Source organism: Aplidium turbinatum, chromosome 4, assembly GCF_918807975.1.
Source record: "Aplidium turbinatum chromosome 4, kaAplTurb1.1, whole genome shotgun sequence".
Taxonomy (NCBI): domain Eukaryota; kingdom Metazoa; phylum Chordata; class Ascidiacea; order Aplousobranchia; family Polyclinidae; genus Aplidium; species Aplidium turbinatum.
In genome coordinates this window covers 8,240,529-8,312,617 of record NC_137475.1, presented here as the reverse complement: position 1 = coordinate 8,312,617, position 72,089 = coordinate 8,240,529, and the positions used below count along the sequence as shown (strand labels likewise).

The following is a 72,089-nucleotide window of genomic DNA, read 5'->3' as shown; positions in this document are numbered from 1 at the left end:
TCTCGTGTACCGTACTTCAGATCCAATAAAAATCTACTAGCTAGTCTACAGTAGCCTGTATATTTAGTTGCTAACCTATACCTACTTACTAACTAATGGGCAGCAACAGAGTACCCCACGGCAGACCAAACGGTTCAAAAAACAGAAGTAAACTCTCCTGGGTAAATGCCTTACTTCTACACGACGAAGACCATCATTAGCTACAGTAACTCGAAGAGTAGCTAGTGATCCTACCCAAGTTACAAGATTCAGATCAGTTATGCCACTGAATGAGACGGCGGTGAAGCATACCCGTCATTGGCACAAACACTAAAAAGAAAGTACACTTCCTCATTGGAAACACTAGCACAGACTAGGTGTTTCTAAGCTTTCTAAAAGCTCTGACGTTCTAGCTAGGCTGTTGTTCCTCAGAGACGAAAGTCACAGAACGATCAACCAATCCATCGTGATAGCAAGGGAGGAAATTTGCCAGGTATGGAAACATCATTTTGGCGTGGGTTTGGTATTTAGTAAGAAGAACGAAAAACAATCTGGAACAGAGAAGGAATCGTGTAAGGTTATTGTTAAAATGCGGATATAGACCGGCGTCTGAGGAATTTGTATGAAACTTGCTATCTACTAGAACTTGATTCTAGGCGTGGGAGGAATAAAAGTGATTCATTTAAAAAACGTTTGCGTGATATGGACGAAAAGCTTAAGGATGCTCTGAATATATGTAAGACTACCTCGCAGTCAATTCTCATACATTTTGGTATCATTGACAGGAAGACAGATCTGGAACATCTGAAAAATCAGCTCCAGCAAGATCAATTAGGTTGCGCATTGTGCACAGATGCTCTGCAGAAAAGATGGGACTTAGCTAGAGAAAAACTACACGGTGCAGCTGGTGAAAGGAAATAGAAAGAGGATGTTGCTGACAATCTTAAAACAGTGAAGTTGGAGTACAGATGAAAAAACACAAAGTGACAACTGGAAAACTCCTGAAAGGAAGTGAAAGAAAATGAATGTTATGTTGCCTACAGCTTTAACATCTGATCGACTTGGATTGAGCTATCGGCAAAGAACAATGTTCGTGGCTGCTGTGGCTCAAGCGTCCGGCATACAAGTCTGATACCAATATCTCATCCACAACAGCTCATAGACTGGCTAATAAGACTAGGTCCTCTCACTCCTAAAATATCAGAGATGAGTTCCAGGTCCCTGATTTGGAAATAATTCACTGGGACGGTAAGATTCTGAAAATGAGAGGATATGTTTCATTAGAACGGTTAACTGTGTATATGTGTCTGGCGTTAGTTTTGATGATGAAGATAATGCAGAAATGAAGCAGCTGCTGGGAGTGAGATGCCAAACGGCACCGGATTATCTCAGAAACAGGCCGTATTAAAGTTGGTAGAAGTCTGGAGAGTGAAAAGTGCCATTGGTGGTATGTTGTTTGATACGACTGCAGCCAATTCAGGGAGGTGGCAAGGTGCTTGTACATTGCTGGAGGCAAAAATTGGGAAAGCAATTTGGAACTTATTGATCAAGAGTGGCTACAAATGCCAGTATCAGAATGGAAAAACTTCTAAACTTTATAAGAAACTAAACAAATTTGCTTTGAACGTATGGGTGGTCAACGATATTGCGGAACGCGGGATTAAGCTATTCACTGTTTTTATTGACAGGTGTTCTGACAAGAGCCACCTGCAAGCTCTCTTGCTTGTTGTGCAAGGACACAGAGAACAGTTCTCAGATTACAAAATGCTACGTTAGCCAAACTCAATTGTCAAAGAAATTCGTCAAGAATTTAGTGAATTGGGTGTTTGCTTAACTCTGGTATTGCGTTGATGATAAGGAATAGCATGCAGAAGAAACAGGGATGGATCATGTCTGAGAGTGATTAACTCAATTTGTTTGTAAATGAATTGTGTTGTTATTGCAAAAGTTTGACAATAGTTCAGGATTATTCATTCTGGCGTGAGGTATTCTTGATCAGGTTGTGTCCATGTCTGTAAAATTTCACCATTAATTTCAAGGGGTAAAATTTCACTTTGCAAAATTGTTCTTGTAGAGCGTTTTTGACTTCATATTCGTGTTCTGTGACCCCAAAAACCCAGTAATCGACATATTACATGGTCACATTGCGCCAGTTTAAGGCTGTAGATTTTCATGATATCTCATCTGGCCGCCATTTTTTCAAAATGGAGGCAGAACCACAGTTTTGGCGGGAAAATTCTGAAACTCCACCAAAATTCTTTTTAACAAAAGTGGAAACCCGTAATACATAGCCGCACTAATTTCTAAAAACTTTTTGCAGAATGGTACACCCTAATATTCATGTGGTTTAAGCTGTTCGTTTCCCCTCCTCAAGACATGGATATGCACCACTGATGATCCCAAACAAGGGTGAACTCAAGTATGGCGTCTTCTATGAACACACTTGTGGTAACATCATTTACTAAATATTGTACAAAGTTTTCAAAATATTTGTATACTAGAATTCACCTATATCGACACTCTTTTCTTGGTAGCAGCAAAATTCCTACGTATCCTTTAGTGCATTCAAGTTCGTCTATATCGATTTTGACAATATCGACACATTTTTCTTTTACAGTATAGTGAATGATAGCTGTATAGCTTTTCACTTTGGGACGCAATCCCACATACAGTATAATAATATCGCACCTATGAAAAGGTCGTTCACAGGCGAGAGAAAGATTTTGCTGAAAATGAGTGCGTCTGCACTAGAATTAATAAAAGTGAAGGGTTGCAGGAAGATTGACCTAGAAAAAGTCAAAATTAGCTCGACAAATTGAGCTTTAAAACCGGACGTTGTTGCCACTCGGGGATATTTAAAGAAGGGGATACGAAGGCTTTTATTACGTCTAACAATAGAAAAGTGTCTGTTTATTGATTTTTGTGTTTGTCGTAAAATAACAATTGACACCAATAGTAATTTAATCAACCTTGGTATGGTAACCTAAATTGCGCTATTAGTATCAAGCCTGGATGTTTAATGCATGCTCATAGTTACATGTTAATTCAACTACCCGTATACTTGCTTTACATCTAGTCTACTGGAATGGTTTTGTTAAGAAAAGCGCCTTACTGGTAAACTTTCGACCGTCTTTTCAAACAAGTATTCCTTAAATATGCTCTAGGCCTACATAACATTTTCTAACTGTCTTCTGTAGCTGATTACGTCATTACAAAAGTTTTTGCAATTTTAAAAACATCCGCATATATAATTAACACGTTACCAACTACCGTCCTTTTATAGTGTCGTGAAAATAAGGCAATCGCTGTGAGCCTTCGTATTCCCTTCATTAGATATCCCTGTTGAAACTGTAGTCAGTTTAAGGTTTACAATCATTTTAAAACTGGGAAATGACTGGTTGGGCTATACCGGATATAGATGGAGCTGTAGTTGCGTTTTCTTTTCAACCTGGTTGTTACAAATAAAATAAAATAAAATCCATAAAATGTTAGTAGCCTGTAGACCTATACTGCCCTACTCATTGCAGTGTTTATCGGAAAGTCTTGGCATTTAGAACTTCGTAATGCAATGAAGGGTGTAAGCTATTACCAAGTTTGTCATATTTGCAAAAGCGGAGAACTTTTACACAGTCACCTTTTCTGTGTAAGAATGAATGTAAGGCACATTCCATCTGATCTTAAAGCCTGGCGTTTCCACATCAATGCTCAATGATTGTCCAAAAAAACATACTAAATAAAACTTTTCGTATTTAAACTCTTGGCTGCATTACTTCTGGGAAACAAAAAGGCATTTCACATGTTGGGAAACAAAAAGGCATTTTAACAATTTTTTACAGGTTTTTCATTTTCATGGAAGACGTCATACTTGAGTTTCACGTTTGTTTGGGATCATCAGTGGTGCATATCCATGTATCTCGAAGAGGAAAAATCAAAACCGCTTGAAACACGTGGATATTAGGGTGTGCCACTTTGTAACAGTTTTTTCATAACCAAGGTCTCAACCCATTTTGGGATTCCTTTTAGGACCGAAAACTATCCCAAAAGCATTTTGGGAAAATTTTTTGAATTTAATGGTGCCACAGAGCGTTTCGGGCAAATTCGGAGCAAATTTGGCCAAAATCGCTATATCTGACTGACCGGTAAAGATAGAGAGTTGATTTTAGGCTCTATTGAAAGGTAATCATCATATTTGTATATGCTTTAAAAGAACATTTTTCTTTAAAACTAACAGAAATTAAGTTATTGCCAAAAAAATGATTTTCGCTGTATTTATGGGCATTTTTACTGTATTACCGGTACATAGTATTGCCTTACACTTTGTATAGATTTTAGCAGATTTTTTTGTTAGTAGTTTGGTGTTACACATTACATGTTAATAAGTGAGTTTATTGTTATCAATGTATACTATTGTATAGTAATTTCGTTCTCTTCTCATGATCATATTGCCCTTGCTAAGCTAAGGCTTGTCAACGAATGGTACTATGTAAATAAAACGAAATGTGCATGTTTTTTTTACTAATTGAAACAAAACAAGAAAGGATCATACAGCACAGACGATAAAGAAATTTACAGCAGAGTCACAATATCTTAAATTACAGTCCAGCTGAAGTGGAAGCAAGATCAGCATTTAGCAAAGTTTCTTTCCTTAGGTATGGAACCAATCTTCTTACTTCTGGAACTGTTTGAAAAAGTGCAGATTTCTGCGCCTTGTTCTGGGTTAATTTGTTATGATATGTCTTTGCTAATAAAATTGCCCTTTCTGCAGCGTCATTGACCGCAACATGCATGATTATGCTCAAGTGAATGTTTAGCAGCTATTTTGGAATCATTTTTGCTCCATGTTCTAGCATGTTTTTCAATGAAAGCACAGTCTAACTTGCTCCTGTGTGGAATGAGCCAAGAATCTGGTCCAAACAGGGTATTCATGTTGGTTGACATTGTTATTTCTGCAGGTGTGACTAATTTTCCCAAGTTTTTCAACAATGATTCAGAAGCCGGTTTATATTTTAGCAATGCTTTACGACATTTTTCCTTTTCTTGCACAGACGATAATTCAGAAAACAATACCAAAAATACAAATGGTTCACTAAGATACCACAGACGTTGCATAAGACGGTTTATCATTGCTGCAATGAACTTTGAAAAAAATTCTGCAAGAACATTATTTTTCTTAAGTTGAAGAAGAGTTTAAGCAGATGTGGATCGTTATACGGAGCATCAAATGGAACAGGTGCTGTTATCCATGCAGGAACATAAAATAATATCAAAAACAAGGAAAGAGATCTATGTTCGTTTGCTTCTTCCTCGGTAATTATATTGAGTTGAACAAACTGAAGAGAATACAGAGCAAGCTTTAACTCACACAGTAATTTGGTCATCCATCGTGCATGGCTCACTGCACCAATGCTTTTGATCACCGGGGCTATCATGTCATGGGGATATGATGCAAGCAATAGCAAAAAAATCTCAAGAACCTCCTGATAGTTATCCTTTAGTCAGAGGTTTTTTAATGCATTTGTTGCAAATTCAAAAAAATGTTTAACATATGAGTCAAGGCTTCTGCTACATGTTAGAAATGGAAACTGGTCATTTACTCTGATGTTTAGCCACACATCTTTCATAATTTTGTAAAGGCCTGTCTCAGGAGAGCTTGATTTACCAAGAACGGTCTCAGCAATATCAACCACCACTCTATCATAAATATGATGACGACAATATACATGCAACAATTTCTGACCAATATGATTTTCAAGTCTAACCATTACCCCTTTTTTCCAACCACTGTTGGTATTAGTGGGATCAAAAACTTCGCCAAGCACAAGGTTTTTTTAAATTTGCAGAAGTTTTGTGCATAATTTCAATGATATTATTAAAACACGTAGGCCTACCTCCATCCCCACCCTGCATTGCAACAATGTCCAAAACTTTTTCATTTGAATCTGTACCGGGAATTACGCCATTTGTAGAAGTGATACATATAGCCAAATGTCCCTGAAATTTGTCCACTTGCTTTAATCCCTCCATCTTCTTCTCATCCCAATGAATTAGAAGAAGTGGCTGATGAGCTGCTTCATTCAATGATTGGTTCGTCTTTTCTTGTATATGACGGGACATGGAAGTTCGCAATTTACACCTTCTACAATGCAGTGATCGTTTTGACAAGGCAATTGCCTTTGTTGTTATTTTCTGTTGGCCAAATGTGTCAGGCATAAACACACTGCTTACAAGTTGCACAGCTGTACCAGATGTTGTGGCGGTTTTGTCAGCCATCGCAGCAACGTTGTCAAGCCATTTTACTCTGTGGATAGGTACCGACACAATATCATCATGATCATCAGACTTCTTTCTCTTCAATGGTTCAATGTATTCCTCATCTTCATTATCATCACACGATGCAACACTCGATTCAGCATCACTTATATTTCCAGATGACACATTTTTGTTTATATTTTTAGCTTCTTTATCATTTATCATTTCAATCTTCTCTTCTTTTCTCCTTTTGTTCAAGTTCTTCCTGATTTCCTTTTCATCTATGGCACCAGGCCTCATTTTTTTTGCTCCTCTTTGATCTATTAAGAATTCTATATCACCTTTATTTACTCTTTTGCTTTTCATAATTTTAATGTCATCTTGATTTGCAATGTCGAATAATTCGAGTGAGGATGTACAGAATTCCTGTTCATTTTTTTCCTGTTTCTGTGTTTGTTTCTTAAAGGCATATTAAATGAAAATTTCAAACGGGAATTAAGCATTAAAATGAGTTAACTGAACATTCAAGAATACATTTAAAAAAAAATTACCGAAAAAAATTTGTTTTTAATGGCGCTGGCAAGGCCCAAAGTCCAATGTTTCATTTATTTTCATTTCATTCATTTTTAAAATGACCAAAAAGTGCAAACTCTGCTCGAGAATACGTAATAAAAGACAGCAATAACAAAAGCCACGTTACCACATCTGATGTTTTGAGCAAACTGTCTGCTGTTTTGATGTTAAAATGTGCTGTTTTGATGTACATACATACATAGCCTACAGTCAAATCGCCCGCAGTAACAATTATTGCGAGATTAGCTGATTGCTATAGTCTTTAGTGACGTAACTGTACAGTCGCACGCTTCGCTGCTCAGGCCAATTTCGTTTTGAAAGCTCTGACAAAAGCACGCGCGCAATGGTGGTCAGACCGCAATGGGGTAAAATTTTATTGAAAATTGTTTTATGGTAGCATGTTAAACACAAAGAACGTGGAAAATCGCAAAGTCAGGTTTTTCCTTTAGTATCCCTTTAAGTGTTTTTGAAATAGCCCTATATTTATCTGTTATCTTTTTCATTTTAGTTATCACATGCTGCGTTTCTTTTAAAGGGATATTTCCATTGCTCCATAGCGACACCAATTCCACAGCAACTGTCGTTTGAGCATCCTTTGCATTACTATTGTTTCCGGACAAGTCAACTTTTTGATCGAGCTTCCGGAGCGGCGTTCCGGCGGAAGTCCAGCCCTGATTGTGGCGTAGTCTATCAGTCAGCAGTAGTTTGTGCGCCTTTTGTTTTAGGGTGTGTATCAATTACAAAAGATGTTTTTTGCAGTAACGCCGTCAACCGCAAACTGCATCTAAAATGCTATTTCAAAACTTGAAGAGAAAGAAATCTTCTAATGCGTAAAGAAATAGCTTGCCACAAATGCATGTTCAACAAATTAGACAAAATGTACTAAATTTTATCTTGTAAATCTAGTTGAAAAAATTAAATAGTCATTTCAATCGTTTAGACACAAACGTGCATTTTTAAATTATCAATAATGTTCAATTTTGCAGATGGAAAAAATCAAAACTTTAGTGATTTTTTTTTGTACGACAAAAACAATCACCCTGAAAAAGATTTTTTTGCACGACTTGATATCATGCTAAATGTACTTATTTTTCCTATCGTTATGCCACGACTTGACTTTGTCACACAGAACGGGACTTCTATTCGGCAATGTACAAACGACCTTTTCCATAGCCTACGAATACGATTTGACTTTTTTTTGTCGTATCCAGGCTTACACCTGGTGGTTGAAGATTTTGATTAAGTGGACGGGAAGGCAAGGAAGCCAATCTTCGTGTCCACCTTCAGGCGTGGCTTTAAGTGTCCTGCTAAAGACACAACTGTTGAGCGGTGTCGAACCAGTGCCCTTTCGATTGCCGTGCCAGGGCTCTCACAGCTCGGCTATGCAGCCGACCTACCAGCCGGCTATGCAGCCGATTTGACTAAAATATTGTCATCACTACACTTTATCAAAACTGTGTGTAAAATTATTCCATTCGGAGCAAAGTGGTAATTGTTAGTAAGTATAGAAACGTATCACTTTTGTAATGCATTGTGACATAGTTTATCTGTCAGGAGTATGACGCTTTTTGTTTTTGGAGCGCATGAAGAGCTCCTATCGAAGCAAGCAACTACCTTTGCATAGGTTGTTGTTCAAATATCATGTGACACCATCACTTTACTTTCTATATTCGATCGCTACCCAGACAGTAAATCGGACACTTTTCACATCAATTCAACGTATCTAGACGTTGAAACAATGTTAAAAACGACTGAATAGATCTCTGAGATGTGCTGCAAAATACAAAGTGCTTTTTGATACACCAAATTGGACAGTGTGAGTTTGAAAAGAAAACTGAACTAAAGACAATTGACAAAAAGAAAATGTTTGCTAAAGCTCACTGCTTGATTTAGTTCTGATATCAAGTGATGACAGTACGTTTGAAAAAGTGTAGACTGTAACATGTTTTTTAAAAAGAAATTGAAACAGTTTTTTTTTGCGGTTGTTTGATCTTATTCTCTGCAAATATTGAGACAAAGCAAAAGATTTTTGCAATGTCTCCACCAAAATAACAAGCAAACGCAAGTCGGACGCCAATTACGATTTCATTTCGTGAAGCGTGGACCACGCCCACGCTTCAAAAGATTAAAATCGAACACAAAAGATTCGGTCTGTCACACTCAATTATAAGGCAATTAAGAAGCGATTTCTCAACTCAAATAAAAGAATATGACCAACCATCAAATAATTTGATTTTTCAAGTTGTGCTGTTGAACAATTTGCAAAAGATTTTCGATGCGGTGTTGTCAGATAAATTATCTGCATCATGTGAAAATTTTATGATTTATCTTGCGGAGTATTTGAGTTACATGAGCACAAAGTGCTAGTATCGAAACAACCTCCCCGTCCGCAGGTTAACTGGCCAAAAAACGTCACAGGAAATAGGGTTAAAGTTCTGCTTTTGTAAGAATGAAGCCATAAACCTACTTGTGTGGCAAAAGAAATACAATACCATGGATCAATTTAATGTGGTAGCCTATTCTCTATTTCTTCAATACAGAATATCTGTATTTTCTGTACGATTTTTGCGCATGCGCGTTATCATGCGCACCAATCGAAATGACCACTTTGCGTGTTTTACAATAAAATTAAAACCAGAGAAAATGTTTGCGGCTGTCTTGCATCATTACCTGTAGTACTGTGTTAGTACTGTAGCAAATAATATTCAAACTTTAAATGCCATCAACAATAATTGACGTCAATGCAATACTGGCAACTTTACACGAAAAGTGATTAATTTTTAGGGTGGGGGGGTTTGGACGGAAATTTAAAAAAAAAATTCTGAGGACTTAGAATGTTCTGTTGTATCCTAAAATCAACACTAAAGCTGAATTTAAAATTACACTTGCCCTATTGCAACAAGGAAGTGCTCACCGTATTTGCAAGTGTATTTTATTATTTCTCCAATTATTATAAATTCAGTTTTCGTTGTATCTGGAAAAGCAGCATCATGTTGCGGTGAAACAGTGTAGCTCTCTGACGGCAAAGAACCAAAAATTACACTGATCTGATAAGATAATCCACCGCAAGTTACGAAACAAAACAAAACAGTTTTCTACGTAGGCATACTGTACTCGTTTCCAGAGGTTCCCAAACTGTGTGCCGCGATATTACACTATCGACAATTAACTGCATAAATTACAGTACTTGATCATCAGATGTTTGTAAAAAGGGTGTGCTTCCAAAAAAAATCTAAATCAGTTAGTCGACAGTAGCTATAGCGACTTGCAATGCGAATTTATGTGGGCCTGGGTTGCCGGCCTGCCATCGCTGCTCACATTGTAGTAAATGTAAATGATTTTCCTGGCATACTTTGTTTAAATGCACCTTAAGTAACTTCTATCATGTATAGTTTTTTCAACCAAACAGTAAGTAAAAAGCAATATTAAAAAACAGATTGACGAACAAAATCAGTATGTCGCAGTAGATTCCAAATTTTTTTAATGTGCTGTGGTCCAGAAAAGTTTGGAAACCACTGGTGTAGAGAACATGCCATACAATAATGTGTTGCGCAGGCATCGCTTCAGCTATTTCTGGAAACTAGAAAATGGATACAATTTTCGTATTAGCAAAGTGGCAAGACAATTTTGTAATGAAAGTTTTATCTCACATGATGACATGGAAAGAAACCAATGTAAAAAGAATAAGTAAGTTTTCATACGCCTCTCAGATATCATACGTTTCTTGCAGTGTGACAGTTTCCTTTTATCAAAGCATTGAGTAGGTGTTTCCGTGGAAAAACAAAGATTTATGGAACGGGCTTTCCAAGTTGCCCACGCTTCCTAAGACTCTCTGATTAAATTCCAAGAAATTTTCCTGATTGATTTCTCAGCAAAGTTGATCTATTATAGGGTATATAAAAAGCAATCCTGCGAGACCAGTCGTTTCTATGATTGGCACTCCGGAATATCAACTGGCAAAATTTTTGGACAATATCATAATGCCGTACATTCCCAACACTTACATGCTAAATTCGACTAAACAATTCATGGAAAAGCTGAAGGATTTTAAATGTCCTCCGAATAGTGTTATGGTGAGTTTCGATGTGACATCCCTATTTACTAACGTGCCGCTTCGAGAAACCATTAATATTATTGCTGATCACATTTTTAATGACAATCAACCGCATCGACCACACATTGAGAAAAAGGATTTCATAAAATTGTTAAATCTGGCCACTGAAGGTATGTTTATGTTTAATAATCGCTTGTTTAAGCAGATCGATGGCGTCACCATGGGTTCTCCACTTGGTCCAACTTTGGCCAACTTCTGTTTAGCGCACTTAGAAACGAAAATGTTTGAAGTGTTCCGTGATTTTTACCCTAAAATGTATGTAGGCTACGTTATGTTGACGATATTTTTGCAGTTTTTAACAACGATCAGTCTTGTTCCCAATTTTTAAACCTTTTAAATGCTCAACATCAAAATATCAAATTTACAGTTGAAAAATCCGATGACACTATTGCCTTTTTAGATGTTGAAGTAAAAATAAATTATGACTCGTTCGACACACAAATCTGGAGAAAACCCACCAACACTGGCCTACTTTTAAATTACAACGCTTTTTGCCCAAATAAGTGGAAATCTGGATTAATCTTATGTCTTTTATCTCGTGCCCGTTTGGTTTGCTCGACGGACTTATTGTTCCACAATGAAACTAACAAGTTGAAAAATATGCTACATTTAAAAGGATACCCGTCATACTTTTTTGATAAAATATTAACAGCTTTTTTGGATACGAAACCGAAAGATAAACCCGAAGAAGACGATTTTGGCAACTTTTTTGATCTACCATTCTTGGGAAAAGATTCGGTAAGATTTTCAAAAAATCTAGCTAAAATTGTCAAAAGAAATTTGATTGTGACATTTACCCTGCATATAGAACGTTCAAAATAGGCAGATATTTCCAGCTGAAGTTGCCTACGTCCTTTGCTCTATGTTCTAATGTCGTTTATAAATTCAGTTGTTTGCATGATGCAAGCCTGACATACATCGGTATGTCAACAAGACATTTATCGACTAGACCTGGGGAACACCTCAATTTGAATTCTGTACAGAAAAGCGCAATTAAAGATCACATTTTCTCATGTACAGAATGTGAAAACAACGTTTCTATCAAGCAATTTGAGATCATGTCCAGAGGCAAGTCTGAGTATCAAACTAAGATCTTGGAAGCCTTGTACATAAAACGTCACAATTCACTTTTGAACAGACAATTGTAAGCTTGCGGCTCATCTTTCTTGCTCTCTGTATTTTAAAATTAGTCTTTTCGCACCTTGCCTTCCTACCATATCATGTGATCTGTTTAACACCTTTTGATGCAGTTAACTTTGATTCTCATGGAGCCTATCGTTGAGTTTGAGCTAGTCAGAAGTACTGTGCAGTTTTTGTCTTTTCCTGTTTATAGATTTAGTTAACCATTGTATTTCATTCAGATGTAGTTAAGTTGTATGTATATTATTCCTGAAGAGGACATCTTGTGATGTCGAAAACGTTCGATATTTAATTGTTGCGTAGTTTTGCGTTTTTGTAAATATAATAATCTTTAAATATGCTAAACTTGATAACGTTGCTCGGCTTCGTATGCCTATGGTTCAACAAGACAAACTCTCTACCGAAGCTGTATTATAGGGTACTAACAAAATGACAATTTGGAACCACAATGGCATGCTGTATGTCTAAAACACTCAATTCTCATTGGCTCTTTGTAAATGTTGTGTGTAAGATATTTTCTCTACACTGCCTAAGTCCTTTGAAGTTCGTGTTTTATGAATAGCAATGTTGATAAATGGCTGTTTCGGCTAAATTGCATTCCTTTCCTGACAATTTATCAACTGCTAATTAACCCTTTCATGATAATAATAGCGCTTGTTTTTATATAGCGCTGTATCCATCGCAGAATGCGTTGCTCCTCAGCACTTTACAAAGCAGACAGTGTCAATACAGCCGTATAGAAGTGCAACTGAATACATTATAACCCGTATCCATTCCATTGCTCAGTGCCAAGCAAGAATTAAATTCAGTACTATTTTCAAAAGGTCTTTTTATCTCTCATACTTTTGTATTTAATTTTTAAAAAGTTGTTACGTGTAATCTGCTGGTTTATTTTGAACAGACTTTGAATTAATGTGTAGAGAAATTATTTGTCTAAGTTTGAAAAGTCAATACTCTGATATTTTGTGTGCTTAAACGTGATATTTCATTTTTTGCCAAGGAACCCAAAAACGATAATTTCACTTCATTTTGCTTTATCATGATAATTTTTCTTCATTTTGATGTAAGAGCAATTGCTTACAAAGAAATTATCTGAAACTTCCAATTTGAAGTTTGCTGCTTTTCAAATTTACTGAATTTTGCGACAGCGTCTAACAAAGAATTATAATCCAATTAATTGCAGCGCAGCACGTGTATAACTAATCTTGTTGGATACTCACAAAAATACTCATATAAACAATGCCACGTTTGAGTATCTGTTTTATAGAAGATTTTTATCAGTCAGTTTACTTACGCCGTCGTCGTAAGTAACAATGATACAACAAAGTAAATAAAAAGAAAATATAATTAAGCAGAAGCTATTATTTTGTGAACCACAAATTACTACGTGGTAAAACAATGAGTACATGCAAAGCAGCGACTACCCCAGACAGCAAACGCCTACAGACGTTGAAAGTTTCTAAACCAGAACAAAAAAATTAACTTATAGTTTCAACAATAAAGTTGATTGCAACGTAGTTTTAAAGTTTATGATAAAATGACACAGGGCCAAAATAAAAAATAATTAATTTATAGCCTACCACATTGCCAGAACACTTCTTCAATTTCCCAAACCCTTATAGAAACAGCACAAGAATGGAAAACTTTTTGATGACCTCATATTGCCTTAAAAACGCATCGTTACAACGCATCGATTCAACGTGTGCAGACGTTGAATCGATGTAAAAATGACGGATTTTGCTGTCTGGGTACTGCAACGGGCTGGTTTTACTGTACAGGCCTAATAAACTTACAAGGTACGGTATGCGAGTTTTCTTTTAGAATTGAATCAATTCGGCTTTGATAAAATAAAGTTAACACGGCTGATTGTTTTTTTTGTGAAGTGATTTAGCTGCACTGCAATAGAAGTAAAACAAAGCAATTGGGTTTAGATGACGCTATTGAAACCCAAAGACCCTGTTGTCTATCATCTGTGTATGGAATAATCCATGGTAGTCGCCTATTATTGCATAACATTGAAACTCACGTTTTATTAGCTACTTGAAAGAGAAGTTACTTTGTTGTCCCACAAGCAATTGATAGACAACAAAGTAATTGGGTGAATAACAATAATTAATCTCAATTAGCTTACTTTGTTGTCTATCTGTTGTCTATAATGTTAGTTGTGTAGAAAACGACGACTTACTTCAATGTCACGTAATAATTTGAAACCTTTTTTTCAACGCGATTCAGCAAATCAACAAAAAGTTCATAACTATGAAAATGAAAAAAGCGTTTTTTTATTATTCATCGCCATCTTTCACATAAAAATGTAATTGAATCTTTGTGGCCATACTGGCCATCTGACATGTGGAGTAAGAAAAGCTCTATCAGATTGTGTTTACATCAGTTAGACAATCTGTATTTTTCAATAAATCAATTCTGTCAGAAAATCAATGTCATAAGATCATAAAAATACAACTAATCAACATAAAACAAAGGTTGATAAAAAGTGGCCTATACAATTTTATATCAAAAAGCCCTTGATAGCTATATTCAGTGGCAAAAATGTGATGCAGCAATAAAAAAAGTAAATGATCATTAAGTTTAGTATCTGTCTACTACCTACAAATAACGGTGCGAAATATAGATCTTAAATTTCCACAAACCCATGCGACATATCGCTAATCACTCAGATTACATTTGGAAGGTGGGGTCGTGTTCTAAATGTTTTTACACAAACATGAACGCCTGAAAGTTGGTCACACAATTCCTTGCTCAAAAGAAGACTAAATTTTTGCAACACTGCTGATATGAGAATGTAATATCAATTATAAAATGTTGCCGATCCCTGCTCTAACTTCTTTTCAACGTTGAGATACAAGTTGAAGCTTTTGCTTGTAGTCTAAACAAACGATTAGCAATGATAAGCACAAATAACTCTTTTACAAAATGAAAGAAATCAAATTGGCTTACTGTGCATTAATATCTAAAAAGTCTTTTTACAACACCTCCAAACTTAATTGCTTGGAAAGTGTTGTATTGACAATTGGTACTGGCTTCAATTTGTGCTTTGGCCTGAAACAGACATAGCCTAAACAAGTTTAAACCAGTTAAAACCTGAATATCACTTCAGCAACTGATTACGCCCAACTTTATGAATACAGATGAAATACAGAGTAAAGTTTTCACAAAAAAAAAAAAAAAAACTATTAAAAAACTATATTTTCTGTTCATAATATCTACTATCTGTTATGTTAGCCATTTGTAACCTTGATAAAATTGTATTATATTTTAGTTTCTTTGATGGTACATTGCCAGAGTTATTAAGGCGACAATACTAGTGATAATATTTTTTTTCTTTTTTAACTCTAAAAGATAGGAAATTTAATGAAGATTTTGAATATGTACAAATTTTACTGAATTTCAAACGCATTTGTGCAAAAAAACTCTGTAATCAGTTTTGCAAGCTTTGTCAGAGATTTTAACTTGAGCTGAGTGTTGGCATTCTTAGCACTTTTAGCAGTAGGAAGATGCAATGGAAGACTTTGAGGTGACAGATTTCTGGAGGAAATTTTTGGTATGATGTTGCTAACTTTAAGTGAAATTTTCTCAAAATGTTGTTTTTTAAACAAAAAATGTATCTACTTCTTCATTTCTTGTCCAATCTGCTTCAAATTTTCAGGAAATGTTCACAGCAGCATGAGCATTCAAATAATGGAACAGTGCAGAAATGACATTGTTATGAATAAGAATAGCAATACGCTATTGATTTAGAGCATATTCAGTTTCAAACATCAAAATCTGACATAAAACGCAAGCATAATAAAACAATGTCAAGATTCAAGAACAAAGTGAAAATCCAGGAAAGCTTGCTTCATTGCAAAGTTGCTGAATGTTCCCTGTGGCGTTAGCAATACCAGAAAACTCTCCACACATTGAGCGATGGATGTGATTCCCAGACATCACATCATGAAATTTCTGTTGTACTTATTTCTAACACAAATATATTTCTAAACAAGTAAATTGATGATTTAAAACTTTTGTAGAGTGAGAAGGCTCTGGTACGGTGCGTACCATGATAAAACTTTGTTTAAACATCAACGCATTTTTTTTTTTAAAACAGCGATCATTAAACGCCCAGTGCTTCAACAGGTTGTTAGTTTGTAGAATTGAATTTCAGTAACAAAGTTAATAAAATCTCAGATCTCAGCACAGTATTTTGGGATGAACATGATACAATCTACCCAGTTTTGCGAAAGCATTCATCACTGGTCCAATACAGATTGCCTAGTACAACTTCAGGTTCAGTCTGACTAATTAGGTTTGGTCTAAAGCAAGAGTCTCAAACACGCGGCCGCGATGCATATTTAAACTTTGAAATAATTAACAATCACAGTACATATTTTCTATAAATTTAAAAAGATAAAATGCACTCTGTAATTGCTCAAAATATCTAAAAATGCCCATCAAACTTTACAAAATGTTTAGCATTAATGTCGCGCTATTTTATTACATGCTAGAAACTCGTATGGTTACTCAATGGTTTCTATGGCTCAAGTCAGATCTTCAATAGTTTAGTGTTTCCCGCGCTTTTGAAAGTTGGTTGCTAGATTTTTACTCTCCAGGTTCTCTTACGATATAGCCTAACCTTCTTAATGTGTTCTTACTACATTTTTTGTTGCGTTTTAACTGTGTTATTTTGTTTGTTAACTGTTTATTGTGTATTGCGTGCCTCGGGTTAATTTACAGGTGTTCAGCGTTCACTTAGCCAGAGCAATGTGAGTTTGAAACCCTTGGTCTAAACGTAGGCGAGCTTGTCCAACAAAATGGAGTTGCTTGTTTTTTGCATTAAAGTTTCAAGCTTAAAAGCTTAGCCAAATATTAAAAAAAAATATTAGACAACGTCATTAAATTGAATCCATCATTGGAATGTTGTATGTGCCACACATAACTTCGTACATAAAGTTAAAAAAAACAATCTCGAATAGTAAATCTGGATTTAAATAAAGTACACTGTACACAATAGAAGGAAAGAATACTTGCAAAACTTAATGATAATTACAATTGCAGAAATGTATTGATTCAAAAGAACAATTCCAAATTATGAATGGCCCAGTAACGAAAATACAAGACACGCTGTGTTGAAGCGGTCATTGCACCTACTATACAAATGAGCCATCGCCATGTTCTCTAATATCTTAAACCCTTTGAAGGTTGGGAGGGGGGCTGTCAATTCAACTTTTTTGTATCAACAGTTGTATCTCTGAAACCACTAAGGCTACGACTACGAGATTTTCCTAACTTTTATTCACCTCTATTGAGCTGAAATTTTGAGCAAATAAAAGTTATAAATTGAGAGATATAAGGCATTTCTCAGCACATCCTCTGAGATATTTCATATTCTATTGTTCAAAATTCTCCCACCAGCTGAATGAAAGTAATTAATTTGGCCCACGTCTCGTTAATCCTAACTGTTTCACAGCGTGAAGGGAATTGGCTGTATGTAAAATTATGTAAAAATATTTTATCACAACATTGCAATGCATGTTCTTCATTACTCTACCAAAAAATAATGTGTAAACTTACGCTATAATTACAGTCATAAGTCACCTCAACATTTCAACGTATATGAGCAGTTCTAAAATTCACATAGTTTTAATTTTCGGATATGGTCAGCGTAAATAATTTTGTAAAGTGAATCCCAAATTTTGAACCGTGATTAAAAAATAACGGAGACATCACTCCTAAAGCATAAGAAGAATCGACAGCCACCTCCACCCTCAAAACTGATCAAGACTCCAGGAGCCCAACCTTCTTAGGGTTAAACATATTAGCTATTAAGTGTTGAAATGAGGCAAGATATTGTTTTGCTTAAATTTATTTTGTTCGCATCCTTGGCGACTTTCATGCGCATAGCTAACTAAATCACAATGAGTTAACAATGGGAAATATACCACAAGTATTGTTACAATTAATGATTATGATTTATTGAACAAAGCAAGGTTTTAAATAAGATGTTCAATACAAAGTAGGCTATCTAGTAGGCTATATACGTAGGCTAGAAATGGTATCAACACAATAATTGAACTTGTATTGCCATGCTACATCATTGAAAGAGTCACATTTTGTTGTGTTTTCTGCAACAACAGTGAGTAACACATCTTCTCCATAACATAGCAACTTTTCCCACATTTTTACATGTATATAACTTTCAATCTTAACATAAATCTAAATCAGAACAAAATTTTTTCATGTTGTAAAGTATAATTCCTACTATGTGAGTGCTTTATGCAACATTCCCAGCGCTTCAACGCACAGCTGAGCCAACGCAGCAGTACAAAGGCAAAAATGAGCAGAAAGAATTCTTCATTCACGAGTAGGTACAAAGCATCAGCTCAACTTTCCGGTGCAAGATGACTTGCCCAAGCGCCTTTGGACACCTGTGTCCATGAGGTATTGTTAAGGGGAGGTTATCATGAAAACTATTCAAATTTTAAATCGGAGTAATTATTAAAAAAGTGAATGTGGTAAGTTTGTTTTTTTTCCAGGACAGTATAGCTTCATTATTATTTATTTAATCGACCCAATGATAGAATTGACCCAACGGATTACTCGGATTTTTCATGTTAGGCTGAAGGTTTGCCTTCCCAAATCAAATAAATCATACCACTGCTACCATGTAGGCCTAAATGTTTTTATTTCTCAGACTGTTTGATTGATTGTTCAAGTGTTCGTAGAAGTAGAATCACTCAAGAGCGATGTAGTGCATTTGAATGACTGAATTGAAGTGAATGAAACTGGGCTACTTCAATTGCACATGATGTCGCAATCTTCTTCGAAACAGGAAGTGACATTTTGCGATTCGTGCTATGATCTTCTGTTCTGTAGTTTTTTTTTAATTGCACCAGATGTCGCAAGCTTCTTTTTAATAAGTTAGGAAGTGGCATTTTGAGCTTCGTGGTGTGATTCTCTTTTGTGTAGTTTTTTTCAATATTGCACCTGATGTCGCAAATTTTTTTGGAACAGGACATGGCATTTTGTTCTTCATGATCTGATTTACTTTTCTGTCTGTTTGTCAATAGGCTACATGGCGTGACTGTACCTTCATTATTTAAGCTTCAAGTTTCTACATTATTTGTTAGAAGCAGTTTGATTTCATCAAGTCAACATTCAAACTCTGGCAAATGTCACAAACTGCAGCAACAACTCTGCGAAAAATGTGGACCAATGTGCGTTTATCCTGAAAGGAAAAGCATAATGTACATGTTGTGGAAACTGAAATATTAATAGGATTTTGCGCTAGTTTTAGCCTAAATTGTAGGCTATCTGAATATCTCACAACATTTTAGTTTTTTTTTCAAGTGTCATCATAACATCAGACGGCTATGGTAATGTCCAATTTATTCGGTATTTTAAGATCACCCTAACTTGTACAGAAATACTCTTTGTCTAGGAAACTAAATAATGGATCCAAATAGCATTTTGTTGTTTTGTTTGTTTGTTTATCTTTATCCTGCATTGCGGGAAAGCGGACTTGAGCGCTATGCATCGGTGTACGCCTTCCGACATACACCTGACCCACGCTGCAGCCGACGGCAATGTCTGTTTCCGATTATCTAGTGTACTTATGACTTAAATTTGGTACTACCCATTACTCGAAATCGATCACTAGGTAGAGGCAATTATCGTAAAGTTTCTTGCCCAGAGAAACAACAGCAAGTGCGGGTGGTTGGAGTCGAACATGCAGGCTCTCGACTGCGAGCCCAATGCGCTAACCACTCGGCCACGGCTGCCGGCATTTATTTACGTGCTCCCCATAAACCGAGAAAAAACATGAATTTTATTTATTTTTTAAGATAAATTTTTCATTAAGGATAATTACATTTTGCACGCATGTTTTCATCGGTGGACATAAAGGGAAAAAAATCGTGCTTTCAAGATCTAAATGGTGATTGTAAGTTATATTGCAATTTTCAGACATGACCATGTTATGTTGCTTACTTAGGCTAACTAACAATTCGATTTAACTTGCCTATTTTAGTTCAAATAAAAGTGTCAAAAATTTCTTTGGAGGCAATAAGCCATAAATTATTTAAATCAAAATTTAACTTCAATTTTATGCCAAACTTTACTAAACTAGCTTCAACAAATAATCTGGTTTATGATTTGATGAGCTGTCTACTCAGTCGATAGGGTAGACCAGAGGTCACCAAACTACGGCCCGCGGGCCAAAACCGGCCCGCGAACTGATTTCATCCGGCCCGCCACGTGCTGCGGAAATAACAGCTGCACTACAACTGTTAAGAAAAAAAGTGAAAATGTTTTTTGTTAAAATTGTTCGTTCTTACAGTTCATTATTGTATGTTGAATTTGTACACTTTTCCATCAGGCAGCCTACATGTTGGTGTTCTGTTTTTATCATTAGGCCAACACAAATGGGGACAGCCTAGGCCAAATTTGGAAAGATGTAATGTTTTGCAAGAGCACGATGCCCTGTATTGTATCACAGCAGGGGATAACTTTTCCAGTAACCTTTCAATTTTTATCACAACTTTGCTATCTCAGTATCTCACCTACTCTCCTCGGACTATACTACCTTAACGTGGTGAGAGAGTTTCCGTGCCTCAATGATCTCTAGAGCTGTATTGGCGGGAGCTAACTGCTCCCAGAAGGGTCACCTATGCCGGGTTGGTCGAAAGGTAGAGGTCAGACAAAACGTAGTCTAAAGTACCCCAACGGCGGAACAGACGGATGAAGCCAGCCAGGCTCAACGACTGTGAAGGCGGATGAAGGCTGCAGCATGCCACCAGCTCCAATCGTCTTGGCTTGCCTTGCCATTGGATAAAGCTGATGGCTTTGTCAAGTTTATGTGTGCTTGTTGAGTGTGCGCCATCAAGTTCACGCTAATCAATTCACGCACAGGCGTCTTCGCAAGACACTCAAACCACTCTCCCAAAGGATCTTAAATGTACCAAATGTAACCAAACATTTAAAGCCAGGATTGGACTCATTGGCCATTTAAGAACTCACCGTTAGCTTTTATTTTATTGCGAAGGCCATCATCCTCGAAGACGAGGGATAGCCATCACATCTCATCATCATCATCGCTATCTCACCGCTGACTTTGTTATTTATTGTGCTCAATTCAAGTCAATGGAGATTCTAAATAGTTGTATATCTTTTCGCAATTTGCATCCGGCCCGCAGCTGTTAATCTTGCAGCAATCCGGCCCTCAGAGAAAAAAGTTTGGTGACCCCTGGGGTAGACTATAGCCTTCCCTATCGACTGAGTTGAAGCCTATAGAGTAAAAATTATGCAGGAATTAATATGAAAAATGATTTGTAACCAATTTGTGGTAAAACAAAGTTTTCATTAGAGTAATCTCCGTTCTAGAATCCAGAGTCCCTGATCCACTCTTCTGCAGGCTACAACAGTGCTAATTATAATGTGGTTTACTTCTTTAGAAATACATTATTTGTTATTGCTGATAGTGTTATAAATATTTTGATGTTATAATGTCTGAGAATAACGATCGTGACACACTTTCTGGAGGGTGGTCTTGTGCTGCTAATGCTACAGAGGAAATTCAAGAAATTTGCAATATGGTAACATTTTTTTGATTTTTATTGTGTGCTTGCAATGTTTCATTATCCTTGCGTCTTGTGATAAAGTTTGATATTTGAAACTGAAGATGCTTCATATTAATAGCGAAGTATGTTTCTCATTAGCTCAGTGGTTACACGGCCTGCCCAGTTAACTCAGTGGTTAATAGCTGACTTTGTACACAGAGAAACCTCCAGATTAAGGGGCGCTGGTTCGGCTTTTGGCGTATAGGCCTATGCGCTTGAGCATTGAGCAACGCATTTCAGGACTGCTCTCCATTCAGCAGCACGTAGTAGAATGATTAATTCACAGACAACAATATTTCAGCAACAAAAGGAAACTTTAGCCTACTCTGTCAAATTCGGTAACCAGCCATGCGTCAGTGATTCAAAGCCTTTACAAGAATGCGAAACTGCCAGGAATAACCTATCAAAAACTTGTCAGTTCGCGGATAAAGATTCAAACCAACCATTCACAACAATGAAGCTGGTAGGCTACATTGACGCTGATGATAATATTCACAATGTAGCATAGACTTCCATCTTTTCTGCACCTTCTTACGATCCCACACGCAGTGAAACAGGGATGTAAAGGTTACTTTTATAATATTGATTCAAACAAATAGTGATTTCAACTAAAGTATATACTGTAGAATATAATTGCATCAAGTTAGAAAAGACTGTAGCTAACCGAGCATAGCATGTGGTACTCCTATTTAAAGCGTCTTAGCACAGAGGAAATTGGTGAAAATCCGTAACTTAGCCTACATATTAAAATGTCCTTCAAATTCTGTAGGCCAACTACCAGGGTGGATATTTTTCTAGAGACGAGATATTTTCTGAGTAGGCATATTCCAGTAGGGATATTTTCCGAGTAGATATATTCCAGTAGGAATATTTTCCCCATGCATATTTTCTGTATAGATTTTGTTTTGTATAGATTTTTACCTACATTCGTGCACAGAACATTGTTTGGTGAAGCATAGAATTTACAGCTGTTACAATTTTTTTTTTCACAGACTTTACTCAGTAGTGTAGGCTACTTTGTTTGTATTTATGAAGTTAGGCATAATGAGTTGCTAAAGTGTTATTCAGGTTTTAATTTGTTCATGTTTATTTCAGGTCAAACCACAAATTGAAGCCAATAAGCGTACCAATAAATTGTCAGTATACCGCTTTCAAAGCGGTTACGTTTAGATCACAAGTTGTCCAAGGAATGAATTACCTGGTTAAGGTATGTCTGGTAGCCTAGCAGTTTATGAAACATTGAGGTTTTGCAAAACGAAATCATAAACTTAGTACATTTTTAATGCACAAGTCAATGATATTCCTTGTTTTTGAAATCACATGAAAGATTTTTCATATTGCAATGGCAAGTATTTAATTCCACCTCAAGCTCAATCACTTCGTGTTCATTTCGATGACTTTTTGATCGCAAGTTATCACTGGTCGTATTTTTTTGTTGCAACGCTTGCTGGAATTTAGGTTATTTATTATATTAATGCCAAATGGAGACTTGTCTGAACACAAAACTACTATACTGAGAGAAACCAAACTTACCATATTAATTTTTATATTTTTCTCCCAAACATCAAATTTGAATAGTTTGAATAATTTGAAAACTCTTGACAATATCTTAAACCATTGAACTTGATTCATATGTACAACACATCTTCTACCAGAGAGTTGTTTTGTACTCGTACATTTTGAACTCTTTGTGCTCACGTTTGTCTTTAACTGTTGTATTTAGGTGGAGCTACATTCCAAAGGACTGAAAATGTCACATACTGATAATGTAAAACTCGCATAATATTATATTGATACTTCACTACATAATAACACAAATGCATTTTGCTTCAGATTCAGGTTGGCGCTGAAAGTTACATACACGCACAAATGTGGAAAAAATTACCATGTTATGGAGGAGAGGTGTTGCTCACTGCGCTTGCAGAAAACAAAACAGAATATGATCTCTTGAATAATATCGAGTAGCAAGACAAGTGGATTTTTAAATCTATTTGTAACATGTACAATTTGGATGTCAATCGTTCAACATTTTATTTGATGAAGAAGTGTGTTCAACTCAAATTTTATTCAGGCCAAAGCCGTAGGCTATATAGTTTCGTTTAGATTTAAACTTGTTGTCCCTGCCACAGACATATAAAACTGAGTAATGTCAATATTACAACATTGTTTTGTTTAATGCATGGTAATCATTAGTTGGTACGCCTAATTGAGGTACGGTTTGTTTTTCATCGTTAACGCATTGTTTGATTGATTGAATCTTTATCCTTGGACTGGGAAAGCTTCTTGCGGAGCTTACTCCTGGCAGTTTAGCATACTTGTAGAGGCTCTTGACGCAGGCCCAGTCATCGAGATTGGCGAGTAAAGTTTCCGATTGTTGAAGTCTTGTTTCCGGGAATTATTCCATTCATTAAGTGCCACTGAATGGAGAGCAGTCCTTTGAATGCGTTGCTCAAGCGCACACCCCAAGAGTCGAACCAGCGCCACTTGATCTACAGTACTTGTGATTAAGTATGTAGGCTACAATGTAGCCTACAGTTGTCCATGAAAGTCACCAAGGAAGTGGGCGAATTAAATCTAGGTAACAATAAAATTTACTCCCTTTTCAACAGTTTATGGCTAATATGTCAAACTTGTGATTGTATATTCAGAACAAACTTTAACATCATGACAACGTCAGCATGGGTAAATGTTATCACAATGGCATCGATCTCGATTCTCGATTATGCAACCCAGACAACATATCCGCATTTCGCAATGTGTTTCAATGTCGCCTGCTTTGCTTTGTCTTCATTTTGATCAGTAAATAAGTGAAGCAACGTATGTCATTTTTTTAATTAAAACTGATTTGATGCATTCAAATCATATTCAAGTGCATTTGCCAAAAGTTGCCACTTTCCACTTACCAAATCTGGTTATGCCCAACTTAACGATTTAGGGTTTTGTACGTTCTTTCATTTTGACCTTTCATTGCGGTCAATTTAATAGGTTCTCTTCTCATAACGATTCATGCCCTTCTTTCGTATGAGACAGATTCTTTATATTTCGAAACAAGTTATTTATGACAATGAACAATCAAGACTTGCAATAGCAGACCTGCTGCTTTTCCGATGTCGAGATGAATGAAATAAAAAACTTCGATTTGAACGTGTCTCGATGCCTTTACGAGGCAAGTTATGGCGTGGTTCTTGGTGGTATGTCTCTTGTTATCGGAAACGGCAATGACAATAATGAAAGTCTGACTTATTTTGTTTACGTAGCTCAGGGACGTAGCCCATTATTTAATAAATTACTACTGCATGTGTTGTCTTTTTCTTGACTGATCAAATGCTGTAAAGTGTTGTTTTCAGCACCCAATTTGTGTGGGATTTTTTCTGAGATTAAACTTTTATGAAGCATTTGATTCTTGTTTGTCAGTTTTTGTATTGGTCGTAAATTTTAGTGAATTTGATTTCAGTCATTTAGTCCTAGTTTGTACGCAGGAGAGTAGTCAAGAGCAATTAGGCTACCTCCCCCTCCAAAATATTTTGTGTATGCAACCAACACAGACTTGCAAGCTATTAAACAGCCGGAAAAGCTTGTTAAAATAATATTTATTTATTTGATCATATTTATGTGGCATTTAGCCATGTAGCCTAACATTTTTGCTGTTAACAGTCGTCAGAGACAGTGATGTGCAATTTGGTTGTTTCATAACGTTTTGCTTTCCAATACCGGTAGTCTACTGTCATGTCGAATATTTGTTTATACGTTTGGCGTATACTTCGGATCTAATATAAATATTACATAAATACAGTACAATTGTATTTTGTGCAAAAGTATTTATTCCATATTAGGAAATAAATCATAAATTGAACCATCTCAAGAATTACTGTATGTAAAAATGTAAAAACAATCAACGGTTTTAGGCTACTACGTTCATAAGAAATCCATTAAATGTTAATGTCCGTTAATAATGCAAGTCTATTCGGTTTCTATATTGGGTCACATAGAATGAAATCGAACTATGAAGCAAAGTGAAAATTTCCATCTTTGGTCTGTTTCACATAAACTGCGTCTTGTATTTGCAATCTCCTTGTCATAAGAGCTTCGAAACCATCAATGGAATCCATTTTGTCCCATGTAACCTTGCCAATTGATGAGAATAACTTTGGCTCATGAACTACGAAATAACAAAGTGTTTACTTTTAAGTATGTTGGAAGAGAATTATTCAGTTTTGAATGTGTTTTGCACCGAGTACGTGACAAAGTTTTAGACATAACATGGACTTATTCATCATACACAACTACATTTGAACTTAAGCAGACCAACTACACCTCTAATAGCAGTAGGCTACCTATTTACCAAAGTTTAATATCTATTGGATCTTTATTAACGCAAATGTCTTAAAAAAAGCACAATCCGGAAAAATGTCTATCAAACTTACTATGAACCTCTCGTTTTTGAAAACAGCTCATTACATCACCAGGCATACGGCCCCTTGTATGTTTGACTTCAGCAAGGACTTTGCGTAATCCCGCGCTATCAACACTGTAAACAGTTTCGGTGGATTCGTTCTCTATGTAGATTTTTCCTGGTCGCAACATAGTCGACATTGTGATTCATATCATGACTGGTAAAGATTACAACTGTTAGCTGCTAATTGTTAAGAAAGTTTTTTAAATCGCTTTTTTTGGCTTGAGAATGAATGGAATTTGAATTTAAATATTCTCTGCGTATCTAAAACATGAGAAATTATGACTCGCATCAAAATATGAAAGTAATTTATATATTTCATTCGCTTAATTTCCACTGTCCTTATTGAAGCACTACATTTTTTACACCATTGTTTTAATACAATGGTAGATAACTTTTATCATCCTCATTCATTCTTTTTTATTAGAGCAACTGATGCAACTCTCTGTTTAGTCAAAGTGACAAATAAAAGCAAAACTGTTAGATCATCGACGAAGCGGTAGCCTACTGTTTGAAAACGATGCGTAGGCCTATAGGCTAGATGTCATAATTAATTCACTTTAAGCTATTTTATTCACCACTTTTGGTGATAACAATAAACTTTGGCATTGAATAGTAAAAATTACTAAATAAGAAATACTAAAATAGTTCTCACCTTTATACTCTTTTTGTTTTACCACCAATTGTTTAGTTGACGAAGACGCACCTAAAACAAACCAGATTTTTTTTGAATCGCCTTTCACAGTTATTTGTCTTGGACATTTTTATTATAAAATTTTGGTAAAGAGGTGATTTTTCTGAACCATAAACAAATGAAACCTAACGACCACAAGGCATTTAACATAATATAATAACACGAAAATAAACTAAAAATTACAAACGTTTTCGGCCATACTCATGTTAGCCCTTTTCAAGTAACCAACTGACTGATGCTCTATATAAATTGAAATTAAAAAACTGATCCACATACACAAAATTCGAAAAAAAGGAACCCATAAGAATAAACGGCAAGGCAGAGGAGAGGCAAAATTACATGACGCTTAATTGAGCAAAAAAACAAATACACATCAATGACACATTTTCGTTAGTTTACTTCTGAATGTTTGCTATAGAGTTTTGCTGGATTGCAAACTCAAGTTATCTCCTGTGAGTTTAATAAAATGTTGTGTAATTCAAAATTATTAGAAGCTTTGTAGAGTAGTCAGGAAATTAGCCATACCTGTCTTAGGCCTACTTGACGTCGGTTTGTCCTCTTCAGATTCACATTTTTTAGCTGAAAAAATAAAATATTTTCAATAAAAAGCACATTTCTTGTTAGGCCTATTTCTTATTTTTTCGACACCTAATTGCAATACGATATTACTATGTTGCAAACTCATGGACTTTATTCGAGTACAAGTTCAATTTTAAATTTAAGTTTGAGCTCAAAATTTGACGATAATCTTTAATACTAGGCTTGCAAGTTTACGGAAACTACAAATAGCAAAATTAACGCGTAATTTTGCCAATTTTGTAATATTTTTCTTAGTTCAAGTTCTAGGTTGTAAACTGTTTTGTTTAAGTTTGCCGAAATGAACAAAGTTTGTAGAGTTCAAGTTTAAGTTTTATGATAAGTTTTGTTCATGGCCCCCGTTTTCTTTCTGCTTCTTTTATCGTGTACCGCCAGGGGCGCCGGAAGCGGGAGGGAAGGGGGGCGGATGCCCCCTGCCCTCAATTTTTCTGCAGATGGAGGAGCAGGGGGCAATGGTGCCCTTTTAAAGTCATGTAAGTTACTGCACATTTTGCAATATAACAATTTCTGCTGTTCGCTTTTAACCCAATTATAATCTTTCATTTTTCCTCAAAATAATATTTACGGCACAAATTTTGCAACACAGTGACAGGCCTTAGAACTCGCTTTTTTTTCGGCAGCCATCGTGGCCTACCGGGAGCTCCTTCTCGGCAGCCTAATCTGCGTGCTTGGAGGCCAAAATACAAAATAAAAATAACGATAGCACAAGTAAATAGAATTAAACTTGCAACAATGTTAAAATGATCACTTAGCGTTGTTGAAGTCTGGGGCTGAGCGACGTCCTACAATAGAATCGTTGCACCAATAACTGCTTTATCGGGATTGTAATCCAGTAGGCTACTGCGGGACCATCTAACGCAGCGGTTTCCAACCTTTTTACGATCTCGTACCACTTGGACGCTCTGTAGTAGGGCAGGTCGATTTTAAAATTTGATATGGAATAAAGTACCGGTAGTTGCTAATAAGTGAAAAACATCTTTTGCAAGTAAAAAAAATAAGTAAAGTGCAACTATCGCTTGCGGAAATACGATTAAATTCTTAAAAGTTGCTCCCTGCGTTTTTTTTGAAAAGCGCGAATATGTAGCGCCGTTAGCGGAAGTCGTCATAACAGCGCAAACGCTCGATGACTTTCTCCATACTTTATAGATGATGTAGGCCTACCTAATCACAGTAAGTTAGCGGAATATTATAAGAATAGGAGACCTGAACAGTGAAAAAATTGTTGTTTAGCTCGAATTGAAATTAAGCTCTTAATTCAGTGATAGACTGTAGGCCTAGTGCTTGTTATAAGCCTGACGCGTCTCTATATACTTAAGCTATCCATTAGATCGAGTAGCCTAATCAACTTATCATTACAGCATTGAAGATGTGCTTCTTATGAATGTAATAGATCGTTTTGAGCAATGATTTGACAAGCCAGTGAATCAGTTGATCTAAATAAAGTTTTTTTTAAATCTTATTTAATTTCAGCTAGTAACTTGTGATAAACTTTCGTGTTTACAAACTCTTATTTAAACATGCCAAAAGAAAATCCGCGTTTAACACGACAAAGTGAACAGCATCATGGAGGAGGCCCTTGCGAGCTTGCCAAAACGGAACCAAGCACTTATAAACAACTAATTCAATATTATTACCACCTTAACAATGCTAAAATTAAAAGAAATATTTGGGGTATTGTTTTGCGCATCAGCGAGGATTTAATTAGTATCTGGCAGGCAGTAAGCTAAATCCTCGTCTACGTTTGATTTCTGACAAAGCCATCAACAGAAAAATTAAGGATTTATTGAAATTGGTTAAGAATATAAACTGCATAGGCCTACACGCAAAAGGTCGAGCAAAAGCTAATCTGGGCATGTATTTGTTCGCTGGAAGTTGTGGCATGTAGGGATACTCGAGTCAACTGCAAGCTCTTGGATTGCAAGAAAGAGCACATTCTCTGTGTATTCTCTGCAAACGCCAAATTTCCATTGAAAGAAAGAGCTTATCTGATGGATCAAAGGCTAAAAATTGGTCCTAAAGGTATCTTTTAAATGTTATTGGTTGATCGATCAGCAGTTACGAAAGCACAAAATAATAAAAAAACGGCTACAAAAACTTCCCCATGACTTCCACGAAGAGGAAGGCGACATACCTAAACCATCAGGATTACCCGAATGGATAAGTAGCTCAAGCACGTCAAGTTCGGCGTCAGGCAAGGTATATAGGCCTAAGCACGATGTATTTAGTCGATTGAAAGTGATACATATGAATTGGTACCACAACGAAAAAATCAACACGTGCATCATATTGATGTTATTTAAAAAGCTCAGTGCACAAAGAGTATAAGTAACCTAAAAATTTATATACCAAAACTATTTTACCTTTGTTTGCCATAAATCCTTGATGTTTGAATGCTTTTAATTTAGGCGGGAACATTTGATTTGTAGGCTATCACAGATTTATTATTACCGTAAGTTACTTTTTTTTAATGTCATCATGTTTTAATTTAGGACAAGCAAGACTGCCGGCCTGCGAATACAGCACCGTAAAATTTCCTTTTTTTTCGTTCAGAGCTTGTGAGGAGTGACTGTATCATCGCTTGGCAATGCATTATTACATGACATAAAACATCTTTTGAGACCGGAAATTGATCTCCGTCACATTATTATGAATAAGTCCAAACTAGATCGAGCCAAAGCAAAAACTAAAGTTATCGGCGAAAAATTACAGACAGCAGCAAAATCTAAACTGTTTTTTTCTTGGCGTCGATAGTAAAAATTTTGGCAGTCGCTAACTTATTTTTGTATTTTCCTAGCGAGCACAGGGCAGCAAAAAAGATTCCATTAGTCAACTGGAATGCAAACGAGTGGCAAGAGTTAGTGGATATCAGCGATCTTGAAAGCCCAAACCCACCACTGACACAGGAAGTTTCAAATTAGGACCTTCAATCATTCGTTGACAACGATCGGAAACTGAACATTTCTGATGTACCTTCACATTCGCAAAGTGTGGAGAGATGCGTAAAACTGGTTTCGAAAGCTTCGCAAGTTTCCTACGGTTTCGAATATCGTCACAAAACAATTGTTGCCAAAGCTCTCAGTAGAAATATGCGCCGGCCGTTTCCGTCTTAAGGTCATTATCGTCACTCTTACGACGAATTGCAGTCCGAGCTGTAGCTCAGCTAACCAACTTTCACTTACTGTAGTTCGCATATACTGAATATTTGTTTCATTTTTATTAATTTTTTACTTCGAAGGGTACGCCTGAACATAAAAGTTTTCATTTTGAGTTCCCCAAGGATTGAGTCAAAGCAGTTTAAACGAAAAATAAACAGCCATTTCCGAAGTTGGTTTTGCGCCATCTAGCGGTAATGCAATTTTCTTTCAAAAATCGAAAAAAATTCAAATCAATTTCCGCAAGCCGTTTCTCATCCGGTATGGCTGATATTTCACAGAAGTGAGTTTTTCAGCTAAATCTAACTACCGGTACATTATTCACTTTAATATTCCGAAAAAAGTATAAAATCGACCTGCCCTACTCTGTAGCCTACTGCCAAGCGTACCACTTCTTGCAGAACAACTAATTTGATCGAATCATATTTTATTCAGAAGAATAATATTGGCGTACTAAAATAACACTAAAGCACCACAACTAAATTTAATGATATTTTTATTTACTGTCCACCAATTGGTCGATTCGCGATGTAAGTTTGTTAACAGCGCATCGAAAGTCATTTCTGGGCGCACCTAGTCGGTTTCGACTTTTTGTTCATCATGACTGAAAATCCCTGCTGGCATTCCCACGTGGAAGGGAAAATGAGTACCGGTAGCTGTGGAACAGCATGGGAAGCTAGCGGTGAATATGAAGGTACCCGGTCATTTGGTCGACAGGACGTTTGGTCGACAGACATTTGGTCGACAAGACATTTGGTCGACAGGACGTTTGGTCGACAGGAAGTTAGGTCAACAGAACGATTCATTTTAGGGTTAGCTAGCTAACCTTAACACAAACCTAACCCTAACTCTAACCCTAACCCTAACCCAAATGGCCTGTCGACCAAATGTCCTGTGGACCAAACGACCGGCTACGAATATGAAGAGGCCATACTGAGCAAGAAGATTATTGGAGAACATTCCTTGTAACTGTTATTGAACATTTTATTCCGATCTAGTTTTAGCTTACAACTAGCATTATTCAACGCTATTTGTAGCTGCTATAAAACAATAGATGATATCTATCAAGAGCAATCATTTGACAAAATTAATGCCCACTGTCCCACAGCGTTGTATGGCTTTCCAAAGCAACTGTGCTCTGTGTTGACAATTGACATGACCTGTATTTTGCAACAAGAATAGTTACGTAACAATAAGTATAGGCTTCTTGGAAAAAAATGTAAACAAAACCAGATAAACAAAATATAAAGGTGTGAATCCAAGTTTTAGGGAAAAAAATGGAAGCTACCCGCGTACCACCTGAAAAACCTTCGCGTACCACTAGTGGTACGCGTACCACAGGTTGGGAACCCCTGATCTAACGACACCCGCACGAGTGTCTCCAATGTGGCCGATTTTAAAGAAGTTCGCCACTCCCCTAGAATTCTTTTTAGCAACGAAAAAACGTTCGATATGTGTTGACGATGACGGCAAGGTAATAAAATAAGTATTTCAATGATGTGAAGGACATTACTAAAAGAAGCATAATTTTTGCAAAATATGATCAAAAAATGTTTTCCCCTCGGATGTCAACTAACCTAGTTCTCCTTTTTAACAACGATTCAATGTCTGACAACATCGAAGCGGCATAAAAACGACAATATTGCCAGCCGACGTGAATTAGCACTTCGGATTAAGACTTTGTTAAAATAAACGTCGGGAATTCCATCAATAACAAATATTCCCGCACAATGCAACAGTGGCGATTATAACGCGCTGATCTAATTTTGCGTCACTCTTTGATACTACATATTTTCGACAATTAATCCACGATCATTCTATTGCGAAATTAATTAATTGTTGAGAAGAGACCGGCGGCCAAACTTGGCCGATTGAGGAGGTAGTACCGGCGGTCATTCAAGCACTACTTAGCGGCCATGGCCGCAGGCTGCTTGGATTGACAGTAGGTTACATCATTATAACATAGCATGATGCCCTTCTTTGTATACCGGACACTTGTAGGCTATCATTACTCAATACATAGTGAGCTGACAGATTAGCATTATCGCTATATCTTATCTTAAAACTTGAAAAAAGATTGGCCTTTTAGTAAACAAAAATGCCCTTTTTTCGTAATCTTGCCCCCTCCCCAGTCAAAAATCGTTCCGGCGCCCCTGTGTACCGTCCACATTAGTTTTTTCTGCAAGCTTTTAAACATCATGAAGTATGAACTTATCCCGAATGTTGGATTTGAAGCAATGTGGTGTAACCAGAAGTGGTTTAAAATCTGTAGATGTCACAGTAGGCTATTTTCTCTTTTTCGGACGTGAGTGATTTCATGATAGGCTAAACCAAATTGAAATACTTATCCAACAGTGTCAAATGAACACTTATACGTAGCCTACTTATTTTTACACTAAAATTACTTAAAGTGCTAGCATTTGCAAGCATTGTTTTAGTTTTGTAATTACACTTTCAATTGCATTGATATTGAGACATTAGCCTACTGGCATATCATGAAATAATGACATTGCATAATGACTTCATTCCTCCATCACAATTGCTTTGCAATCTAAAGAAGATGGAGGCGATATGACTGGCTGTTTACAAATGCTTGCTACTTTAGCCAAGGATTATTTGGGACAAAATAATCAAATTGTCATTCACTGTTCTCATCCATCTAGATTAATTGTAGAATCTGTTGTTCTAAATATAGAAATGATTGCATGGTCTTGAATTAGCAGTGATTCTTAAACTTTTTGGGCTGCGGCCACTTATCGTCATTTGTAAAAAATTGTGCCCACTTTTCTCGGTTATAAATCAAAATCATACTACATAAATTTTGGATTTTAACACAAACAGAGTTTATTTTCTATTTTCCATCATACGTAGGCTAAATCAAAATATTAAGTAGCTTAAATCATAATCTACTTTCCTCGCCGTAGGCCTAACGAGAAGGATGTAACTGCTTTTTTGAAACCAGCAGTTTAATTGGTGGCTTAGTTGAAAGCAACACACATCGCATGTCAGGTTCACAGTTAAGTTTGTTCCGAGCTTGTGTCGTTCCACTTGCAAGTACAGAAAAGAGCTACTTTTACACAAAGTAACTTCGCATTGCTACTGAACAAGACTCAATACTAACCGTAAGAAAGCGATTGGAGCTAAAGGAAAAACTACATCACATCACCAGCCAACAATCGTGACACAAGATAAGGTGTTACCAACATTTTGGTTTAGGACTTGTACATTATACATGTAGCCTACAATACTGTAAAATACTAGTGCAACAGTCTACTATCTTTGCGCTCCCCTCCTTTGGAAAATTTTTACGCCTCCTAAGGAGAGCACGCCTCCCAGTTTTAAGAACTACTAAAAAAGCCTTTTCCTCTTGTAATAAAACAGATAATTGAAACTCTAGCGTGCATACAAAAACCATCACAGCCCCAAAATGTATCTCTGCAAGTGATCTAATAAAAAGCCTAATAAAAAGCGATATATAATAAAAAGTGATTAAGGCACCTATGATTGGCTGCGTTTTAATAAGATTTACGCAAATCATGTTTTAAAGCCAAAACATTTTTAATTTTCACTTTAAAGTATCCATTACATGATTACATCATTTTACTTTGACACCAAGTAAGATAAAAAAAAATGTGCTTTGTATGCTGTCACAACGCTACTACTTAATGATAAAACTTGACAAACTTACACTCCTCATTTCCCATCGTTTTCTTGCTTTAAAACCAAATGTCGATTATTTTACAAAAAATTCTGCAAAACAGAAATGTTTACACCATTAATTAAATTTTTTGAATAATAACTGTGATAATGTTATGATTTTATTTATTGTCGCTCTGTAACTGCTAAGGTCTTTTAGCGACAAGGCTCATTTTAACAGTTTGAAGGTTGGGGGGGGGCTGTCAATTCAACTTTTTTGCATCAACAGTTGTATCTCTAAAACCACTGAGGCTGCGACTATGAGATTTCTTGACTTTTCCTAACTTTCATTCACCTCTATTGAGCTGAAATTTTGAGCGAATAAAGGTTATAAATTGAGAGATATAAGGCATTTCTCAGCACATCCTCTGAAATATTTCATATTCTATTGTTCAAAATTTTCCCACCAGCTGGATGAAAGTGATTAATTTGGCCCATGTCTCGTTAATCCTAACTGCTTCACAGCGTGAAGGAAATTGGCAGAATGCGTGGACCTTTTGTTCTCACCAGGGCTTATAAGCGACGTCGATACAAGAAAAGCTTCTACTTTGATACGATGAGTTACCGTCGCTTGCGGTTGAAATTGCGTAAAATTAAACATAAGACTTGGTGCCAATGCATCTAGAGCGAGAATAGTTTTTCGCAGACAATTATGTCCTTTCAATCAAACAAAGCATAGGCTACAACGTTATTGCCTACTATAGAAGCTGCTCTGTAACATATTATGATTTTGGTTTCAAATCTTTCCTTTTGTCCGACACACTATCAAAAGCAGAAAAGGCGTCGATGTTCCCAAAGCTTCTCACATATACTTGTAAACATTTATTTCCAAGTCGACATGTAAAGATTTGAAATGCAATACGCTTCTCATTTGTGTAGGATAAACCAGAACATCACGCTTTTGTGAAAAGGACGATCGTTCCACCACGTTTATACGTGATGCAGCTTAGTTGAATCAATATATTCGAGGCTTCTTGTACCAGGTTCACTGTCACTGATAAACTAAACCGCGATGCAGTACCTCGCAAAGCAATTGTAGCGTAACATTTCCATGTGCTATAACTCGTCATAAATTGTGAAAACTTGTGTATTTACTTGTCAAGTTGTCTCATGTGAAATATAAGTTTGCATAGCAATGTCACAATGAAATCTTATCTCCGTTTACCAAACTAAAGATATGAACTTATGCGACGTCTTGCAACGTTGAATCGACGGAAAGGCGGGTAACTGCCAAACTGAACTGAGAATGCATAAAAGAAATCGTTTATTATCGAATGGACGTGACGTCAGAAAACGATGAATCGACATAGGCTAGCGGCGAGAGATATTTTAGTTAGATAATGACACGCGGCAGCGCGTTTACATTGAATAAAAATACCTTTATTTTATCCATTTCTATTTCCATTCTTCCTAGTTTCGTCTCACAATAACAAACAAATGAAGTTACGCATATTTACTAAATTATTCAATAAACAATAATGCATCATCCAGCATTATGTCAGCGCTGATTGACTAGACATATTCACGAGTTGTGTGAGAATTGTATTCGATTAATCGCATTATTTATTGTAGGTAACACCTGCAAAAATTCAAGTAACTTAATTGCAGACTCTGCCTTCATAAGTGTAGTTTAGAAGTAGCCATCTCATATTGAGCCAATCCAATCAATGTAAAATAGAACGCTTTTACTTGATAGCGCGTGTGATATATAGGTTTTATCTAACAACTACTTTCAGTTACATTGAAAGTGAATGAGTAAGCATTATGCAGTCTGTGACAAGGACTGGAAATGTATAATCAGAAAATATAATATCATAAAGTATATTGCGTTATGTACATCTAGTAATTTTTATGAACATGGTATCATTTTGCAGGCAGGCGTTTTTATAGAGATACAAACTTATTCCATAGTTTGATTTATGGCACTTATCCAACTGTTTCATAATGCGAATAGCTGTTTTAGTTCAATTTAGAAAAAAATATAACTTATAACCGCAGACAGATGCAACTTTTTTCATGCTTTAGGCAATCGGCAGTAGCCTACGGTGAACTATAGTGGTACATAACATAACCCATATGCGGGGTAATCGCAAGGGTCAACCCAAGTAATGGAAAGGTTCTTTTTGAATTATGGTGATGGAATTCTTGTAATGCTATTGAACTTCATCTTTTTATGAAAAACTTATATTGTTTGCATTTGCAAGAAATATCAAACTTTTGGATTTTTTTTATCACTGAACTGTCCGTTAGTAGAATGTTTCTTTATTACCTTAGTTAGGCCTATTGGTAAGTCAGGAAAGTATTTGTTGATGTGACATATGAGGATATTGTAAGAGACCGAGTTATTTTGTAAATAGTATTTGATTTTTGGACACCATCAAAATTTTCTCACAATACACAAATGCGCATCGAGATATAGTGCTCACAGTTTGGAAAAGTTAGATTGTGATAATTACAACTTGCCTGAGTAGGCCTACAGCAAGGGACAATCAAAATAGATGAAACCGCATTCATGGTAATATAGACGTTTTGCAAACTGCTCTTTTCGTTTTCAATATAATAACAAGAATGACAGCTTATTTTCACTAAACATATAAACAAATATCAAAAATTATGAATGAACAGCGCATCTATATTTTTCGGTTTAGGTTCAACAATGCATTCTAGCCGTCAAAATGATGGAATATTTGGTAATTTTGTTGAGACATACCATTGCCCAATCGTTGAATTTACATCAGAGATAATTTTATTAGATAGATTATCAGTTTCATGCACATGGTTTCATTCAGCGTTATAATGTTGTTTTTCAAGCCACGTGGCGTTCATGGTCATAACGCAACATTGCAGAAACAGCCAATATTGATACCAGGTAGGCCTACTAATTATTACGCCGCTTTCGTCGAATCTACGTCGCTAAACGACGATATTGTGCAAACGCCTGTTGGATTTCCCTTCTACGTGTAGTTTATCATAAACGTGAAGCATTGCTCAAAAAGCTAATCTGAATCACCATAGATAACCATAGCATTCATATAGTTTCATCATCAGTAACTATGTAAAGTGCACTTCACAATTTTTAACAACGGTCTGACAATTTATTATATTGCAAAGTTTGGATTTATTCTCGATTTTTATAATTCTGTGTAACAGTTTTTTTCTAACTAGTTTCTATGGGACTAACAATTTGTTTCATTATACATTTTCTTTAGTATTTCAACGCCATTATTAAAAAAATTACGTCCTTTTCACTTTTAAATAAAACATGGCAAGGCAAGGATTCAGTGCTGAAGAAATATTGCAACATGTTTTACTGGATTCTGACGACGAAAGCCAGGCGGATGATTTGGAGGATTTATGGCACTCCGATTCAGATGAAGAAGCGGATTCTTCTCCGTCAACTTCCGCAACAGCGATTCCGATCGAGATTGACGACCAGTTACCTTCCATGGGCGATGTTCAACCGGAGTTTGCGCCATCAGGACGGATTATAACATCGAAAAGACTGGTGAACAGCATAGATTCCTATCTCGACATGAACAACTACGATGCTGTTGAGTTTTTCTGACACACTGAAGTCTTATACAACTTTTGTAGAAAAGCCAAAGAACAGACAAGAGGGCGGCGTCAGCATTACTTGGTCTAATGCGAGACCGGTGCACAATGGGAGAAGGGGCCGGGCTAACATTATATCTGGCCCGATTGGTGTTAGAGGAGAAGCCAAAGAAGCCAAGACCCCTCGGCAAGCATGGGAACTATTTTTTTCTTTAAACATTTTGAACATTATTGTTCAAGAAACAAATAGAAAAATTGCCACACTCATTTCTCAATTGCCAGAGAGAATTTTAGATGACAGCAGGTACTGCTATTTTGGCCCAACCAACAACGAGGAGATGCTGGCCTTTGTTGAATTGGAGTATTTTCGGGGGCTTTTAGGACAGGCTGGTCATTCCACGGATGTATTGTTCAATCAACTGCAAGGACATCCCGTGTTTAGTGCAACAATGAGCAAGAACCGCTTTAAATTTTTATTTTCGAACATTTCGTTCGACGACCAAAATACTAGGCCGCAACGTTGGAAGAATGACCGGTTGGCCGCATTTCGAGTCGTTTTCGAAATGTTTAACGAAAACTGCGGCAAACATGTTATTCCAGGTGACTACTTGTCGTTGGACAAAACGCTATACCCCATGAGGACACAAATTGCCTTCAAGCAATATAATCCAAACAAGCCTGCGAAATATGGCCTTCTGTTCAAGTCGGTAAACGCCAGCAGATTCCCATACACATTTGCGGCATCGGTCTATTCAGGTAAACCGAAGGAAGAGCCATTTAATTTTTACGTTCGTGGAACAGAAGAACTGGTAATAGGAATGGTGATGAGCCTGGAACAACACGGTGACCTTCAAGGTCGGAATATTTTGTATGACCGCTTTTACACCTCCATACCACTCGCGCAGTGGTTGCTTGACAGGGGTATAACGTCAGCTGGAACCCTCAACGCTATACGTAGAGGAATACCCCTGGAAGTGAAGCAAGTGAGTGGTAGGGAGAAATCTTCGTACGAAATTTATTGGCAGACGAGTGAGGCTGATCTCAGCCTACATTCTTATGTAGTAAAAACGAAGAATTCTGGCATGCGGAATGTGTTGATGTTGACGACCATGCAACCTCTATTGGGGATTACCAAGGATGACGGCAAAAAGAAGCCAGGCTTGTATAAGCTTTACGACTTCACAAAGGGTGGCACCGATATCATCGACCAAAGGATGGGTTGGTTCATTCACGTGCAAAGCGAAGTCCTCACGGTGGACAACTACTGCGTTTGCTTATTGAGAAGGTGCCAAAGCCACAAAAAATAAACTACCAAAAAACCGTGGCCAATGTCAATGCGGGGAAAAGCCTTTATGCCCTGCACATTCCATACGAGTATGTCAAGTTTGCTTTTGCGCAGAATAAACTATTTGAATGATTGCGGTTTTATAAACTTTGGCTTCAACCACAGCCTAAATAAAACGCGGAGCTCAATGAGAGATTTTCCTTTTTTCCTTTTATTAGACAGATAGCTATTTTTACGTTGATTCAACATATCAAGACGTTGAATACTTGTAAACATGTGCGGTTTTGCAATTAGATTGCTTATCAAAATCATCTATCCTTTTTTGTATAAAAAGTGGGTCATAAAACTAATCGTAATACTCGATGTAAAATTCAGCATTTTTATATGCTGAAACAGTATTGTATTCATATTTTATAAATCCATTTTCTATTTAGAAAATATCAATATAATGCGGTTTGAGCATAGCTGAATTTTAGCACGGATACAACGACTGATTTTATGACTTTTATACAAACAAGGACAGAAGAGAAGTAATCTAATTGCAAACCCGCGCATGTTTACATCGTCTTGCAATGTTGAATCCACGTCGAAATGATTGTATTAGCGTTGTATTCAATTTCTCGTATTATCGAACTGTAAATGTGCAGCCACTTGTAATTTCAATGTGCCTCATTGCATATTCTTAAATATTTCTGAATTTGTGTGTACATAACCTGACAGAACACAGGTTGCTTTACCATTGAATCAAGTTGAAAAACGTTGCTGCAAGAGCCTTGTGCCAATTGCTGCAGTCCGGTATTGCTGTAACCAAATCAAAATACTTATCAATATTTTGCTGCCAAACTGACATTTTTATCGCATAAACGCCCATTAGGCAAAAAAAAAAGGCAGCTAATTCTTTGTAAAGTATTTCTCCAGGTTCACAATGATTTGACGCATAATAAATACTACTTTGAATAAATCTAAATATTGTTTGGATTTTAGTGTGTGGCATATGAATCTTAGAGAGTTTATTGAATCCACAAGAAAATGACCCGAGGCATTACAGATTTTCCTTTTGATGAAAAGCGTTGTGACGTTCTGTTAATTAATGAACCGTAACTGTTTTATTTTGAATTTCTTTCTGACTTCTGTTTATGTAAAGCATCATCGACTTTATCGGGTAATCTTACTCCTAGTACTAGCCTTGTATGTAGCCGAGTTCACATTGAACTTACATTGAGAGACGCTGTTGCAACTACAATACATTGCATTTAAACCGCTTTTTTTGTTGCATGATCTTCCATTCGTTTCGTGGATTACATAATAGTATTTGATAAACGCCACCCTGCTTCTTCAGCTGGTCTACATTTGTTAATAAAGCGTAGGAGTTGCTGTTCTTGGAACCGAGGTCACAAGATCATAATCCAAATTGGTGTGACACGCGTTCAGAAATCTCATTACTGCATGTAATTGATGAAGCATTGTTCTTTTAGTCAAGAAGCGAGCTTTATTTTGAGCGTGGGAAAAGTTATTATTTTGCATGAAAAATATAGATTCAAATTGAGATTATGTAAAAAAAATTTAATCACAACATGGCAATGCATGTTCTTCATTACTCTACCAAAAAATAATGTGTAAACTCACGCTACAATTGCTTTAATCGCAAAATAATCCAAAAGTCATAAGTCACCTCAACATTTCAACGTCTATGAGCAGTTCTAAAATTCACATAGGTTTAATTTTCGGATATGCTCAGCGTGAATAATTTTACAAAGTGAATCCCAAAGTTTGAAGCCGTACCTTAAAAAATAACAGAGATATCACTCCTAAAGCATAAGAAGAATCGACAGCCCCCCCCCAAACTGAGCAAGACTCCAGGGAGCCCAACCTCGTAAGGGTTAAATTTTGTATCAGATTTAGAATGTCATCGCATCATTACCCGATTTACCTTCACTACGATATGCAAGAAAATACGCAATCGGCAAAGTTTTCGATAGGCTATGACCCAGTAGTGGCCTTAAAGTTTTGTGGGCCCTGGGCAATAAGTAATATGAGGGCCTCCTACAGCCAGGCATGGAGGAACCACGTGGGCCTGGGCCCACCTACTTTATTTTCTGGGTGGGCCTGGCCGATTTTTTATTGCTTTGAATACTTTCAATTCTTCCAACGTTCATTGTATTTGAATTTGTAACAGTAAATGTTCAGTGAGCTCTTAAACCGACGACATTAAAAGCGATTCTTTATGATCTTTGCGCATTTGCAGTTTGTTGTTTGTATTATTTCGTTGTTTTGAATATGGACAGCTTTGTTTGATGCAAATAAATAATAAATCCTAAAGGCTAAGTCTATTATAGTCAGTGATGGGCAATGGGCATTATTGGCGATAATTTATCGGCGGTAAATTTTTATCGCCTATCGTTATCGCTCAATTATTTTTTCAGTTATCGTTTATCGTTATCGCCAAAGGCAATATTTGATTATCGCCGATAATCGCCGATAAATTTTATTTTGGATCAACACACAAGTGGAAAGTCCATGAAAAGTAATATTTTTACTAGACACCTAAAATTGAAACCAGTTCTTCTTCAGTGCCTGAAGTGTGTGTGCATTTTTTGTGTGTGCAAGTGTGGAACAATCTCCCAAAAACCATCACTGAAATTAAAACCTTTTCAATATTTTGCATCAACCTGAAAAAGCACTTGCGTTCTGAAAATCAACCTCTAACAACCTATGCTGTAACTCTTTAATTATTTGATGGTATTATAGCACCAAATCCTGGTATATAGCTTGCCTTTCCAAATGCCACTTTTGTACATTTATCCTACATATATTACTATATTATACATTAACATATCTTACTATACGTATATCTTATCATATATTACACCCAAATGGATAAGGATGATGATTACTATCTTTACTCTTCCATGAATAAGCTACTATACCGTATTGTATAATTTAATATTTGCCATATAATCACTAGAAGACTATATCACTAAGTTACTACAAGCTTGCATCTAACTACACTGTAAATGAAAAAGGTTCGTTTAGGGTTCTTTTAGGGTTCTTTTTTCGAGAAAAACCCTAGGCTTAGTGTTCTTTTAACAGAAAAGGTTCTTTATTGCAAAAAGAACCCTTTGCTTGCCAAAAGAACCCTAAGCCTAGGGTTCTTTTTCGAAACTTATTTCGAAAAGGACCCTGCAGAAAGGTTCTTTTCGAAAAGGTTTTTTTTGGAACCTTTCTGTGAGATTCTTTTAACAACAACGCAACTATACAGAAAAGTATAACGTATACAGCTTGTACTTGATTTTCTTTGCAAAACATGTGCCCATTTTGTAGAAAAAAGCTTAGTAGTGGGGGTGAGGAGCCCGGGGATAAAGGGTGAAATATCCCTTAGTCTAAATCAGTGTTTCTCAACCTTTTTTGGCACAACGCCTCCTTGATGAACTGGCAAAATTTTACCGCCCCCCAGCAATAACGATTAATTACGAAAAGCGAATATAAAACAATAAATAGTATTAATAGCCTACTATATACAGTACAAAAAGTGCTCAATGCCAAGCAAAAAGTCAAGCAAGCGAATTAAATCAAATATAGGCTATTACCAGTCTCTAAAGCCCTTACAGCCTGTTTTACCTTTAAATGCGGATCATCATAAGGTCCTTATTCAAACAGAATTCTATTCTATTAGAATAAGGAACTTCTGATGATCCCCCTGTTAGGGTAAAACAGGCTGTAAGGGTTTTAGAGACTACTACCCCCTGATTATTATAAGCTATTATATTCGTTCAGAGGATCGCTTGACGTTTCGTAAAGATTATTATTTAGGTTGGTTTGGAAAAGAAGCCTGAAACAACTCAGACACTACATCCTTCATCGGCACTACCAAAGAGTCTCCACCTCTCATTAGCGATACCAAAAACACTCCATCTCTCACTGACGCTATAAAAGTTGATTCAACTCTTATTGGCAATACCAAAAACACGCTGCTATATCATCATACTTCTTATGCTCTTACATGTGCAGGAAATTAATTAAAAAAACAAAGCTTTTTTAACTATTTTATCTTGATAATGAGCTGCCATATTGTGTATTTGTTCTGCAATCTAAAAGGCTACTTAATATCGTTGCTGCGAACACTTTATTTCTGTATAAAATCTGTAAATAGTCCTTGTTTTGATAGTCCGTTACATAATTACAATAGGCTATGTGTGTGTATTAGTTGTTTTTGTGATGTTGTTGGGTTCAGTCGTGTTCTCATTGCTTTAAGAATTGGCGCTCCAGTTGTTTCAGGAACGAGGAGGCGACTGATTCTTAACTAATTCATCTACTTGTTATAAAGTATCAGGTTTGGTGGCCGTGCTTAACTATATTTATCGATGCATATACCGCAATATTAGATCCTTTCATACACGTCTTAAACCATTATGGTTTTGCCACCTTTTCCTTTTGTTGGTTTTGTTACTGTATTTCTTTATCACAATATCATTTCTTTTGCATTCTGACAAAGAAAAATAAATTGAATTGAATTGAATGAATATTCCCACTAATACAGTGCCTATATTGTAATTCTTATCTCAACAACTCAGCGTTCTGCCATTGCTTCAATGATAGTGTTCACAAAAAAAACAAAAAAAATAATCTGAAATTATCAGTAAATTACGATAATTATGTTATTGTTCTAAAACAAACACGACTAATTTGACAAGCTTGATGGATTTCACAGTATGCACATTTTTACTACCAATAACGCTTAAGATTACTGATAAATTTTCAAGCATTTTGCGTTTTTTGGAATTTTTTCAATTATTGCTGATTTTGCTGTAAACAGCCCTTGCAGAAAGCAAAATACAAAGTTTGGAATTTTTTATGGTATTTTCATTTGATTTAATTATTTTGCCTACTGCACGTAAGTGGCAGTGTTACTCAATTGATAAAAGCATCCAACTGGTATCTGAAGGTATAATTATAAGCACGGCGGTTACCTCAGTGGTTTGATTCTGGATCAAGAGGTTGAAGATTCGATACCCACTGCCACTGCCACTGCCACTGCCACTGCCGCTGTTGCGATTCTATTTATGCATAACTTACAAAAAGTTTTGTTCCTTCACAGTATATTATGTTCGATTTTTCGTCATGTTGATGAAAACAGTTCGTGCTGCATGGGATGGGGCAGCGCTAATCAAGAAAAAAAAATCGTTATCGGACATTTTCGGCGATAATTTTATCGTTTATCGTTATCGCTTAACTTTTTTTTGAGTTATCGTTTATCGTTATCGCTTTAGGCATTTTTCGTTTATCGATTATCGTTATCGCTTAAGTTAAACCAAACTCTGTTGAACTCGAAAGGTTGTAAATTCATAGCCGCTGTCATCATCTTTGCAAAAAGATTTTTCAAATTGAATTGCACCATTCATGATTTTTTAAAGCAGCAAAAATCGCCTAAAAATATCCTGTTACTGCAAATCTAGCACGATATGTAAATTATAGTTAAATTTATTAGAAATACCCAGTAATTCAACAAAGAAAGTAACTCATTATCAATTGTTGTTCTACCAGTGTCCTTTGAATCAATGGAACCACGGGCAAAATTAACTATTCTTCAAAGAGAACATCATGAATTTTGCTGTTCGTGTCTATAACAGTGCACAAACAAACTCATCTGAAAGTGGTTTCAGGGAATAGTTTAGTGGTCAAGCAATGACTATGCAAAATTAGTTACGTTTCTTCATTCTTGACTCACGAAATCGTGAGAAAATATCATGCAGACCTGTGATATTGTAAACCAGTACTGACTGATCGAATCTTATTAATATAGCCACTTGGAAACTATGCACTTATAGTTTAGTGAACTGCCACAAAGTTGTTTGCGAGCGCCTTATTCTCTGGCCCACATCTGAGAATCTATTTAAAGCCAACAATAGTTCTGTGGGCCTGGCCCACCCACTTTTGAAAGTTAAATTTCTTCAAAAAGGTAGCAAAAACGGCAAATTAGAGAAGGAGTTCCAAAAAAAAGTCTTCCCTCATTTGATACAGACTACTGTAGTTTGATTATCTTTGATAACTCAATGATGAAATCCAATCTTTAAACTTTTCTGTTGAGCCCACTATTGATGGGCAGTACGTGTGGGTGTGGTTGCGTGTGATTGGTGGAGCAATCTATCAATCAATATAATTATTCTCTACGGTTAAAACAATGATATCATTACATATGCACGTACTGTATAATGCTGCTTATTATTACTCCCAGGTGGTATTATAACTGTGTGTGTATTGTTGCCTTTTTATTTTTGTGTACATCGCCATATTTTGTACAGCGCTAAAGAGCAATTTAACAATTTTGTGATTTTTATGGCTAAATCGGGCCTAAAAATAGAAAATTCTCGCTTGTTGGGCTGTTGGCACGTAAGGCAATCATGAAAGCACAATGTATAAACGATTCCAAGTATAAGGAATGCAACAATGTTATGGGGGTCTGGGAGGCGAAGCCCTCCAGAAGTTGGATTGACTTTGACAACTGCGCTTCTGGGCCCACCTACTTTTAAAATGGTTCCTCCATGCCTGCCTACAGCCCAGTATCGACAAATTAAAGTACACAAACTCAAATAACCATAAATCACAATAACACAAAAAGAAATTAACATGATACAACAACAAACAACGATGGTAAGCGAGAAAGGTGTATTTCATGCTGGGACATTTTCACATCACTCTGATGCTATGTTGTACCACCACACCCAGTGCCCTCCGAGTCCCACACCACCCATCAGCAGCACTTACACCAAATGCACCTTTGTAGCTTTTATTGCGGCAAAATCTTCAAGAGAAGCATTGTCCAATGTTTTGCCCACGTTGTACTCAGTTGACACAACAGCGTCCAACCAAGCGTTCTTGGCTCATTGTAGAGCCAAGGTAATTTTTATCAACTTTAGTTTTGAAAATGATCTTTCTCCTGAAGCTACAGTAACTGGCACAGTAAGAAGGAGTCAGCGCGGGCCCATAAATTTGCGGGCCCTGGGCGGTCGCCCAGTTTTCCCACCCCAAAGGCCGCTACTGCTATGACCTGACCTAGAATCAATCTCAGATCTACGAGGACTAGTGGTGAAGGTTACAACCACTCGGCCACTGAGCTGGTTGAATTTTTTGAATAGGCATGTCAATAAATTTTAGCTCAGTTTACAAGCCTTAATACGATTGTTTTAATAAATATTTACTTTCAATAGAAAATGTTTCTTGATTTTCATGACCAAAGCGAAAACTATTATTTTTCTCTGGTTTATTTATGTTTGAGTTTTCCTGTCGAATTGATACGTGGTATTAAAACTTGTATAGAGTTCATCGATCAGATGGTAAACCTTTGCCACACTATCCTGTATTATCTGAGAATCATAACAAGAGGCAAGTTAAATTGAAAACATCAATCGAAGCTCTGCACGTTAGGCGTCATAATTTATCGTTCCAACGTTCCAACATTCTCGTTCTCGTGCAACATAACAACCGGTTATTCTGAAATTTTAAATTGCAGTTACTTCCAAATGTAATTAATTACACGTTTCAATGACTGAAACTGAATGTTTCAGTATTTATGTTCATTGAGGACGTTTGGAGTTTAATTTGATCAAAAACAAGTAAAATTGCATTTGATAAGAGTTAAGTTGTAATCAGAGGCGTTATCATGGGGGCAAAGAGGGCAATACTTTCTTACTATACGAGCATTTTAACTTTAAATTTGCTATGATTACCCAGGGATTCCTAAACATACCGGGATGCGAAACTTACGGATTATCCGCTTAGGATCGTAACAACAGTAGTGCTATCATCATGTCGCGCAGTGCGCGCGTGGCGGTGACATGTGGTTTTGTCAATAGTAAGCAGATGCTAGACAGCAGTTCACGTTTCGTTGTTCTTATTCACTGCTGTACTGAAAAATTACAAGAATAAATTAAAAACCACAGCAGATTAGGTAGAACAAGCCAGTTAGTACCTGATCAGCACAAAATCAATACCCTAGCAGGTAGGAGGCTGTAGGCTACTGGCAAGACTACTCATTGCAATTTTAGGAACTGTAAATGAACCGACGGAAATGTGAATGCTGCAAAGATCTCATCAAAAGCGAGGATGTCCCTTCATTTCCTGATTGTGAGTCAGAAGATCACTCCAAATTATTCAAAATGGCAGACCCAGGGGGTTGTCAGTGCCTTCTGAATTCTGTTTTGCAGTAACCACGCTAGCTGTACAATGTCATACTGCTATCATATCGGATGAAGATGCCAAATCTAAAATGATGTCAGTTTATAATCATCGCTCTGCATATATAGCAGCGGTGAAAAATGTTGCGCACGAGTCTGTCCATTATTGTGCTATGCTGCGCCAGAACTGCGTAGGAGGACATTGTAATTGTGAACTTATTTTGGAGATAGTTTTTAACTGTTTTTCCAAAAACGAACTCAAACGCATCAACGCACCAAAACATGAAACACCAGTAATGATGTCTAGAAAGCTTCGAAAAATTACGAGTGCCAGCTCCAACAAAACTGCAGCTTAAACCTCTACGTTTTCGTATTCGATTTGTTATTATGCGTTTTTAATATTCTAAGAAGTAGTTTTTCACCTTTATTTGACTTTTGAAATTATTAGTTTTTTGATGTAAAAAATTGTAATCAACCAATAGTGCTTCCAGTCTATGTAATACCAATACTAGTGTTTCTAGAATGTTTGAAACAGAAACTGCAGTAAGTTCTGCATCAAATATATGCTTAAAAACAGCTGCAGCGCTGTTTAGCGTTAGCCCTACTGTTGTTAAGCGGACAAACGGAGTTTTTCATCCCGGTTTGTTTAGGAATCCCTGTGATTACCAAATGAAAATAAACAAAACATGATTTGGCTTATGATAAACATCGGAGTTTTGATTACAAGAAACAAGATACACAACGCATGACAATAAAGCAGGCATTGCAATACAAATTTAAACTCGTAAAATAATTTCTCAAGTGCAGTCTAGCATAAGATTAATTTTTTGCATAAACTTTTCATACTTTTTTTTCAAAACTTTTAATACAATTTGTGAAAATCACAAAATTGCATTGATAGTTTAGAAAAATTTTGGATTTTAAAAATTGAAATACGTTTCTTGTTTTAAGTGCAATACTCCTAGTTTTGGCAGTTGCAATGTCAATGAAATTTGTTTGCATTTACTGAGGTTCTTGTGCTAATATTCCATTTTAACTTTTTTTAAAGGAAATGTTCTAATTAAACTCTCTGCTTTGCAAATGCCTAAACATGCAAATGCATTTTGGGAAGATTGAAATATTTCATTTTTTTTATTATTTGCGATTTAAAAGTACGTAGTTCAAGCTGAAATAAAATCACCGATTTTTGATGTAATCTACCGTAGAGCTGCATTTTCATATTTATGCAAAGAAAACTTAATAATAATTTTTACTTAACCAGATAACTCTGCATTTTATACCTAGACATGTTCTTCACAATCTAAAATGACTTGGGAGTTTTTTTAACAATATACAAGTCTTGTTTCGTAGCAACGATGTTTAGATCATTGATGAAGGCTGTGTTAATTAAGTATGTAATCAAATAGCTTTGTATAAAGCTTTGTACTCTTTGAGTTTTAATGATTGTTTTATTTCAATAACCATGACCGTGCTGGTTTTTTCGTTGTGTTGTTAGATAACAAAAAAAAAACTATGGAATTTCTCAAGAGAGTTTATTTACAAGGACAACAAACAAACAGATCCAGGCGAAGAAATAATTTTCTTTTCATTCAATGCAAACCCGTTTATCGTGGCCATTTTGTGAGTTGAATGATGAAAATAAAAGACAGTCGCAAATACGATGTCTTGAGAAACAAAACAAAGGCAATGACGAAGCCTCTATAATCCATTTTGTTTAACAACAAACGGTTTTCTCTAAACTGTGTTGTTGTTGAATAAAAATATACACGACACTTCTGTCAGTGGCGCCCGACTCAAGATCAAGCAGCGCTGGTTCGGCTCTCGGAGTGTGCGTTGAGCAACGCATTTCAGGACTGTTCTAATACATTCAGTGGCACATAGTGATCGGATTAATTTACAGACAACAAAAAACTTCTACAATCAAAAACTTCACTGCCAATCGGGGAATCCTACCTGTGTCAAAAGCCTCTGCAAATATGCAAAACTGCCAGGAATAACCTACCAAGGCTTTGTCAGTCCGACGATGAAGATTCGAAACCAACCAACCAATTCCGGAAAAGAAGTAGTTTTACTACAACATAACTAGATGTCACGAAATCGGGTTAATATTATTCAGACAAATGACAAAACCGAATATAAATTATAGTCAAATTAACGTGTTCGTTCCAATTCTATGCTGTTCTCATCATCAATCATTTAACCTATAGTAAATCTGAAAAAAAAGTAAATAAAAGCTCAATAATGCACAGCCAGAGTTAATATTTTTCTGCAAGTATTTGTATGCACCTATTTTAACTGGCTGCTCGTTTTTTTTTGATCATATGGAAGTAATGGAGTTATAGAGTTTCATTTGGCGTGGATCAGTGACTCAGATACCCATATGTTGGCTTTATAAATCACTTGCCTAACCAATCGTTTTGGAGATGGTGATCAAAAAAATGCCAATTATTTATTGCATTTTTGATCTGGTTCAATGGGCTATACCATTGACTCTTCAGCTCCTCCAGAAACGGCAACAACAAAAAGATAAATTGAAGATGGCGCTATTGATTTAAATCTAATGTTTTATTTGAATAAGGATATTTTGTTGATCCCGATTGAGGGTGAAACAGGCTGTACTGCAGAGGTGTTAGAAAGCTGTAAATGTATTTGATATATAGCTACAACTAAATAACCAAACGAATGCATTCGACCATATGCGAGCGTTTTTGTACTAGAACGAGTTAAAGGAAGGGTCGATTTCTTTACCGTAAACTGATTCCGAGTTAACTCGAGGTAGTAAGGCAAGTGGTTAGAAAGCTCTTAACACTAGAGTTCCCAATGAAGTCAAAATGACTTCTCTGGGTGTTTGAGTTGCGCACATCTTCTTGCCAGTTTGCTTCAAGGGCTAACATGACTAACTTCTCGAAGAACTCTATATCTACCAAAAACTTGTTATTTCAGGCACACAGTGTTTTTTATGCATGTTAACTTTGGTGTAATTTCTCCCGTGACTCCATCAGTTATTTACGTGTTGCCTACAACCAGTGCCGGTCTTTGGGGTGTGCGAACCGTGCGATCGCACAGGGCCCGCAAATTAGGGGGCCCGCATTTTACTCAGAAAATGCAGTAATTTTTGTCATGTCCAACGGAAAAAATTCAATTCGATTCCTAAGCAAGTACCGGTATCCTTGAAGTCAGTTGCGGCTTTAGGGTGAGGCAAGTGCTGAGATTGTCGCGTCGGGCCACCTTTACATGCTTTTAGGCCCCCCACGACATTTCACCATGTGCCAAATAGTTAACATTGCAGTGTGACAACAGAATTTTGTTTTGTGGCAATTGCATTTAAATAGAATACAGTCATGTTACTTTCTATACAAAACCATTGTTATTATGCCATGTATATGATGTGTAGTTTTAAAACTAATCATTTAAAGGGCCCGGATTTTTAAAACGCCATGTATCAAATCACTTAATATTCTATGAATTCAGGAAAATTCACTCTTGTGAAAATTTAAATGCATGTTACTTCCAGTATTAAACTATCATTATTATGCCCTATGCATGTAATTTTTAAAATCTAATATTGAGGGGCCCAGGTTTTTTCAAAACGCCTTGTAGGCTACCAAATGTTTAACATTGCTCAGTGACAACAGAAACCAAAATTTTCAATCTTGTGGCGACTGTGTTTAGATACATGTTACTTCCAGTACAGTACTAAAATGTCATTGTTATTCCATGGGTTGAAAAATAACATTTAAGGGGCCCGGATCTTTTCAAATTGTTTCAAGTTGATTACTCTGTAGTACCCAACCTAAACAATTTTTAAATCTTAATATAGTCTACTTGTTATTGTATTTAGATGCAGTTTGTGCAGTAGGCTACATTGTACACTTATTCATTGCTTGAATTTTTTACACTGAATAGTAATATAATCCTGTGATTGATTGATGATATACCAATGTAATTTTTGTACCAGCAAAGGTTGTTGAACTCAATAATAGAGAACCATTAGTGATTTATCCATTAGCTATACCTAATCATTGTAAAAGTGGAGCAAAAAAAAAGGATTTAAAAAAACAGTTGTTGAGCAATTATACAAAACATTCTTCAATTTCTAAGTTTTTAAAATATACTAGTTGCAGTAAATGCAGTAATGACACCAGTGAATCTACTTCTTTGACAACATCTTAAATGATGTCACTACTGGTGGTAACAGATTAATTCCACTAAATTCTGAGGTCAGCTTTGCCTTATTCAAACTCCAGCTGCTTGCAATGATGTTAGATCAATAGCAGAAATGCTCGATTTCCTCTAAATGTGATGTGCTGGCTAATTTTTACCCAAATGACCTAAACGCCAAGTCTTTGCTCGAAGAACTAGTGTGCGTACAAAATGTCTAATCAGTTAAATTTGGTGTTGATGATAAGAAATCCCAGATAAATATTTTCTCAAACGGCCCTGGCCATTAGCATTTTTGCATGTATTTTACATCATTCACTATATAGCCCTAATGAACTACATGGCATGCTTAATGTGCGTTATACCATAACCTTAAAATTGTTTTACAACATGTCTTTACTCTGAGCTACTAGATGTGGCATGCAAATAGCAAGTGCAGTGGTTTTTATTATTTTATATATATACTTTATTTTTAACTTATTGAGATATACATCTCAATGTGCTTTTTTTCTTGGATTGAGTAGCTGTATTTATTTTTCAATATGTTTGTATAACATGAGGTATTTCACCGCAAAGTATTAAGATGCATGATTGCATGGTTTACGTACTTGATGCATGATGTCTTCAATAATATCACCTTCACTCGTCTTCAAAATTTCCCCTTGTTGCCTTGCCTGTTGTGGCTTAGTTTCATGTACGAATCCATTTCTAGCCTGCTTGATTATGTTTTAACTTGCATTTGCAGGAATGAGGCAAACAATTTAATTAAATGCTGCTCTGCCACTGTGTAGAAACTGACTCTGACAGAGAATATTGCCCATCTTCAGTTGCAGGGTTACTTTGAGTTTGGCAGCCAGCAGTTTTAGCAAAAACTTTTTCTGAAGTGAACCTGCTGGACATTTTGCAAGCATTTCAAACAACTTCAATCTAGGTACCTATTTCTGAGTTCAGATGGATTCTGACCAATTTAAGCATAATAAGGAGTCCTTGCTGGTTGCTGCACAGGTACATTTGGTTGGGTTTGTTTCTTTTGCATTGTTATATTTCATGCTTAAATATTCCCATAAAACAATATGCACACATTTCTTGAAAGTTAAGCATTGTGCTTTTGATGTATTTTCATTCATGCTTTGTATGCATATTTATGCAACCAAGTAAAAGTAAACCGATTTTCTTAAATCCAATTGGATCAGTAGCGTAGCCAAGTGAGGGTTGGGAGTTACCCCCCTCCCCTTGGAACGCGTGTGATGTCACGATATTGAAAATTATGCTTTCAGTGTTTTTTGCTTTCTAATCAACACTAAATTAGTATGGTATAGGATCTATAATGCTCTACAACTGTTTAGTATCCATAGTAGTCTGCAGCTAACTCGTACAGTCCATGGAAACACTGCAATATCCACAGCTGTGAAAAATTGCACTGACCTTTTATATATAGCTGATTACAGTGGTTCGTTATACAAAACTTGAATAAATCAGAAATGAAGTAAGTTCACTGTCTTAAAGCTTTTTGTCTGATACTCATCGAGATGTATGACGTCTATTTACATTTTCTAAACTTTGGGTTAACTTTAAAGCATAAAAGTTAGTGGCTTACCGGAATAAGATCATTTTTTGATCAACCAAGGACAAAATTAATCAATAATAAAACTGTAATAATCTGGCAAAAAGGCGATCAACCTATGTCTCTAAAACAAAGTTTGCCTAATTTCAAACGAAACTACATTAAAAGAGCTAGTTTTGCCAATACCAAACATCCAAATATCTCAGCCAGGAATTAGCAACAAGAAAACATAGAGACTTAACTTTATTTCCGAAAAATGCCCAAGAAAACATGATCTTTTCCTTTTGCTATGCCACCGGACAGCACCATTTTACAGTAATATTCATACCCAAATTTTTGTTGAACATGCTCTCATAATGCACCAAATTCAAAGTGATTTTTCAAAATTTTCTGGGGGAGGCCCCCCAGACCCCCTGCCGCTGGGTGTCGCCTTCGGCGAGCACGCCGTCAAGCTTTGCCTGCCGGTCGTCAACACCCCCCTCCCGTTTCTAAATACGTTACTGAATTGGATCATTGTCCGTGGGGCCCGCAAAACATATTCCGCACAGGGCCCGCAATACCCTAAGACCGGCACTGCCCCTTGGTAGACCCCCCAAACTAAATGCTTCGCTCACACTAGGATAAGCTGATTTTTGATGTAATAGGCAACTAATACCCTATGAACCAGGTAGCCTAAGCCTACATGACAGTTTGGTTAAAGAATTTAGCATTTTCACCAAAAGTTTGACACAGCACTTCATGACTGACTTGTGTTGCCCCAACCAAAATAGCGATAACTGAACAACAATAAATACCCAATAAAACTAATTTCCAAGGAAGAACTACAAGATGAGTTGTTTTGAGACAAAGTACAATAATTGTAATTTCGTTTAAACTAGAAAGTCTTGGTTTAATTAATATTTTTCATAGTGTAATGCTCTGTTTAGTCTAAACCACAAAAAAAAAGTTAGTCCAAAATATGAAGGTAAAATTTTACACCAACTTACGTTTCGCAGCCTAGACAAAGATAGCAAGCAAAAACTGCATAGCAGTTGCTGTTGTCGCATCACAAAAGAACCACTAACTGCGCTAAAGCATTTTTTTGAGTGTATTATTTCCAAAAAAAAAGTTATGCTTGATTAAAATCAAACTGACCGGTTTTACCCGACGACTTGTTTTGCCCTGAACTACCCTACCTACATCAGAATGATACAAAAGTACTTCGTAATCTGACCCTACTTCTTGACAGAGCGCTTTAAAAGTACGGTGGTTTACAGCTCTGCTTTTGATGAAATTAACGACTTTCACGCAATTCGTTAGAATTTCTTTGAGACTTGCTGGTAGAGTTTTTGCTGCGAAGGCGTACCTGTGCAAGAAGCAATGGGTAAAAACCACACGAGGAGCTTCGTTATTTACTAAAGCAGCAAATCCGGATTTGTTCCAGAGCATAGCTAGTGCTCCATCCGTGCATATAGAACAAAATTCATCAAATGCATGCATAATTGCATATAGTCCAAAATTTATCAAGATAATCACGGACCCCTAAATTCTTTCTCACGGACCCCCAAGGGGTCCGCGAACCCCAGGTTGGGAACCACTGGGCTAACTGGAAGAGTAGCCAGAATGCGGAGTAAAATATTAATGTTTGGAAACGTTGACTGCGGGCAAAATGGCAATGCACTTACAGCACTTTTTGGCAAGCTGGTTTGGGAAGAATTGAAAAGACATCGATACCACATATACGCAGTTCAGATATAATAGCAAGGGCGTTTATACACGGCAGATCTGCTTCGTAAAATTCAAAGAGTGATTCAGTTTTCTCCATTTAGTTTTTCTCAAAAGGGGGGGGGGGGGGGGTTGAACCCCCAACCCTCCCCCCCCTGGCTACGCCACTGACCACTATAATTTAGTAATATACTGAATGCAAAAGCACAAAAACTGCTGCAGAATTAAAATAATCAATTTGTAACCTTTTACAAGGCTACCCAAGTTTGAAGAGCATGTTTCCGCCTCTGCTTAATAAAGGCTAGTAGGAATTTTGTAACGTATTAAAAACATAACGGCAGAAAATTCATGAAAATTTGAAACGTTTTTAGATGTTTAAGATGTTTTGAACGTTGCCATTCTGTTTGCTTTTATTTTTCGTGTAGCCTACTTTTGCACTATCAAAAAAAACAAAAAAACGTCCTGTCTGAAAGTGCCGCCCCCCAGACGTGCCGCCCGGGGCGGACCGCCCCCCCTCCCCCCCCTAGCTACGCCACTGTTGTGCATGATCAACTAAGCTGTCTTATTAGATAGCTTACCTATTGATGAAAAGTTAGTAAAAAAATGTTTCATATCAGACAGAGTTCTACCACTCCATGAAATAGGTTGTGGATTGTTACCTCGACCACCCTGAACTTGTTGGAAACACTGCAAAAGATTAATTTAACCTATCATATCAATTAACTTTCATTTATTGTGATTTGATTTTTCACAGAATTGGATCGAAAAGAGAATTAGATTTTTACTCTGAAGAATTGGATTATTTGTAGCCTGTGGCATTTCACTTTCAACATCCAACGTTTTCTCGAGCAAAGCAAATTTGCGCATTCAGAATGACTAAGCCTTTCAGTCACATGTTTTTTTTCACCTTTTGAGAAGTAATGTTATCCAGGGTTGAAAGGCACGGCTTGCCGGCATCTTGCCACAAACATCACGTGACATCACGTGCAGAGTAGAATGCCTCGCGTCACTTGCTTTGTGTGGGCCAAGGTGTGACTTCTCGTTGAATAGGCCTTTTGTTATTTTTCAGCGTTTTAAGAATTGATCATATCTCGTCAATCAACCGGCAAACAAATGCCACGTCAGCAAAACTAACTTGTACTTTTCCACTGAAAGCTTTGTCATTATGACCATTACAGTTTCACGCCCCATTGATGAGGGAGTTATGTCCTCTACAAAACACAATTACTTGGGTTAACTCAAACCATACGCGGTATTCAATGGCAAGCAATTGAAAACAAAGTACGCGACAAAAACGATAGACAGACACTTTTTCCCCACCAATTAATATCGCTGGAAGCCCCTGTGGCTGTCCATGGCATATATACTGGGCAATTTTAAGGCGATTGCAGTTGTGAAAATTTTGACAATGTAAGCTGCTAAACTTTGTTTCTCATTATTGTGTCTAAAAGTGATTATCTTATAAACCTCTTTGTAAGATGTGGTGTTTGACAACAAGGCTAGCCAGCAAATCAGACAACAAATGAACTGTTTTTTACATTGATTCAACGTCTGCAGGCGTTGTAAAAAAACGGCTGATTGCTGCATGGGATAAATAAATTCATTTTGTAGGTGCAGTTTCAAAAGTCGAACAATGCCGAAAGTTTTGGAAGCATGCTGTTTTCATTTATTGTATGAGCTATTGCGTTGTATTTTGTATTTGAATGAAGTATTGATCAGCATTAGAAATTGGTTGAAATGTACGACTTAACTAGTATCACTTCTTTTGAAGTTAAAAAAAAATTTACAATTTGATAAATTTTTAAAATATTAAAACTACATTTTTCCAGAAACATATTTTTTGTGTTACTGACTCAGTAAAACTTGCATTATTATTATTGGAAAATAAAAAATCGTTTAAAAGTTAGCCTCAATGAAAATTGCATCAAAGTACGAAAAGGATGATGTAAATTGATTTTGCAGTTGTAAATTCGAAAAAGCTGCAACGAAAACTTTTTTGTATAAGCTTCTAAGTGTACTAATTAAACACTCTATCTGTTGTAGATTGTACAATTTAGATTCGATAGGAAAAATATCGACTGTAGAAGGAAATATGCCTGCTTACAAGTTAATGTACTTCAACTTGAAAATTCGAGCGGAGCCAATGCGGGTGATGTTTGCAGAAGCTGGAGTAAAATACGAAGACTGTCGAATTTCATTTGAGGAATGGCCACAGCAGAAATTGAGTGAGTAATATCGAAAATACAAAATTTTGTTGAAAAAATAAAAATATCTTTTTAAATAGCCCTTCGCTGTTTTTGAATGGCCGATGTCATGTATGCCAAAATTCTACATTTACATTATTTGTCTTTGCTATTGAACCAACATGGAATCATAAAATTAAAGGGCGTGGCTGTTATCTTATCGCAGCGAGCAAAATTAGTCGTTATCACATTGATTTAACGTTTACAGACGTTCTATCAATGTAAAAAAGACGATTGTTTTGGAGCCGAGGTAACCGTTATTGGTTACAACTTCACCAGGTTTCTTTCTTTTAAGTTGCTACTGTACAGCATCCCTTTTACTCTGCACTGTGTATCATTGCAGTCCCGAGCTTTGAAATTGTTTTGTGTTAACACACGAAAGCCCCATAATTATCACAGCAAGTCGCCAAAGAACATAAGGAAACACTACCAAGCTTACTTTAAATTTTAGGATAGTTTTTACACGTTTAGGTGTTCTTCAGTTTCGTTTGTGTCGCAAAGTTCGGGGCGAACTCAACAAAATAAACTTTGTTTTTTTTTAAATAAAACTGAATTATTTCATGGCCACCTAAAGACACGGCCTGATTTGTCACATTTCGCAGAAATTTCCAGGTTTTTCTAACTTTGGGCGAACGTTTAAATAAATTTTTCTAAAAATTAGATTTTTACGCTTTCTTTATTCTTTTCCCCAGATGACACAATAGGTTTTAACATCCTCACATGTTGAAAAACAAAGAAAATTTGATTTTGTAAATTTTAGTCAGACTGTTAATATTTTCAATAACAGTCTGATTTTGCGTTTTTCAACTTACTTTTTCTCATTTGCTACTGCTTCCCCAAGGCAACAAAAAAGTTTTTTGTCATTAGGAAACCGCAAAAAGTAAAAACATCTCAAAAAATGTCAGCAAGCACTAGCAGTAGCTGTAATTAAAATCTGCAAAATGTGACAAATCAGGCCACATCTCCAGGTGGCCATGATTGTTTCTTTTCCAAGAAAAATTGTTCGAAACCAAAAGGACATCAGTGGTCAAAATGATGTTAATAAAAACACATGCTTAATTGTATTTAACGAAAAGAAGAAGAGAAGATTTAATCTTAAATATAAAAGGAATTTTTTTTTTGTAGAAATGCCATTGGGACAACTGCCCGTTTTGATGATTGATGACATGCCGCTGCCGCAAAGTGGTGCTATCGCACGCTACCTTGCAAGGGAGTTTGGTTTGAATGGAGATTCGACCATTGAAGAGGCTTATGCTGATATGACATGGGAATCGTTTACAGGACTTTTGGAAAAGCTCCCCTACATGCAAAGCGATAAAGCCGAAGAGGTGACTTTACCTGAAAAAAAAAAGATAATAATAGCCTAAACCTATGTACCAATTCCATTCTTTATTATTTGTCGTATCCAGGCTTACGCCTGGCTAAGTCGACAGCAAGGCAATGCAGCCAACCAAACTCCAAGCGTGTCATTGAGTGTCTCGTCAAAACCACAGCCGCAATTTTATGCACAGCATCGAACAGCGCCCTGTGATACCACACGGCACTCAGCTATCAGCTACTTTGTTATTTACTTCACGATATCAAGTGAACGATTTCAATAGTGAAATGATTTCTGCTGCTGCATTGCTATTGCAAAAACGACTTGTTTGAGCTATCATTCTTTAGTTTTTGATGAGTCAAATGTAATCTGCCTAAACAAGAATCAGGTATAATCGAAGATACTCCGCCCTCGACCACACTTTGGGTTTTACAACCTTTAGTGCAAACAAAAAGTTCCGATGAAACAAAGGTGTGCCCTACAATGTCAACATTACTCAAGGACTGTTCGCTGGTTATCAATATAGTATGATAAATATAGTTGTTTGCATACAGACTTTTAACAAATAGGCTATAAGAAGTTCTACACTGCGATTTTTCCTTATATTTTAGTTTATAGGAGCCGTACGAAGCAAAGGCCTATTCACGTCTAATAGCATTCAGCTAAGATTTGTTGTATTATTCAGAATTAGTTATTTGATTCTTAGCATTCAATCTAACGTTTTGTTTTAAAATAATATAACTATCACATATTTTTAACACAAAGGAAAAAAAGCTGAATGAAGCCCTCGAAAAAAGTATCAACCCCGTTTTCGAACGATTTGAGGCCAAGTTTAAAACAAAAGTAGAAGAAGCTCAAGATAAGCAAAACTGCTACTTTATTGGAAAGGTAAGTCCATTCGTACAACCAAAGAAGATTAATATATAAACTGATGACAAAAAGGATTAAATAAGGATGGAGAAATAGGCTAATCTTTTTAACCTGAAGTCTTAAAAAATGTTTTTTTCTAACTGCTTTGAAGTTGATGGTTGTTTACATTAGCGTATCATAAATTTAATTGAGCTTTCTTAAAAAAATAAAATAAAAAAATTGGCCTAATATGCAATTTTGTTTTTCAGAAATTCACCTATGCCGACATTGCTATTACTACCACTGCCAATGAGATTGAATCCTTTAAAGGGGATTTTCTTGACAAGTTTCCGACACTGAGAGACCACGTTGTTCGCAAAACCGAAGCAAGACCCAAGATCAAAGCATACCTTGCAAAGCGGTCTTAAAGATCTTGCATCCGCTTTTTGACAACGAAACTTTGCTAAACTACACCAAGTTACACAAAACATTGTCTACAATATAAAATATAGACTTTGTAATCCTGTCGTTTTTCTAACGGTACTTTACTAACATGTTGCATTACCTCACGTTAAACTGTTACTATTTGTTTTTGGCAGTAAAAACTCTTTTCATAAGTAGAAAATGAAAAAAAATCTTTCTTTCAACAGTTGCACACTAAAATGATTGATCTTTTGCATCATAGTACCTAATTTGAAAAGTTGATCGTTGACCGACGAAACGTAAGAAATAGCACTGGTTATCCCGTGACTGCCTTTGTTCTTTCTATGATCCTGATGCAATTTTGCTTTTACCTAAACTTTTGCTTGTAGTTCACAATAACTTGCAGCTTTTTGTTTTACAAACTTGTAACCCATGATTATTCCTCTAATAACCTTGTATGACAAGAATTTAGCAGAAACTTAAGCATCGTCTCAAAACACATTTTGCCATTTTACCTTCCCATGTCAAGTATTTTCTTCAAATAGAGCATATCTTGAAATTAAATATTATCAATTCTCTTTGTCGTTGTTTTATCAACTTGGTTCGATGTAGCAAAGCAAACCTAATTTTAACAACTGTGTGTGGTTGTTACCAGCATACGCCTGTCTAGTGTATGCAGATGTTGTAGCATTTTCGCAGTTATGCGTCTTTGTGCTGTATATTGTCTACGTTGTATACCACACACCTACTCTGCAACATCGTTTTCAAGTTGGTTACGGTTTTTGAAAAAAATTCAGAATATAAAACAACATTGAACAACATTGCTGGAACTTTAATTTATTGTGCAGTGTCATTTACAAACAATTGCATTTTTGAAAACAGCAGACCTAACATTTTGTATCCAATATTTAGATTCTAGTTTAAGTTCAGTAACGTAAACGAGACTGCAGTTGTAAAAAAATTGAGAAATATGCCAAGTTATAAACTCATCTATTTCAACTTCACTGGAAGGGCGGAGCTTCCAAGATTGTTATTTGAAGAAGCAGGAATAAAATACGAAGACTACCGTTTCGAGCAAAAAGATTGGCCAAAACAGAAACTCAGTAAGTTCATATTTCTATTGAAGCTATCACAGACTTCAGTACGTCACCAAACAGGCTTTAATTAAATAATCATAAATGGATTTTCTTCATGGGTAAATTTTCCAACTCAGGTCAGGAGAAACTAATTTTTGGAATAAAAAAGCCTTTTCTAAAGTTTAATGTGGGTATTTTCATCATTTACAGAAGATTTCGTAAATTATGAACGTATAAAATATAAAGTAAACCTTATAGAGGTTCTTCAAATGTCACGAAATCGTTTTAACTCCTACAACATTGGCATGTGTCTTTTACAAATTGTTGTAAAATCAATGTCTAACAAATCAACGCTATAGAAAAGGCTGTAAAAAAGCGTTTCAAGCTAATAATATGTTAAAAGTCGTTCTGAGAGGTTAATTTTTACACTTGCTGTAAAACTAAGCAGTTTTTTTAACTCAAATATTTTTTTATCATATGTGTGTATGGGATGTTCATTGCAATAAAACAAGTTTATCACAAGAACTTGAGAACTTGTTAATCAAACCGATCTCTCTTCTGCAGACACACCCTTCGGAAGAGTCCCAGTGTTGGAAATAAATGGTACACCATTACCGGAGAGTGGCTCTATTGTGCGGTACTTGGCAAGAGAATTCAAACTAGATGGAGAAACCAATATTGAATCAGCCTACGCAGATATGGTGTTTGAAGCATTGGGTGATGCGTTCGCCAAGTTACCACTTTTCGAAAGGGACCCGACAAAAAAGGTTTGTTTGAGATTTTAAACTGATTTTATTGACTGTTTGTTAAATCATTCGATTGCATCCTTATCTATGTAGGATACCATGCTATATTTTATTATTCTCCATCAATACCGGAGAAGCCTCCACAGAAGCTGGGAGATGTTAATTTTTACTTTATTAGAGAAAAAAAGTACTGCTTCAAATACATTACGTAAGTCTAAGTCTTATGTCAGCTTGAATTTTGCATCAATATTATATTGATTATAAAGCCGTTTATGCTTTAATATAGGTGAGATGAATCGTTTTCAACTGCTGTTCTGTACTCGCATGCGATTCATTGCCTATGTAGGTTACTCCGCATGGAAGTCATTGCCATTTTCTTCCACTATCGTTGTACAGTTAACACTTTGGCAAATACCATTTTGCGATAGAACTTTGTTTACTATGTATTGCACTATATATTCCACAAACAATAATATTCTCATAATTTGGTTGGGTTATGCCGACACTGTTTTGTACAAACACAGTTCTGGTATTTTTAGGCTGAGTTGATGAAGAAGTTCTTCGATGAACATATACTGCCTACACTTCGCCGCTTTGAGGAGAAATTTGCAGAGAAAGTGCAAAAGTACAAGAAAGAGAAAAAGACAGACAAGTGCTTCTTCATAGGAAAGGTATGCGTCACCTTATGACAATGGAAGATAAACAAGTAGAAAAGAATTACCGGTTCACTGTAACAATGTGACTCCTGGGCCCGCAAGCTGGAACATTACATTCAGATTTGAATGCAGGCATTGTGTCTTCCCGACAGACAGAAAAATCCATCATTTTTAGATTGATTTAACGTCATCAAAGGTTGAATCAATGTAAAAATGAAGAATGTTGCTGTCTTGGTTAGGCTCAAGATCAAAGGTCAAAATTACAACAAAAGCTAAATTTTTTGAGGATTTTTGGGACATTAAAATATCGGTTAAAATGAATTGAATTCATTTTAGTAACTCAAGCTATTTTTGATTTCATTTTGATGACTTAACCTATTGGTTTTCAGAAACTCACATACGCAGATTTGGCTATTATGAACAGTGTGGTACAATTAGAAGAGATCAAATCTGGATGCATGGAAGAATTTCCGAATCTCAAAGCTTTGGTGGAGCGCACCAAGTCTCGGCCGAAGATGAAGGCTTGGCTTGAAAGGAACAAACAAAGATATGCAAAGCCTGAACAAACGCAATTTTGAGCTATTATTAATCAACCAATATTTTTTAATTTTTGTTTTGTAATGTTTTGTTTTGTTTTTTACAAGACTATAAAAACTTATACCAAGCTGTTTTAACCGATGGTAAAATGAATAAATCTACTTATAATTTTTGCACTAAATTTTTGCTAATAATTTTTTAACACTGTGCAATTTTTTTTATTGAATTTCTGTGTAATTTTACAGTTCCACCCATGCAGTAGCGCTCTTTACAATTTGTGCAAGCAAGTATATAGCTTATATCCTCAACTGCAGTCAACAGTGTCCTGTTTGTTATGTCATTAAAAAATCTTTTTCAACTTGATCTGTATTTTTACTTTTGTACAGCGATGCTTCCACGGTATAGCTTTAGCATGAATTACTGTACAGTACAGTCAGCTTCTACGTTATATTTTCTGCTGTTTTACGCTGAAGTAAAAGTAAAGCAACAACCAATAATACTGAAATAAACTTGATTGCTGAGTAAGAATAGTTGTCCTGAACTGATTTTAGCTGCGATTTACTAAGAAGTCGCTTTGTAACGTTGGCAGCTGTTTTGTAACTTGTAATCTTGGCAGTTCAACATACTTGTAGAGACTTTTAAACCACTAATACAGGCCTTGTCATCTCGGTCAATAGAATAAAGTTGCAGCGTGTAGTGGAAGCTCGAAGTCTGTGATTGTTTTGCAGGGCTGTAGAAACGTGGTAAATTGTCCATTTATAACTGGCCGATTTTGATTTAAACATTTTGTTATTTTTCATGTTTTAAAATTGTTATTTCAGTTAAGTTGCGAGCGAAATTGAAAGGACGACTTTTATGAGCGTATCTTTTTTCGTCCCTCCTCAGTCAAAAGAGGAAAATAGGTCGAAGCTTCCGTTAGTGTTTCCAGCACCATGTCAGCATAAGCTTTCTCTAGAGATGTTTTTGGTTTTAAATTGAACTCCCTAGCCAAGTAACGCACAATGGAACAAGACTGTGGAACTTGAAGGAACTACATCATATTCGTTCGATAAAGTGCGTCTATCATAAAAGTGTCTGAATTTAGAGCCGGAGAGTCTCTTTGGTACCAGGCTCAAATTATCCTCTCAGCGGCTCTGGCGCTAGCCATGGTTGTTAGTATTACTGCACTTGAATCAGAAAAATATAACAATTTACAGCTAAAACTGTAATAACAAAGCAAAGTTTTGTTGAAAGTAACGTATTTACGATGCTTCTGCTAAGTCAGAATAATATCAGAAACCATCGGGTATTAGCATTAATCAAGTCATACAGTGGCTTCTCTGGGCAGGAGACCGAATCACAGATCGAGTCATGTTTAATACAAGAAAAATACTTCTTTACTGTGCCCGTTTTAAATCCCTTTGTTTTAGCCTACATCTCCTTGTTGCGACTCAACTCAACAGAATCAGCTTAAAGCAAAACAAAGACCTAAATAGGCCTCCACTTACTTGGCATGTAAGTTATGGCCAGTCTTTGAACTCAATTCTGCAATCTTCGTATACAATTTCACTTTAAGCAAACATATAGCGAATGGTCTATGTGCGTCCTTTGGCATCAAAGTAAATCAGTTTATAAGAAGGAATTGTGAATTTTAACAAAATCAAACACAACTTTAATCAATTTTTTGTAAAACAAAGTGTTTCATTTCAATCTGAAGCATGGTTGAAAGATGCAGCTTACTTTGAGTTTCATTTCCAAACCAACTCGCCAACGAAGCGTCAGGGAAATCGAAACTTTTTAAACTATTTAATTAGCGAACCTCCTCCATCAAATAAATAAATTTGCTCCTGTCAAGCAAAGCCTGCCCTTCTTTCAACAGTAGATGCATTATTTGCAAACATTGACCTCCACATCAACCTCCAAATCATAGCAGCTTTGGTCATATCATGCACGATGACACAGCTCCCAGGCAGAAAAATCCGTCATTTTTAAATGGATTCAACGTCTGGAGACGTTGAATCAATGTAAAAGTGACGGATCGTGCTGTCTGGGGTTGTATAACTCGCTTGCCGCATCGCTGCTTCTAGAAGTTCGCGTTTAACTTAATTTGAACTACTGGTGCCTAAAATGGCGTAAGTGACCATAAAGGGGGCACTGGATATAAACTGAACGATTGGGAGGCTCTGAGAGCAAATCGGGGCAGTAACACACATACCAACAACATGCCCTGTCATGAACAGTAGAATTACACAAAATGTTTATCTGCTTCCAAGATTTTGTGTTTTGGACCAAATCATTTAAAAATATATCTGATTTCACCAGATTTTTTTCTGGTTTCAAGCTTGTCTACTTCGATAAAAACCATTTCAAACTATACAAAGACATGGGTATTCGATTCCAGGATGTATTTCAGTTAAAAACCTCTGGCTGGATAATCGACCCATTCTGTGATATTTCCGAACATGGAATTCTTGAAAAGAAACTGATAACATTGAAAGCAATTTTGAACTGATTCAGAGCCGTGACCACGCTTATGGATAACAAAGGAAACCGTCTTGACATATTTAGACCGGGAGACTTAAGATGGTTCCTATCTAAACTGAAATCCCGATATCAAGAGGCTGATGACATTGCACCAGCTTCATCCGTATCATTAGAATTGGACTTAAAGTTATGATAAATGCAAAATAACTTTGGTTTTATTTTATTTTTTAAAAGGGCTTTTAATACTCTGTTCGTTGTCCAGGGGGCTTTATTAAAAAAAATTAGGAAACACTAAAACGAACAAAAATATTTTTTTCTTTCTCCAAGCTGCAAATTCGCATTCCAACAACTTGAATTAGAAAAATGAAAAATCTTTAAATTTCACTGAAAGTTATAACAAAGCTAGTTTATTTTACTTCCTTTTCACTATGTGATTATTTTACTCATTATAATGTGACAATACTGACTTGTCTGAGGTAATGTGAAAAGGTTATGTGAAAAGGGCTAACATGATTAGCCTATGGCCGAAAACGTTTGTCAATTTTATTTTATGTTATTATATCATGTTAAATACCGTCTGGTTGTCAGGTTTTATTTGTCTAGGGTTCAAAAAAATCCCCTCTTTACCAAAATTGTATTAGTAAATAAATAGAATAAAAGTTTGTACAAAATTTCTACAATCTTCAATCTTTTGTTATTAAAATTAGCACTGATAAAAATATGCAAATTAGTGCTAATAAAATAGCATTTAGGCCTATTTTATTGGCCTTGGAGATGTTAAGATGAAACCAGTTCCGTTTTGGAAACGTTTTCTGAACATAAGTTTATTGGGCTATCTACATTTTTGGCTCTTTATTTTTTGATTATATTGGCGTTCCAACTATTTGGCTCCTAAATAATAAATTCATAACACAAACTAGGCCTATCAAAGTAAAGATTGATGAATGATGATGTCAATCGATTGTTGTAGTTGGCTACTTTTTTCAATTTTCAAAGTTCTGTTTTTGGTCGCTTTTCTATCCAGGCAGCAATGTTTGGTCTTTTTGCTACTCTCTCCACTAATTCCTTTAACTTAGGAAATGAATCAAGAAAATCAGGTTTGAATTCACTCAACCGTGTCCCAAAGTTCATAATGACAATATCAGCGTATGAGAATTTCTGCAAATAATACAAGTTTTGTAAACTTTTTCTGCTATGTAGAATCTTCTAGGTGAATTGTTCATCTCAGATCAATAAAGATATGTCTTTTATGGGTTGCAGCCTATTTTATGTTGTTGTGACTTTATTAAAGTTAAAAATATTCAAAAAGGGCTGAAACCATAGCGATATATAGATCGCTATGACTAAAACATATAGCCCTACTGTAAGCCTATAAGCTTTTGTAATGGTCAGGACTAAAAATTCCTATTGGGATTGCAAGCTATGATAAAACTCGAAAAACGCTTTTTATTAACAGCAATAAACTTAATGACAAACTAACAAAGAGTGAAGAAAAATAATATTTTGGCGGAAATTTATTTTAATGAAACAAGTTTTTCAAATTTCAGGGCGGAAGCCAAAGCCAGAGAAACCAAAAACTAGGTAGTTTAAAAATTTAAATTAATGAAGGCAAATATATGATATAACATATAGCCTAGCCTACCCTGATAACATTCACTGAGGGTCGTTAGTCATGAAATTTACCTTGCCAATGAAGTACGGCTCCTTTTCTGTCTTCTCTGCCATTGCTTTTTCAAATTTTGTAAAAGCTGGCAGCAGTTTAGCTTCTATTCTCTGAAAAATAACAGCAATAAAGCAATTAATCTACAGTAAAGCTACATATTACAGTTTTTCGTTCAAATTTTATTCTTATGGGTGGATTGAAAAGAAGAAGGTAGTAGGCTTGCTTTGTCTGTAGAACATTTAGCTTGGCAAGATAATTGTGCTTCCAATCATTTTTGCGTAAATTTGATTGCTCTGTTTACTGTAGTTCTATTCCAGTTTTCAGATTCTCTCAAGTTGTTTCCAGAATTTCAAACTTAAAAAATGTTTGAGATACCTCTCGGATACCGAATCAAAGAGTGATCACTCATCTCGTAAACAGCAAGTTGGTTCAAATCAAAACCTACCTCTTTTTTTTCTTCGTCAGACAAACGGGGAAAGCGGGCAGCCGCTTCTGCTAACGTTTCCATGGCCATATCCGCTTGAGCTTTCTCCAAAGACGTTTCTGGTTCTAAATTGAACTCTCGCGCTAAGTAACGCACAATGGAACAAGACTGTGGCAAAGGGTTTCCATCAATTTCCAAGATTGGAACCTGACCAAATGGGGTTTCTATAAAAGCAAATAGGTTAGGAGTATTCCAGTTAACAAAAGCTAATTTCAACTGTTAGCCTACAACTTAGCACTGTCTGAAGATGAAGAAAAGGATATTACTGCATAAAATGATTGTCGACAAAAGACGGAAGAATAAACAAATTGGTTTGCTGATGAAGCCCGTGGGGTGAGACAGTGCTCTTTAGTCTTTACGGCTTAAATATTTTCACTGACTGAAAAACGTTCAGCTATTTACATTCAGATCAAACCAATAAATTAAGTTAACTTAGCTTACTTGGCTTGTAGGCTGGCCAGTCTTTAAACTCAACTCTGAAATCTTCGTATTCAGTTTCACTTTCCGCAAACATGTAACGGATGGTCTCTGCTCGTCCTTTCGCATTAAAGTACATTAGTTTGTAAGAAGGCATGGTGAAATATTTTCAGTGAACACGATTCCAGTGCAAGTGTAGCCTACTTTACAATACACAGTATGGCAGTCTAAACAAAAACATTTTTTTTTTAACTTTTTTCATCTTAACAGTGGTTTATAGACTGTGAATCCTTAAAGAAATAATTAGACCTTGAAATTTGAAGGACATTTTTGTTTGTTTTAGTGTTGATCGACAACATGAACGTGCTATCTGTTGGAAAGTAAAACCGACGTGCTGCTCTGTCATCAATCTTCCGTATTGTAATTGTTGTAATCAGGGTTACGAAATCGGGAAAATATACGACTCCGACTCCTCGGTTTATAACTGGCCGAAATAACTGGCCGAAATAACTGGCCGAAATAATCCGACTCCGGATAGGCTACGCCAAAATCCTTCCGACTCCGAATTTATGACTCCACAGCCCTGGTTGTAAATTTTTAATCGCATGTTTTAACATTTTTTCCAGACATTAAACTAGATGTCTGCTTACTAACGTAATGCTTTGAATACAACTCTCCTATTTTGATTCTCTGATTCTCAGCAGTCGAGTGTAGCAAGATTTGACAGCGACAGACACTTGTTTCGCCCTTCAGGCTATGGGCTCACCAGTATCGCATTACTAATTCGTGCAGATGATAGGTTGGGTTGGCTACCCGGAATCTATGCATATCTTTTGCTGCTACACCACTATTTCAGAGTTCAGACCAAATAAGATTGCAAACCAAGTTTTGCTTTTTTTTGAAGCTTTAATCAAACTCAGCTCACTGGTTAGGCCTATATCCAAAAATAAAAAAATAAAAATAGCCAATTCGTTCACCGGTTATTTGATGCTTCCGCGTGCATAACTTTTGCTACAGTTTTATCGGTCGTGCGAAAGTAGGCTGAGTTGAAACACGTTCCTGCACTGTAGACAAGCATGTTACTGTTGTTTTTATTAAATTGCAGTTTTTCGTTGCATGTTTTGCTTTTTGCAGTATAACAGTAAGTTGCAGTTTTAAACTATGCAGCTTCGAGCTATAAACAACTTTATGCTTGTTATTTTTAAGTACTGTACCACCAATCAACTCTTTTATACAGTCTACCTGAAACTGAACAAAAAATTACTAACATTCTTATGCCGTTGTTGGCACTCGAGTAACTTATGCTGAAACTTAACATATTTATGCTATTCAGCGTTGTAGGTTGAACAGTCGTAGAATAGTAATGCATTTGTATTTAAACGCAAGTACCAAAAGCGGGATATGTTTATTCTATTTCCCAGCTGGCGTTTCTGTCTCCAGCAATTGCCTATAATTAAAATGCTTTGACTGGTTGAACCGATCTCAGCAAAGACGTTTTGGTTAATAGTTAATCGTTTCGCTTTATCTGCTCAGGATTTAACTGGAAACTGGATTTAATGCAAACAATCACATTCACAGTCAAACAAAATCCTACTTCCTTTCCCACCATTCAATCACTCAATTAACAATAGACCAGTTCAGTGGTTTCCAAACTTTTCATGGCAAGCTGCTTCCATTCTTTTTTGTGATTTGCGGTCCACAAAAAAATCAATGGCTAACATCGTAAAAATGTTTGAGTTACAGTATATTATTTTCGTTTTCATATTTACAAACGCAGACGCAAAGTAATGATGTAAGTTAGTAAAACAACATAAAAAGGTGTCATATGATATTTCAAATGTCTCACTTTTAGATTTTTTTGTTTTATTGCAGTGTCTCGGTTGTTGGAGAAAGCTCTTTCCTGCACTCCGGATTTCAGTCTTGTATATAATCAAATTCAAGGTGTAGCTATATGGACATGCTCTCTAATGTCCCCCATACTTTGAAAGCAAAACTGGGCTAAGTACAACTTGGACTATGGAACGATTAAGGTGTTGCGACCGTGCCATATTTTAAACTGATTGTCCTGCTTTGGTGTCCTGCACGTTATAACGTCCGCGTTTTGTTGCTTCTACCTTTTTCTAGACCTCTGTTATGTTTATCGTATATTGTTTTTTCGTTGTGATGGTCAGAAATAAAAATAAACTGAACTGAATGCTATGTGCGCATATCCATTTTCTTGCTTGATAGTACAAATAGGTCTATGTCCATTACGACCACAAATTACGGATAAAACCCCCATATTATGGAATCGTACCAAGGATCTACGTCCAATTATCTATTCAGGGGTGATAGAAATCCAAAAAATTCCAAAATATGTAGCCCTTTCTATAGAATTATAACGTATTTGAATTCCCAAACAACACTCGTGTGAAAATAACTTGTGCGGTGCACATTATGATAACTGGTGTACCTTCATGCCTTCGTGTTATTGTTAGTCCTTCCTTTCCTTCTGGTCAGGTGGTTAATGGTCTGGTTGACAGTGAGTACACTAATAGTCCTGCACTCATGGTGCGTTTCTTTCTCGAGTCACATTTGTGGTGGAGTGACAAAAAACCTGTTGCTACACGACTTTTAGCTGATATAAAGCAACATTTAATATAACATATCAAACAGTTCTTTCTTTGTCAAAAGAGAAATGGTATTTAACGTACATCCTCATAATATCACTATACCACGCATTTGCCGACTAATACTAGCCAGCAGAGATGAGCAAAAAACCGGAGCAAGATTGGATTCAGAGTGGGAGTCTGAGTATTTTTGGAAAAATGTGAAAAGCTTCTGCACACTAGAATATACACATATCTAGAAAAATTCCACCCTTTGAGTGCTCAAGAATTTAGATTTCTTCAAAATGCATCCATTGCAATGGCAATAAGCACGCTGTATGACGATCTGCTAAACAATGTGAACCAAAATTTCTATACCTGTTGCATATTTCTTGACTAGTCAAAACCATTTGATACAGTTCACCATAACACATTGATAAGTCAACTTCAACACTGCTCCGGAATACATGGCACTGCTCTTGAGTTGATGAAAAGTTATGTTACCAATCGATGCCAGTAGATACCAAATTGTCTAATTCTGCTTCAAACTTTCAAAAACCTTTGTGGAGTCCCTCAATGGTTTTTGCAAGCTGAGTCCCTCAAGGTTCAACATTAGGACCTCTCCTCTTCCAAATGCATATTAACGATCTTCCTTTAATGTCTAAATTTTCAACCGTGCTTTTTGTAGACAACACATATGTAGTTTTAGGCTATACGTGGTGAAGACTTGGATTCTTTACAAACATAAACAAATTCTGAACTACATAAAATTGATGTTTGGCTACGAAGAAATAAACTTTCCTTAAATTACTCGAAAACAAACTTACCTTTTAATAAACAAAGTGCCAAAGCGTACAGTAGAAACTAGTTTCAGGTTGTGCAATAACCAAACAGTGATAGAAAGAGCGTATATGTCGCTCTTTCTTTAAAATAGCATATTTAGCATAATTAAACATTTGTCACTGCAGATGGATCGATATTCTGGATTTTCTTATCGCCTTCGTAACTACGTATTGCAGGAAACATTGTGCATGTTACATTATAGTTTAGTGTATAGTCGTGTTCAATACGGTATTACTATATGGGGTACTGCAAATAAAACGCTACTCAAGGAAGTAGACGTCAGACACAATAATATTATTCGCGCAATCACTAGAAGTCCAAAGTTCACTCACCTCACCAACTTATACAATTTTTTTAATATATTATAGCAAGAAAATATTTACAAACTCGAAATTGTCAAATTTATGCATGAAGTTTCCAATAGCAATTTACCACCTGTATTGCAAGATAAAACTTGATAATATTCACTCGCACAACACTCGACAACTAAATAAAATGAACTATTTTCTTCCACAAATAAACAAATCCGTGGCACACAATCTTTTGTTACATCGGGGTACTAAATTGTGGAGTGAATTAGGTGAACCGTGAATGTATAAAAAGCAAACACCTTGCTTTGTCTAACAAACTTTATAAAATTACCTTGTTAAAATCTTATTAAATATACCTGTTCAGTTTAAGTATTGTATCTACATGTAACCTCGTATTTGTGTAGCCTAATTTGTGTTTTTACCCTATATGATTCATTATATGCACATGTTTTGCAAGCTGGTCTTGATTTAATTTCTTACGAAACCTCATATGATTCATTCCGATTGCGAAGCTACTTTTCAATCATGCTGTTTATCACTGTGCTGCGTTGATTTTAAGGTTACTAAAGTATTGACGGTTCTTAGTGTACTTTTTGATGCTGAATCCAAAACTGTTATCCGTTTTCTTCCATCAGGTCTAGTTTTTTGGCAAATTGCATTTGAAATTTTCGACAACTGCTGCTTTCAGCGTCTTGCGATTGAGATTTGTGATGTCATAAAAATGATTTAGCAAATGAATTAAGTTTTTATGAAACTTCAGTGATATCACAATGAGAA

At 36.2% G+C, this 72,089-nt stretch overlaps 4 protein-coding genes across 4 annotated transcripts; 2 read left to right on the top strand and 2 right to left on the bottom strand.

Moving 5' to 3' along the window:
• Positions 1 to 25,364: 25,364 nt before the first annotated feature.
• On the bottom strand, positions 25,365 to 34,313 carry LOC145769710 (uncharacterized). Its single transcript, XM_082581389.1, has 5 exons — positions 34,251 to 34,313; positions 27,339 to 27,392; positions 26,775 to 26,825; positions 26,091 to 26,237; positions 25,365 to 25,825 (listed from the first exon to the last, which is right to left on the bottom strand). The coding sequence occupies exons 1-5, from the start codon at positions 34,264 to 34,266 to the stop codon at positions 25,668 to 25,670; spliced, it is 426 nt and encodes a 141-aa protein (XP_082437515.1). The 5' UTR covers positions 34,267 to 34,313; the 3' UTR covers positions 25,365 to 25,667.
• Positions 34,314 to 56,742: 22,429 nt separating this feature from the next.
• On the top strand, positions 56,743 to 60,441 carry LOC145769395 (hematopoietic prostaglandin D synthase-like). Its single transcript, XM_082581016.1, has 4 exons — positions 56,743 to 56,920; positions 58,064 to 58,266; positions 59,022 to 59,144; positions 59,375 to 60,441. Exons 1-4 carry the CDS (start codon positions 56,788 to 56,790, stop codon positions 59,531 to 59,533), a joined length of 618 nt encoding a protein of 205 aa, XP_082437142.1. The 5' UTR covers positions 56,743 to 56,787; the 3' UTR covers positions 59,534 to 60,441.
• On the top strand, positions 59,691 to 62,906 carry LOC145769394 (hematopoietic prostaglandin D synthase-like). Its single transcript, XM_082581015.1, has 4 exons — positions 59,691 to 60,631; positions 61,169 to 61,371; positions 61,890 to 62,021; positions 62,396 to 62,906. The coding sequence occupies exons 1-4, from the start codon at positions 60,499 to 60,501 to the stop codon at positions 62,582 to 62,584; spliced, it is 657 nt and encodes a 218-aa protein (XP_082437141.1). The 5' UTR covers positions 59,691 to 60,498; the 3' UTR covers positions 62,585 to 62,906.
• A 2,788-nt stretch (positions 62,907 to 65,694) lies between these two features.
• Positions 65,695 to 67,790, bottom strand: LOC145769554 (hematopoietic prostaglandin D synthase-like). Its single transcript, XM_082581207.1, has 4 exons — positions 67,595 to 67,790; positions 67,115 to 67,317; positions 66,690 to 66,779; positions 65,695 to 66,164 (listed from the first exon to the last, which is right to left on the bottom strand). Exons 1-4 carry the CDS (start codon positions 67,725 to 67,727, stop codon positions 65,997 to 65,999), a joined length of 594 nt encoding a protein of 197 aa, XP_082437333.1. The 5' UTR covers positions 67,728 to 67,790; the 3' UTR covers positions 65,695 to 65,996.
• Between the last annotated feature and the right edge of the window lie 4,299 nt (positions 67,791 to 72,089).

What these genes read in the sequence shown, in the direction of transcription:
- LOC145769710 (XM_082581389.1), bottom strand. An exon ending in AAAACAAAAAGAGTATAAAG is followed by an intron (nt 26,238 to 26,774) that starts GTGAGAACTATT and finishes TGTTGCGACCAG; the next exon opens with GAAAAATCTACATAGAGAAC. An exon ending in TCAAAAACGAGAGGTTCATA is followed by an intron (nt 25,826 to 26,090) that starts GTAAGTTTGATA and finishes GTTATTTCGTAG; the next exon opens with TTCATGAGCCAAAGTTATTC.
- LOC145769554 (XM_082581207.1), bottom strand. Translation starts at nt 67,727, where the DNA reads ATGCCTTCTTACAAACTAATGTACTTTAATGCGAAAGGACGAGCAGAG. An exon ending in CTGACGAAGAAAAAAAAGAG is followed by an intron (nt 66,780 to 67,114) that starts GTAGGTTTTGAT and finishes GTTATTTTTCAG; the next exon opens with AGAATAGAAGCTAAACTGCT. An exon ending in AGCCGTACTTCATTGGCAAG is followed by an intron (nt 66,165 to 66,689) that starts GTAAATTTCATG and finishes TATTATTTGCAG; the next exon opens with AAATTCTCATACGCTGATAT.
- LOC145769394 (XM_082581015.1), top strand. Translation starts at nt 60,499, where the DNA reads ATGCCAAGTTATAAACTCATCTATTTCAACTTCACTGGAAGGGCGGAG. An exon ending in TTGGCCAAAACAGAAACTCA is followed by an intron (nt 60,632 to 61,168) that starts GTAAGTTCATAT and finishes TCTCTTCTGCAG; the next exon opens with ACACACCCTTCGGAAGAGTC. An exon ending in AGTGCTTCTTCATAGGAAAG is followed by an intron (nt 62,022 to 62,395) that starts GTATGCGTCACC and finishes ATTGGTTTTCAG; the next exon opens with AAACTCACATACGCAGATTT.
- LOC145769395 (XM_082581016.1), top strand. Translation starts at nt 56,788, where the DNA reads ATGCCTGCTTACAAGTTAATGTACTTCAACTTGAAAATTCGAGCGGAG. An exon ending in AAAGCGATAAAGCCGAAGAG is followed by an intron (nt 58,267 to 59,021) that starts GTGACTTTACCT and finishes TTTAACACAAAG; the next exon opens with GAAAAAAAGCTGAATGAAGC. An exon ending in ACTGCTACTTTATTGGAAAG is followed by an intron (nt 59,145 to 59,374) that starts GTAAGTCCATTC and finishes TTTGTTTTTCAG; the next exon opens with AAATTCACCTATGCCGACAT.